Genomic DNA, 60948 nt, shown 5'->3' on the forward strand with positions numbered 1-60948 from the left:
ATTTCCTTCCCTCCATTGTTTTGGTCCACTCTCCACTCTTGAACTTCCAGAATTGATCCTCTGATATTCATTTCTTTTCTGTATTATTGTCTATGTTTTTACTTTTTAATTCTACTTTATATTCTACTTTATTTTCTAATACTCTGTTGAATTTTCACTTCTGCCAACAAAGTGGGAAACCTAAAAGCAAGCCCATTTTATAATTTCTAAGGTTTTTTCCTTCTCTGATATTCATTTCTAAATTCCTTCTTGTTCTTGTGTTACCAATTCAATACTGTATCTTCTTGTAACTCTCAAGAGATATTGTAAAATTTCCTTCTATGACCTCATTGACTTTTCCTCCAAGTTCCTTTTATCTGTTTATCTATTTATCTGGGAGATTTTTCTTAGTCTTTCATACACAAGGCTTTTCTTAAATGTCTGCTGATCCTTGACTATCTCTTCCTGTTTAAGAATGAGGCACTAAAAACTATTGGGAAACTCTGTCTAAACGTCAGGGTTTCTCAATCAGTAATCTTCATTATAATGTGACCTGATTGAGTTGTTTTATGGAGGGCTGTTATATTGCAACATAGAAGAAATATATATTTGGTCTTCCTCCCAGTTCCTGGCACAGAGCTCCTAAAACCCTTGGAATTTCCTGATTGATAAAAGTATCTCAATATTCATAACAAACTCCTTTCAATCATACCTGAGTTTACGTTAATGAGGTGACTTTTGGAAAGCACCTAACGATGGGGGCTAGTTGCTAGGGAAAGAAACCATGCAATTGGAAGTTTGGAACTTTTGGTCCAACCCCCCTGTCCTCTGGGGAGGGGAGAGGGGCTGGAGGTTGAATCTATCACCAATGGCCAATGATTTAACCAATCATGCCTATGTAATGATGCCTCCATAAAAAGCCAAAAGGACAGGGTTCACAGAACTTCTGGGTTTGTGAGCATGTGGAGATTCAAGGAGAATGACACTCCCAGGGAGAACATGGAAGCTCTACACTTTCCCACATACCTTGCACTATGCATCTCTTCCATATGACTGTTCTTAAGCTATATTCTTTTATAAGCTATAATCAAGTAAGTAAAATATTTCTCTGAATTCCATGAACCACTCTAGCAAACTAATCAAACCCAAAGAAGGGATCATGGAAATCTCTGATCTATAACCAGCCAGTCACAAACACGGGTAACAATCCGAACTTGCAACTGCTATCTGAAGTCGGTTGAGGGGACAGTTTTGTGGGACTGAGCCCTAACCTGTGGGATCTGATGCTATCCCTAGGTAAACACTGTCAAAATTGAGTTGAATTGTAGGATGCTCAGATGGTGTTGGAGAATTGTTTGGTGGTATGGAAAAAACACATACATCAGAAGGGTCATCTTGAAACAGTCAGTTTCCCCAGAAAGGAATCCTCCAACCTCCAGTCTGGGGGGAATAAACCAGCGGCTAATATTCTCAAAGCTGAGTGGAGGAAGGGGCTAAGATAGTCCCTCCAATTAATGTATAGCCTCTTACCTAATCCCCTGGTTTCAGTGCTGCACCTCTGCCCCCTGCACTGTTTGGGGTCCTCATTTAGAGTCTGCTGGGGTAAGAAAGTGAGTTCATCTGTCTGCAAATGTGGGAAAGGAGATTGGAGTCCACCTGCTTTTTTATACAGGATTTCAATCAGTCTTCTCTTCATTGGCACAGACACGACACTTGCCCTCATGGCAGCTGAGTTGTAGCGTCAGGCACCAAAGTCAGATTTCCAGGTTCAAATCCCACCCCATCACACACGGAATGTTTCACCTTGGAGTATCTTGAAGTATCTAATTTCTTAAGGCTTTCTCCTTACCTGTAAACATGAAAATGAGAATAGAATCTAGTTTATAGCATTGCTTCGAAGGTTAAATAACATAATAAATGTAAAGTGTATAGAAGAGCGGGTGACACACAGTAAACCTTCAATAAACGGTAGATGCTGTTTTTTGTTTTTTTGTTTTTTTTCCAAAAATAAACTCAACATGTACTTTATTATTGGGCCAGAGCCACTTGAGTAGATGCTGTTTTTAAATCTACTTCTTTCCCAGCCTCTGTAATGCTCTGTCTTGCCCTTCCTAATCCCATTATTATTCTTTCCTCAGGATGACCTTTCTTAAAACATAAATCTAATCAACCAAATCCATTCTGATTTGCTTGGGACTGAGGGGTTTCCCAGACACAGGACTTTCATTGCTAAAACCTGAAGGTCCCCAGCAAACCAGAACAAGTCACCCTAAGTCACGCCTCCACATAAAAAGATATACAGGCTTCCCATTTCTCTTTGTGTAAAGTACAAACTCCCCACCATTCGAAGTGCTGGGTGATCTGGCCCCTGCCCTCCAGGCTCGGGTCTCTCTACTCTGCAAACTCCCCACACTCCACCTGCTCTGGCCTCCTTCCAGCTCCTCCATCACAGTTCACTACAGAGGCTTCTCCCTTGCTGTTCCACATGCCCAGAACACTCTTCCATCCTTCATCCTTGTGCCTTAGGTATCTGTCAGGAAGACTTTCCCTGAGCCCCCAGATAGGGTCACATGCCCTGTAGGAAGGACTGCTCAGGAGGGTAGAGTATCTCTAGAAAGAGTCTCCCTTTATTCATGGCTGCTCCAGCAATCAACACAGGACCTGCCCCATGGTAAGATCAAAGTGGCTCTCTGCTCAATTAACTAAGTCATTAAAATGTAAACACTCCTTGATTATCTGCTCACACTTGCTGGTGATTCATGGCCCTGGGAATGACACACCAGATTTGGAGAGGAAGGATTGAGTGGGGAACCTGAGGGAGAAACGGGAGGGTCCAAGGAGCCACTCTGCTTCCTCCTCAGCTGCACCATAGGAAGGAGGACTCCAGGAAACCACAGCCAGCCGTGAGCATTTCTTAAAATCCCACCTCACCTGGGAATGAGGAACCCCACCCTCCACACCTCTGTCCTCAGCCCAGGATTTTGCTACACCTGCCTTGCCGCAGGCACTGCCCTACTTGAGCAGGGCTCCTGTGAAGTGTTAGCACTTAAATGCTGGCACCAACGCAGGGCAAGTTCTTGGATCTCACTGCCTAAATTTGCTTTGACACAAACTGCCACTGTGCAGCCCAACTGCAGCCCCCTCCTCCCTCCATTTTCCATCTCCCACCCAGGCCTTGCTCAAGCCACCACAGATCCAAGTAATATCTGTTGCTACCTCTTCCCGCATCCCAAGTTCTGCCCCCTCCAAGGACATCTACCCCTGAGGTCCACCCCCACACCACCCCCCATCTCAGAGTTCTGCTGCCCAAAGCATCACCTAGATCTGCTGCCCAGATTGTTTCATCTCCTACCTTCTCAGCAGAGGCTGTGTCTTGCTCCCTCCGACTAGATAACCTCCAAGGAGAGAGAGCTTTCTTCCTTCACTCTGTGTAGTTCTCAGGAGCAAGGCTCAGTCTCCCCACTTAGACCAGATGTCCCCTGAGGGCCTCTCCTGCCTCTAATTCTCTCTCCAGACCCTAGTCCAGACCCCTAGCCACAGAATGCAGAAGAAAGGAGACACCCTGCCCTCATCCCAGCTCCTCAGAGATTAAAGGTTGGGGAGGGAGGAGTTGAGGGGATCCCGTCATGCCAGCAAAGAAAGGAGATGAGCAGGGCCAGCTTCAAAGTGCTGCCGAGCTAGAAATTCAGAGAAGTTCCCGTGTGGCTTCTGGCGTGGGGTTTGACCTGAGTTCCAACTCCCAAGGCTCTAATGGGACCAACAGTGGCCATGACCTCAGTGAGATCTGCTGTGGGTCCAGGGTCACTGTGCCCACCACAGCAAGCCCCACCCAAGGCCATCCACCTGGTCTTACTACAGTGGCTCTCAAGGTAACACAAAGGAGAGGAAGATTGTTATTTACCCAGGGCTTCCTAAGTGCTGGCCTTGCAATACCCCTCCTCGCATTACCCTAATATCTATGGGCTACTTCTGGATATTATGAGATGGTTCTGGAAAGGAAGAGACTAGCCACTTCCCCATAACCCAGGCAGAAGTCTATCAAATCCCATCCACTAAGTGCAATTCTCTTCTGGGCTTTGCCTCTGACACCCAAAAGCTGAAGTGGGTGTGATCACTCAATCAGCAGCTATTGGTAAGCTGCTCAGCACAAGGTCTAATCCCATTAATACTGACTCTTCCTCCCCACCCCCCCTCACCAGTTTGGCTGGATTTGCATGTAGCTTCAGTCAAAAGAGTCACAAACCTGACTACAGCAGCAGCTATAGGCTTTCTTAAACAGCTCAGACTACAGATTTAACCAAAGCACCATACAAACATCTTTCCAGAAATTTTTACCAGAAGCCCTTTCCCCTCCCCTAAACCCTGCTGTCTGAACACAACAATCTCTCCAGCTGTCTCATCCAGTTCCCTCACGGCCACATCACTTTCCCCACCCCTTGTCCTTCACCACATTGCCATTCCTGCCCAAAGTGGCCGCTGGGACTTCCATTCCTCCAGCCACTGCCAGGTACCCTGGAGAGCAGCGTCAAGCTAGCAACCCCATGACCTGCCTCCCTCACTCTGTGGATACAAGTGCAGTGCACCCTACAAGGTGTCCATCTACAAAAGTCAGTTGTATTCCTAAATACTAACAACAATTGGGGAATTTTTTTATTGGATTATAGTTGATTTACAACGTTGTGTTAGTTTCTGCTATACAGCAAAGTGAATCAGTAATATATATACGTATATCCACTCTTTTTTAGATTCTTTTCCCATATAGGTCATTACAGAGTATTGAGTAGAGTCCCCTGTGCTATACAATAGGTCCTTATTAGTTATCTATTTTATATACAGTAGTGTTTATATGTCATCCCCAGTCTCCCAGTTTATCCCTCCCCTGAGTTGGGGAAAATTATTAATGCCATTTGTAACAGAACAAAAAAATTTAAATATCTAGGAATCAACCTAATAAAATGTATCAACTCTGAAATGTAGATGGAAAAGCCTGGATAATTTTGAAGAAGATGAACAAGGAAATGGACTTCCCTCCCAGACAGAAGACTCATTATAAAGCAGTGGTCATTAAAACATTGAAGTAATGGTGCAGAGACAGAGAAATAGAACAAAACAGAGATTCCAGAAATGGACCCACGCATATAAATGGAAATGTGGAGGGGGGTGATATCAAGGGGGACAGTGCAAATCAGCAGGAAATGACAACCTATTTCATAGGTGGTACTGAAATAATTATCCATGTGGAGAAAAAAATGGAACTGAATTCCATGCCACATTACATAATATACAAAAATAAATTCCAGCTAGGTTGAAAACTTAAATATAAACCTGTAAGAAAGAAATCTTTAAAACCTTTAGAAGAAAATCACATAGGGAAAGATCTTTATGACCTTAGGGTAGTGAAGGTTTTCTTAATCAAAGAGAAAAAGAACATAATCCAGAAAAGAAAAAAAAAAGACTTCACTACACTTAAATTTAAAACTTATGTTCATCAAAAGGCACTATTGAAAAAATACAATCTATCAACTAGGGGAAAATATTTGTTTTGTATTGTTATATCTTTCACACATAACTGACAAAGATATAGTATCCAATACATAGAAAGAATTCCTATAAATTAACATGAAAAATGCAAACAATGCAATAGAAAAATGATTGAAAGGTAAGAACAAGCAGTTCACAGAAGAGTAATGATGGAAATTCAAGTTTCAAGTATATCATTGGGATATCAGATTAGGAAAAATATTTAATGTGACAAGACTTTGAACAAATTCACACACTGCTGGTAGAAGTATAAATTTACATAATGTCTTTGGAGAAAAATTCAGCAATATCAAATGTAGGCAAAATGCACACTCCTTATGACCCAGCAATTTCACATTTAGGTTTATTCCCTGGAGAATCCTGTACACAAAGAAATATGTGTAAGAAAATTTATGGGATTACTGTTTGCAGTGGCAAAAAAAAAGGAAGGAAGTCTATTTGCCAGGAGATATAAATAAATAGGAGAGTTCCGGGGGAATGGGTAAATAAATTACACAGAATTCATAAAATGAAATATGATACACAATACAGTACTATATTAAAGTGAAAATTAATGAATTAGCACTACATGTCAACATGGATGGATCTCACAAAGATAATGGTAAACAAAGATAAATCAAGTTTCAGAAGTATAAAGTTTAAAACAAAACAATACTAAATAACAAAGGAAATAAACACCAAATTCAAGATGACAGTTTCTTTGAGTGTGGGGGAAAAAGAGGGCAGTGGGGCTAAAGAGGATTCAATTTTATTTGTAATGGTTTATATGGTTTTTGTAATTGTGGTAAAATCACACATAACATAAAGGTTACCATTTTTGTGTGTACAATTCAGTGCTATTAGGTGCATTTACATTCTTGTGTAACCATAATCACTATTCATCCTCAGAACTCTCTATCTTGCAAAACTGAAACTCTGTACCCATTAAACAATAATTCCCATTCTCCCCTCCCTTAGCCCCTGGTAACCATCATTCTCCTTCCATCTATGAGTCTGACTATTCTAGATACCTCATATTAGTGGAATCCTAGAGCATTTATCCTTTTGTGACGAGCTTATTTACTTCGAATGATGTCCTCAAGGCTCATACATGTTATAGCACGCATCAGAATTTCCTTAGTCTTTAAAGTTTAAGGCTAAATAACATGCCCTTGCAAGCAAATACCCTCATTTTGTGTAGCCATTCTTCTGTTGTTGGACACTTGGGTTGCTCCCACCATTTGACCTTTGTAAATAATGCTGCTATAAACATGGATGTGCATATATCTCTTCAAGATTCTGCTTTTAATTATTTTTAATATACACCCAGACATCGAATTGCTGAATCGTATGGTAATTTTACATTTAATTTGTTGAGAAACTGCAATACTGTTTGCCAGAGTGACTGCACCATTTGACACACCCACAGTACACAAAGTCTCCAATGTCTCCACATCTTCCCCAACACTTGATGTTTCCTTTTCTTTTTTTCATATTAGCCACCCTATTGGGTATGAGGTGATATATCACTGTGGTTTTGATCTGCACTTCACCACTAATCCCTAATGGTTAGTGATGTGGAGCATCTTTTCATGCGTTTATTGACTATTTGAATGTCTTTGGGGAAATATCTATTCAAGTCCTTCACCCATTTTTCTATTGAGTTGTTTGATTTTGTTGTTGTTGAGTTGTAGGAGTTCTTTATATATTCTGGATAGTAACCCCTTATCAGATATAAGACTTGCAAATATTTTCTCCCACCTAATGGGTTGCCTTTTCACTCACTTGATTTTATCCTGTAATGTGCAGAAGTTTTATGCTGATATAATCCCATCTATTTTTTTTCTTTTGTTGACTGTCACGTCCAAGAAATCATTGCCAATTCCAACGTCACAAAGCTTTTCTCATATGTTTTCTTACAAAAGTTTCATAGTTTTAGTTCTTGCATTTAGGTCTTTGATAATGATTTCTATCTTAAGCACGTGGGTAACTGGGCATTCCTTGTGTTATTTGTTATATTGTGTGCTGTGTGCGTGTGTAGGTCCTTTTTGCTTCACCTGTTTTTCTAGGACCATATGAGATGAGGTCTAGTCAGCTCTCCTTGCCATGGTCCCTGGTGCTAGTCCTTAGAAACCACCTTGTGTACATCTTAGTAAAGCTACAGCCTTCTTCTCTGTCTCTGATGTAAGAGCAAGTAGCAAGCAAAGCTCATCTAAAGAATGGGGGTCTTTGCCCCACCCCAGGGCTAACCACCCAGAACATCAACAGCACTGAGCTAGAAGCCCCTCCCAAATTACTGGGAGTAAGAGAGACCAACCAGGCATCTGTATGTGCAGAATGCCAGTCCCCTCCAGGACTCTCCTTTCCTGAATCTCCTGCACTACTAGTTGCCCTAGAGTCACCAGGAAAGAAGAAACTCAGACAGAGTTGGGCCTCCTCACGCAAGGGCTTGAACCTAGTATGAAAATCATACTTAGAAAGTTCTAGAAAGCAGGCACACCCTGTGCCAGTATATTAAAATCACACGTACCAAGTGCCAGGCTCACGATGCAAGGTCTTTGTGTGATAGAAAGACGTGGGAGACACTGTCCTTGTGCTGAAGAAATTCAACACAGTTGAGGAGGTTGATGTGTGTCATCTCTTGGTAGACAGTACTAGCCTTGGCGCCAGAGAAACAGATTTGAATTCTGGTTCTTCTACCTTCTAGCTGTGTGAATTTGCCAAGTTATTACTGTGAACTTCAGTTTCTTCACCTAAAAATGGGAATAATAATATGCATTTCACAGAATTGTTAAGGATTAAATAAGACAATACTTATAAAGTGGTCAGCATGGTGCCTGTCATCGAGGGAGCCTTCCACAGCTGATTTGAAGGATGGTTGGTAGAAGTAGTATTAGCAACAAGAGCCACAGAATGGTGTGATACCCTCAGGCTTGCAATCAATTCCACCCACATTTAATCACAGAGCACAGACCACTGCAACGGTCCTAGAGATTTTACCCAGGTGTGAAATGGGAAAGGGGAAACCGCAGCTCCTTGGGCTGTCTTGCTTCCCTTGGGGGATGATCTCAAGGAGCTGACAATGACATCAGTGATAAAGAAACACCTTCATCATACAACACTGGCACCTCAATCCACGCCAAGTGCCTTATCTGGGGCTTATCTGAGGAAACAGCCACCCTTCCCAGCAACTGAAAGACTTGCCTGTGTTGGCCTTGTTAACACTTATATCAGGTTTACTTTGTGCCAAGCACTGTTCTAAATGCTTTACATAGGTGAATTCATTGAATCCTCACAACAAATTTAAGAGATAGGAACCATTACTGTCAACCCCACTTCACAGATGTGGAAACTGAGTCACAGCAAGGTTAAGTAATTTGCCCAAGATTACACAGCTGCTAAATGGCAGAGGCTGGATTTGAACTTGGGCAGTCTAGCTCTAGAGTCCACGTTCTTAACTGCTGGACTCTGCTATCCATTTTGTTTTAATATTTATTTTATTTATTTATTTATTTATTTATTTATTTATTTATTTATTTGACTGCGCCAGGTCTTAGTTGCAGCAAGCGAGATCTTTAGTTCTGGCATGTGAACTCTTATGTGCAGCATGGGGGATCTAGTTCCCTGACCAGAGATCAAACCCAGGTCCCCTGCATTGGGAGCACAGAGTCTTAGCCACTGGACCACCAGGGAAGTCCCCCTCTGCTACCCATTTTCAATGTGCTTATTTTTATGTCTTATACTACCTATTTTGTGAGCTGTGACTCTACAGTAGAAGTGGCGGTGGGTGGCAGTGTCGTAGCAGTGGGGTGGGGGGGTGGCAATAGTGTAAATCATAATCAGAGAGTTCAAGAGTATGAAGTGGACATTCAACAACTAGAGTGAAGTGGAAAAACTCGATAGCTCTAAAACTAACCATTGGAATTCACTGGAAAAGAGTTTGGAGGTTCCTTAAAAAGCTAAAGATAGAACCACCATATGATCCAGTCATTCCACTACTGGGCATATACCCAGAGAAAACCATAACCCAAGAAGAAACATGTACCGCAATGTTTATTGCAGCACTATTTACAATAGCCAGGACATGGAAGCAACCTAAAGTTCTATCTTAATCCTAAAAAATAGAGCTGCCCTTTTCCTTCTGGGCCCAGAGGTGTGGAGGTACAGAGTCCTGTGGCACAAGTGCAGTTGGGTTGAGAGCATAGCTAAAAGAGGGGCCAACATATGCCACTGTTGGGTATATATCCAGACAAAACTCTAATTCAAAAAGATACCTGCACCCCAATGTTCATAGCAGCACGATTTACAATAGCCAAGATATGGAAACAACTAAATGTCCATCAACAGATATATGAATAAAGAATATGTGGTATATATATATATATATATAATGGAATATTACTCAGCCATAAAATGAATGAAATAATGCCATTGTGCAGCAACGTGGATGGACCTAGAGATTACCATACTAAGTGAAGTAAGTCAGACAGAGAAAGACAAATATCATATGATGTCACTTATATGTGGAATCTAAAGTATGATGCAAATGTACTTGTGTACAAAACAGAAACAGACTCACAGACATAGACAACGAACTTCTGGGGACTTCCCTGGTGGCGCAGTGGATAAGACTCCACATTCCTAATGCAGGGAGCCTGAGTTCGATCCCTGATCAGGGAACTAGACCCCCACATGCATGCCGTAACTAAGAGTTCATATGCCACAACTAAGGAGCCCACATGCTGCAACTAAGGAGCTGGCAAGCCACAACTAAGGAGACTGCCTGCTGCAAACTAAGACCTGGTGCAACAAAATAAATAAATAAATAAGAAAATAAACTTCTGGTTACCAAAGGGGAAGGAGGGGAGAGATAATTAGCAGTTTGTGATTAGCAGGTACACACTACTATGTATAAAATAAACAACAAGACCCTACTGTGTAGCACAGGGAACTATAGTCAATATCCTGTAATATACCGTAATGGAAAAGAATATGAAAAAGAATATATATATATATCTGAATCACTTTGCTGTATAGCAGAAATTAACACAACATTGTAAGCCAACTATACTTGAATAAAAATAAATAAATAAATAAATAATAAATAAAGGGCTGAAAGCTGCTCCCCCCATTCCTCACCCACTGATATTCCTCCTGCACCTCAACCAGGAAGAGGAGCTAATCAAATACTGAGCCTTCCCCTGCCATTTTCAGGAACTCCAGAGAAATGCAGATTTCTTCCCCCTGGAGGAAATGTCCTTCTAGGTCTCACTGGTCCTGGACTGGAAAGGCCTTGGCCTGGAGCCCCACTCTGAGGGCTGGAGGCCTTGTGGGAGGCCCCTCACCCACCTGGCACCATGTCTGAAAACCCGCCACTCAGTCCTGGGGACTAATTCCTTACATCTGTCCTGGTCGCCCGTCACAGGGTAGAAAACTGGCTTTATCCCATTTATTTCTCACCATAGTCAGGATGACGACTTGACTCTGGGTCCCAGGCAGCCCCACGGTTTAACTTTAATCTCTGTGAAAGAAGAATGAGCTGTGACCCATTTTGTTTTGGTTTTTCACTGTTGCTACTGCTGCTGTTCACCCTGCCCTTGGCAAGAGTTAGCACACCACGACGAGATACATAATAGCGCCTGCCTGCATCGGAAAGGCCAAAAACTGGGGACAAAAAGAAAAACTCAGGAAGGCTGAAAACTGGGAACAAAAAGAAAAACTCAGGAACCAAAGAGGGGACGTTAACATTCTGTGATGGCCAACCAGGTGCCGGGCACAGCTTTAACTCTCTCAACAATTTATTGTCCATCTCTGAGTGAGGAGGCCAAGGACTGACAGAAGTTAGCCTGTCTGAAGTCCCACAGCACGCAGAAGCTGAACCACGGACCCACAGGAGCCCGTCTACCCCCCAGCCTGGGACAGTGCAGCTGGTTTACAGATGACAAGACCGAGGCTGGGAGGGTCAAGTGACTCGCCCAAGACCACACTGCTGGTGAGAGACAGAACCGCATCTTAACGCAGAGCTCCTGAACCTTAACGCAGGCACTCATGCCTTCTTTGGAGGATGACAGGAGGTTCTATTTACTCCCAAGGAGGGCAACACCTATGCAATTTGCTGACCACTTAGTTGTCAAGCCAAGCAATTTGCTGACACACGAGATGGGAGAGGGAAGCCTCTTCAGTTCTCTTCGGATGGGAGGTCCTGGTATATGGAGGTTGGGTCCTGGGGGAAAGTCACTCTTCAGCATGTTTAGAGAGCCTCAGCTCGAGCCTAGGGTGAGTCAGCTCACCTCCATCCACTCTGTGCCCAGCCCAAGCCCTAGGGCACAGCCCCGCCCAGGACAGTGTTCTGGGTACCAAGTAAGGACAAGGTCAACACTCATACCCGGTGGCCCTACAAGGGCTCTGGGAACTCCTGGGGAGGAAAGATGGACTGACTTCAGGAGCCTGCTATTTTGCTGCCTAAAGTCTCACCCTAGCCCTTTGGGTCCATTCCTTGAATCCCCCCCACCTCGGTCTTTCTCCTGCTGAGCACTCTTGATCCCATCCCTTCACCTAGCACCCCCATCCAGATCTACATCCCCCAATAGTCTCCTCACCGTGGAGCCTCACAACATCCACACTAGGTTTTATCAGAGCCCTGGGCCCCATCACCCTTTGCAGAGCTGGGGATTCCCCAAGGGCGGGGCTGTTTCTTCCCCATCAGATAGGCATTTGCTTTTTGTTCCATCTGCACTGCTATCCTCCTACTGCTAAAGGCAAGATGTTTAGATCTGCAGATTCAAGAGAAAGAGATGTGTTCTGGTCCCAGTTCTTCATTTCCACTCATGTCCAGGAGTGCCTGGCTGCCAGGAAGTTTTTCCCAATAGAGGAGGAAGGAATTCCATTGCCAGCGATGCAACACCAGCCTCCGCCCTGTGGGCTCAAGGCAAGACATCTTGGTTGAAACTGGCAGGAGGAAAAACAGAGACTGAGGGAGCTCTGATGTCAGATTTAACTGTACTTCACCCAGCCCCAGTGTGGGTGAAGCATCCCTCATATCAAATGCCCAACACACGGTTATGCTTTGGACCCAAACACACAGGCCATCTTTAACCCCAAGAGCTCTCCTCCTCTTCCTCCTTATAAGCCCTCACACTCGGTCTTCTTGCCTCTGCTCTGCAGCAATTCCACCCCCACCTTCATCCTTTGGGTTTGCAGCAGTCACTGTTTTTGTTGTTGTTGTTGTTTATGATTGTTGGGTTTTGTTTGTTTTGGGGGTGTTTTTTTGTTTGTTTGTTTTGGTTATGTTGGGTCTTCGTTGCAGTGCGCAGGCTTTCTCTAGTTGTGGCGAGCGGGGGCTACTCTTTTGTTGTGGTGCATGGGCCTCTCACTGCAGTGGCTACTCTTGTTGCAGGGCATGGACTCTAGATATGTGGGCTTCAATAGCTGTGGCACACAGGCTTAGTTGCTCCGCGGCATGCGGGGTCTTCCCGGACCAGGGATCGAACCCATGTCCCCTGCATTGGCAGGCAGATTCTTAACCACTGCGCCACCAGGGAAGTCCCCTGCGGCAGTCACTGTTGATCACGAACCAACTACCAGTCCCCTACCTGTCCTTCCTTCTAGTTGGCAGACCTCACCTTCCATGAGGAAAGCTGAAAATGCCAAAGACATTTTAAAGCTTCCTTTGCATCTATCAATACAGGTGGCCAACAGGACCTGGTTCTGACCAGTGCGAAGAAGGAGAAGTCTTCTGGAGAGCTTAGGAGAAAGATTTTCTGTCTTGGTAAGAAAAAGATTTGGAAAAAAATGTCCCCTACCCATCCTTCTTACATTAACTGTTGTTATTGAGGGAGATATACTTACTGCTGCTGGAGCATCTTTCTTTTACTTTTTTTTTATTTTTCTTGTTGTTGTGGCGCTCAGGCTTAGTTGCTCCACTGTACATGGAATCCTCCTGGAGCAGGGATCGAACCCCTGTCCCCTGCACTGGCAGGTGGACTCCCAATCACTGCTCCACCTAGGAAGTCCTGGAGCATCTTTCTTGAGGGGAGAAAAAAAGAATTGAGGAGAAATTGGCATGCAGAATTAACCAAACCAGGATCCCCTGACATCCAGGTTTCTTATTATGAGATAATAAGCCTCTATTTATAATCCACTTTAAATCAATTATTTTCTTTTTTTTTTTTGACCTAAAGGATCCCAATAAATCTTCTCTTCCCAAGACTAATTATAGAGAGACACTCAATCTCCAACTCCCCTCCTTGTAGCTGCCCAGAAATCAGACTTCAGAAATCAGAAGTCCCAACCAGACACTGTCCAGCCCCGGAGCCCACTTGGGCTGAACACCTGCCTCCTGTTTATATCACTAAGGGAAGAAGAGGTTGAGCAAATACATGGGAACCTGAGCCTGACATCAGATCATCAGATCCCAAAGGGAAGTTGAGAGTGATAAGGGGGACAGAAATGATTATCCAGTTTGGCTTTTGCCACTGATACAGCTTGGTGTGACATTTCTGCTGTCATCTTAAATGTGACCTCCTCTTTCTTCCTCCTTTTTGCTAGATCACTGCTTCTCATCATATCAGTTCCAACCCCTCCCACCTGTGCACTCAAGGCCTCCCACGGCCTATGGCCCTGCTCTGGTGGGACAGGTCTCACAGTTCCACCCCACACCCTCCTCCAGGCTGCACCCCCCAAAAAATGCCCTCCTTCTCTCGCGCATCTGTAGGCCTCCACCTGCCAAGCTCAGATCAAGTCCCACTTGCTCCATGAAGCTTCTCCATCCACAGCAACCCTGCTGACACCTTCCTTCCACAAGGGCTTGAGATTTTACTTCCTCTAGCACATCATTCAGCCTGTAATTTCACAGGCATCATCACTTAACTGCCGTGAACATAACTGCCTGTCACAGAAACCAAGACCCTACTCCCAGAGTCATGGCCCCAGAGGACAGGGGACATAAAGGCCACTCTGGTTTGTTGATTCTTCAGCTAGTGGGAGCAGGCTCTACCTGCCTCAATTCTGACTCCAAGGACAGGTTCACAGTGGTTTTATTTGTGAACAACATGTTCTCCAGAACCATCCCAATGCAGGCTCAACACGCCATTGTCCAAAGAGCACATCCCATATCAACAAAGAGGGGCAGCTTCTGGTGTTTGCTATTCATAGGTCTCACAATGTCATCCAAACACCACAAACACCAACTTCAACCATTTCAAAACTTTTCAGCACCTAGCTCCAAAATATTTTAAGCCTTTATATATTTCTTTCAACCAGAATCTATAAATAAAAATATCTGGGGGCTTCCCAGGTGGCTCATTGGTTAAGAATCCGCCTGCCAATGCAGGGGACACGGGTTCGATCCCTGCTTCAGGAAGATCCCACATGCCGCGGAGCAGCTAAGCCCGTGCGCCACAACTGTTGAGCCTGCGTTTTAGAGCCCATGAGCCACAACTATTGAGCCCATGTGCTGCAACTACTGAAGCCCACGCACCTAGAGCCTGTGCTCAACAAAAGAAGCCACCACAATGAGGAACCTGCACACCACAACAAAGAGTAGCCCCTGCTCGCCACAACTAAAGAAAGCCCGCGCACAGCAAAAAAGACCCAACACAGCCAATTAAATAAATAATTAAATAAATAAATTTATATTAAAAAAAAATCTGGGACTTCCCTGGCAATCCAGTGGTTAAAACTCCAAGCTTCCACTGCAGGGGGCATAGGTTTGATTCCTGGTCAGGGAAATAAGATCCCACATGCCGTGCAGTGCAGCCAAAAATAATAAAACTAAGTTAAAAAAAAAAAAAACAGGAAAGATGTGCATTTTAAAAAATAAATTTAAAAAAACAAATAAATAAAATAAAATATCTATTGCATTTGTTGCCTAAGCATCAACAGGGGTCTCCCTGTCCATTGCTACCACCTCTCCTGGCCTGACTCCTTCCCCCACCAAGTACATCCAAAGCCCTCCCCAAGATGCCTACAAACTACAGGAGACTTTACGTTCTCATGCTCATCTCTGCTCTGGAGACTGTTTTTTGAAATGTCTGTCCTATATAATGAGTTACATGTGAAATTCAACCTTTCCCTCAGTTTCCACCCAAAACAAAGCACAACAAATGAAAGACATACAACGTAGTCATGAAAATAAATATTTGGAAGGGAGAGTCTCAGGGAAGGGTCTTTTCAAGAAAGAAAAGCCAACAGACTTTCCTGAGATTAGGGAAAACTCAGAATATGCTAGAAGAGGGTATTCTTCGTCCAAACCAGGTGTTTCTAGAAGTGGGTGGAGGCAGAGGAAAAGTCAGCCTCCCTCACCCAGAATCAGATACAATAGAGGCTGTGAACTTCTAATGATCAGAGCCCTTCCTTGGGCAGCTCAGAAGACCATGCAAACCTCCTCTCCCAAGGCCAAGATGGGAAGTAGGATGGGCACCTTCCTAGCTCCCCTCACCTCTGTGTCCACCAGGTTGCAGCAAACCACTCCCCACCCTCTTGCTGAAAGTCCCCTAAATGGGGACCAATTTCCCTCCTTTTTCCCTCCTCTCCACCCCCTCTCCCTCTTATTAAAGTAACACTGCTGCCCCCTCCTGGCCTATCTTGGCAATGGCCCTGGGCGGCTCTGCAGCCAGCCCCACCCCACCCCCGCCTTACCTTCTTGGCATCAGACTGGAGGGGCAAGGGAAGAATCAATGGGCCTGCTCTGACCCACACAGAGAGAAGCTCTGTCCTTACCATTAGACCAGCAGCTCCAATGGTCAGGGGCTCTCCCCTGCTCAGAGCAGGACTTGGGCCCCCCTCTTAAACGGGGAGCTTCCTGGGGGTCACTATGGTTAGGGCATAGACCCTCCTTCTCCTGGTTTCCTCAGTTGAGGACAAGCTAAAGGAACAGAGTGGCTGCAGGCCAGCCCTCCAGCAACGAACCAGGGTAAACATGGCAGGTGAACTCCCAGCTGGTGAAGACAGGCTGGGGTCACCCCTGCTCTGAACTTCGCTGAGACAAACAGGACCCACTCCCAAGGTGTGTTGATTTTCTTTCTCAGTGCATAATCCCATTATTAAAGTTCGGAACTCATAAGCTCCTCCCTGAGCTCTGGTGTGGCCCTCCCACCCGCATCCCATGAGAGCAAGCAATGAGCTCACCTCTCTCCAGGGTCCAGGGCCTTTATTACCCCCATGGCCGGGGCTTCACCCTTACCCGCCTTCCATCACCTCCTCCTGTATCCTTTTGGGCTCCCCAGACAACATCATTGACCAGCCACCCAGGCCACGGCAGACACAGATACTGGGGCTCTTAGAGGGTCCTCAGAAAGAGCAAACATTCCAAATCCAGCTCAGTGGATCCAGAGACCTCAAAGTGGTGTGGGGTAGCTAGGTTCTGAGAGGCCAGTAGAGAAAGGCTTAAGTCTCCAGACAGCTCAGACCAGAGCTGATACCCATTACTGCCTCCCTTCTCTCCCAAATGCCTCCTCTCCCTGGGTCTGTCTTCCTGCATTCAATTCACTTAGCACCTGTTGGGGGCCAGGCTGCCCTGGGCTCTGGAGAAACACTCAAGACAGGCAGGATCCTTGCCCTCCCAGAGTCTGAGATTTAAGCAGTCATTCTTTATTTTTCCGATCTTTTTTCTTTTATTAATTACGCAAAGTAATCCATCCTCATTACAGAAAACTTGTACTATACAAAAACATAAAATAGAAAAGGAGACTCATTCCTGTTACAAATGAGTTTTACTTTTTTATTTTCTAGTGCTTCCTCCTTTTTTATATATTCATCCAACGAATGCATGCACCTACCTTTTTAAAGTTAAATAGTTCAGAAAAGCTTATAATAAAAAAAAAAAAGAGCATTCCCTGACCCTCCTTCAGTTCTCCTCAAATGCAATCATTTTAACTGTCTCTCTTTCACTGATTCTGTACTCCTTCTGTTTACCACCGTCATTGGAAAAATGTGGCTTATGTTTCTATTACTCCAGGCACTGACTTTAGACATTATCTACTGAATGCCTACAATAAACAATAAAGATTAGCTTACCTTCTTTTTTTAATTTTTTTTTTTTTTTTGCAGGGGGCAGCACTGTGAGGCCTATGGAATCTTAGTTCCCCTAGGGAGCTAACCTGTGCCCCCTGCAGTGGAAATGCGGAGTCCTAACCACTAGACCAGGTCCCTAACTTGCCTTATTTCTACTGCCCAACTACTCTCCCTATATCTTCCTCCCCAATTTTGATAGTTATATTATGATTCCAGCTCTTCTCTTGACTACCCGTCCAACTTCTAATAAGAAACTGAAGCCTCCCTTTGTTTCCTTTCAGCTAGTGCCTATTACCGCTCCTTCTCTAAGATGGGGCATATAAGAGTCTCAGCCTCCCCTCCAGCCGCCTCCCCCTCCTTCCTCCTCCCATCTTCTATCTTTTATATTGTTGTGCAAAACATTCACATTCTGTTCTGGGATCTTAATTAAATCTTCAGGCTTTGTTTATAGGTTTAGTATAAATAACTGAAACCAAAACACAGGGCTTCCATTGTTATGGCAACATAATTATTGTTTATTCCATAGCCAGAAGTTGCTAAGATGACTCCGCTTTATCTAATGGTCCAAGGTCACACTCCAGGTTTCTTAAGGACAGACCTAGCATCAAAGTCAAATAAAGTCTTCTTCTCTTTCACCCTGTCCATTGCTCAAAATCATGCTGCATTTTAGGATGCTCTGTTTCTGGACCATGACTTTCTTACTGTTTTCTGTTTTATCTCAAGTCTCTAACTGCTTTGGGTTTGATTTTTGTGGAGTTTTTTCTCTTGTTAAAAAAAGGAACCTATGCTTTTTACATTGTATCAGTACTGTTGTCTAGCTTCTATTACATGAAACTTTGCCATTAAAAGTCATTTTCCATTAAAAGTCATTTTTGAATTTCTTTGAGGATGCAGTTTTCTCTTGACTCCTGTATTTTCTCTGCAAATTCTTCTTGGGCCACTGGTTATTCTGCTTGTTATTTTATCTCTTCTCTTTCATGCTGCCAGTATGCTTCACAATTTGGCGATTCTATATTCTTAGGAATGAAGGAGTAAGTTAGTTATTCTAAGTAGCTCTTATAGCTGACGCAGGCTTTCCTGACTATGGTGAACATTCATCTATTTCCCCAACTGGTTTCTCTCCTGCATAGGAAGTTTGCTTAGCAGTCCTGTTCATGTGGCATGCTGCACTTGAGTGAACTGACAGGGGAAGGCTTTATTCTGGGATGCCAAGAAAGAAGTTCCAGAATGTTTGTTCGTTCATTTAGGGAAGAGCTGGGTCCAGGCAGCTATTGCTCTGCAAACAGGTACAGGAAGAGAGGAGAGGTGTGTGGCTGCCCCGAATGGTCCTCTGGTAGACTTTCAGCTAACCCTAGCAATGCCAGCCCCCCTTGTTATTCCCATCCTCCACAGCCAACTCATCCTGAAGTCTCTCTGGGCCTCCAAAATATACATCAGTTTCCACCTTCACTCCATTCCTTTCCAGGTGTCTGAGGCTTCCTTTACTCTGTCTCATCTACAAACAGATCTCCCTCAATTTTCCATCTGCTATAAATGTTTGAATCTCTTATTCACTGTCGGATCCATCTCATATCACCTTTGCTGCTGTGAGCGTCTATCCACTTTTTAATGGGATCTCTGGAGGGAGACACAAACACACATCCTTAAGCCATTACTTGGAACCAAATATATTATGATTCATTTGCTATATTTCCTTCCAGATTTTTTTCTGGACATAAGTTTCCAGTTTATGTTCCACAGCATATTAATTTCACAGGAGATGAATCAAGTTTTCTGAAAAGAAAAGAAAAAAGGGCAGGCAAATAACTTTGGGAAAAAATTTCCTCTTAGAAACTTATAGGAACACATTAACATGATGTATCAGTCAATATTCAGAAATGCAAGCCACAGGAACTGCCTCAAACTGATTTGAACCGGAAAAGATTTTAGTTGAATGATACCAGATATTTGACAGATTCACCAAGAGGACTAGAGAATGAGGCTTAGAAAATGGGTAAGAATAAACAAAAGTTACCCAAACAGAAACACAGCAGTCTGGCAGGGACCCTACGTGGTCACCCTGAGCACTGGCCAGCATGGGCACTGGCAAAGCTGCTGCCCACGGTCAGGGAGGATTCTCCAGCACCACTGCTTCTTTGGGTAACCAGCCCAGATCCAAGCTTCCAGGCAGGTGCATCTCTCTGGTTGGTGCAGCTACCAGGGAAGAGAGAAATTAAGTTCTTAACTGGAATTGTCAGCTTCTGCAATGGGAGATGGATTCTGCTTCACGAGATGAGATATCCCCCACATATAGGATGGGAATCCAGGAACTGGGTAGCCAAAAAGGAAACAATATCCACTTCCCATATCCAACAAGGCTCTGAGAAGACTCGCAAAAGTAAATCCTGTCTGATGAGGTTTCACTTAGGCTTTCCTCACCTTATTTTACCAGAGCCCTTTTTCTAGAACAATTATTAACATCTGACAAAAAGCAGTGCTCTACAGAAAGCAATACGGGAGATGCTGTTACGTATTCTTAGAGTAATATCATTGCACGTATAATTTTGTATTGTTTAATGTGCAACAGTATAGAACTTAGTATATAAGTAACAGGGCATAATTAATATGCTTCCCTGTTTCCACTTTTTTTTTTAATTTACTCATTTATTTATTGGCTTTGTTGGATTTTCATTGCTGCTCACAGGCTTTCTCTAGTTGTGGCGAGTGGGGGCTACTCTTTGGTGCGGTGCGCGGGCTCTTCAGCAGTTGCAGCACGCGGGCTCAGTAGTTGTAGGTCTTGGCTCTAGAGCGCAGGCTCAATAGCTGTGGCGCACGGGCTTAGTTGCTCTGTAGCATGTGGGATCTTCCCAGAACAGGCCTCAAACCCATGTCCCCTGCATTGGCAGGCGGATTCTTAACCACTGCACCAAGAGGGAAGTCTCTTGATTCATCTTTCGATCAGAGGTAGTACTTCCAGTAATTTACTGCAAGGAGAGAACATAATCCGTATATTTACTTCCAGAAGAGAATATAATTAAAAGATTTTATGAACCTTGGCATATCTGAGAATACTCTTCTGATGTCTTCATAGATGGCCAACAACTTAGCTATAAAATTCTGTCACAAACTTTTTTCCCCACAAAACTGAAGCCCTTGTTCACGTGTAATCCTTATGAGTAAATTCTAAGAAATAGGAGACACTTGAGTTGTTCCTTTCTAGATAATCTTTTTCCCCTTGTAATCCAATACTTTTTCCAGAGCTTGTCTAGGCATCTCTGTCTTTGTAAATTTTGCATGGGTTGCAGTAAGCCCTCCTCCTACACATTCTTGTATCTTTTTCATCTCAGGAAGGTTTTCTTTCTTTGTGTTGTAAATAATTACTTCTGCTCTATTTGTTCTGCCCTCTTTTTCAGGAAAAATCATAACCACACGGAACAATGCTGAGATTAAGTGTCCAGGTGCGGAATCAGGCCCACCTGGAGTCACACTCCAGTTCCCATCCAACAAGCTCTGTGATCTTGGGCATGTTTATTAATCTTCCTAAAGCTCATGTGTGAAAACAGGGTAAGAATATTTTGCAAGGATTAAATATGATGTTTAGAAATGGATTAGCATAGTGACTGGTACCTGAGAAGTATCAGGTCACAAGGTAACTGGGGTTTTATCTTCTTGTTCAAAATCAAGTAGAAAGAAAGGAAGAACAAGGAAAAAACTTTTTTATAATCACAGTTTCAGATTTGCTTCATCTTAATTTGTGCTTAATACTTAATCCACAATGCTTGGAATAATTGTGTTTTTAATTTTTACCTCTGTTAAGAGTGTTACGATGTTGTAACCCTTTTATATAACCCAATAATTTTTTTTGTAATGTGAATGATTTCATCCTCTAATTTCTTTGTGTGCAATGAATACATTCGGGCATTAATATGAATTATGACATTTAATAATATAAAAAGCTAACCCGTGTGGTGGATGCTACAGCTCTAAAGAAAGTCTGGGATTTGTTGCTGCTGTTGATGTGCTGTTCTCCATATGCCCCTATATCCCCCCACCTACCACACCTGTGTTGGTGGCCCAGGCCTTCCATGAGTGACAACCCACAATTCTTAGCAGCTACTATTGTTGTCACAATAATAATGTCACAGACCATGTTCAGTCTCCTCTTTCTTCTCTCTTACACCTTCTTCCTGCCCTGTGGTTCTCATGAGATATTGAAAGATTGGTAAGAGCAGGAAGGATTTCAGGGCTCTGGCTGCCTCTGATGAGTAGAGAGAAAGATAGGATTGTAAACACACGCGTAAAAAAACTAAACCCTGCAAGAGACTCCTGCGTTGATGATAACCCTGTGTAACCAGGAGCTTCCCTCCTTGCCCATGTGGGGGGAGGGGGTGGGGGACCACGCTTTCTAAGCACCGCCATTCTTCTAGGTGTCCAGGCCCCCCATGTGGGTCATTGGAGGGTGAGATGGGAGGCTCAGCCAAGTCTCCAGGCCCAGGGTTGCCTTCCTGCTGAACCAGGAGGTGCTGGCCCTCATCAGCTCTGTGCGCTGCCAGGGCCAGAGCTTGTTTTGTAAGCTTGGTGATCCCTCTCTGCTCCTGCAGCCCCACCCCCACCCCCACCCCATCATTGCCCTGGCTCCCTGGGGGAAGGGCGAGAGAGGTCTTAGGGAAGGATGACATATGCATTCAGACCTTTATTAGCTTGTGTCTCTACCCCAGCTTTTTAAAATGCAAGCACCTGATATGGGGATATATGTGTAGAAGCAGCTGATTCACTTTGTTGTACAGCAAAAGCTGGCCCAACAGTGTAAAGCAATTCTATTCCAACAACAGGCTTTAAATAAATAAAATTTTAAAAAATAAACAAAGAAATTAAATAAATAAGTTAAATGCAAGCACCAAAAATGTGATGCCTGTGTTTTCTCAGGATCTGCACTAACCACATCCTTAAAGCCACAGTGACTCGGGTCCAGCAGCCTAAGTAGAGGGAGGGCTCAGGGTAGTACCCAGTGAAGCCAGAAAAGGCAAGAACACAAAGGGCCCCCAAATCCCATCTCTGAGCCCTTGCAGAGCAGACCCTTGAGAATAGTGGTTCTCAAAGTGCTGACCACGGAACAGCAGCGCCAGCAGCACTTGAGAACTTGCTAGAAATGCAAATTCTCAGCCCTACCTGACCTGCTGTGTTAGAAACTCAGGTGGTCCTGCGATCTGTGTATATTAACAAGCCCTTCGGGTGATTCTGATGCATGCTCGAGTTTGGGAACCGTGGCTCAGATACCAAATGTCTTCCCACATTTTCACAGGCAGAAGAAACTCTCTGGAGAGAAGACAGAAGAGAGAGCGCTGCCACATTTCCTCAGAACTCATACTGCCTCGTATTTGGTACCTATGACGCTGGCTAATGCAGAGATTTTATCTTTCTCTCGACCTCTGTGAGTCATTCCAGGAGCACAAGGCGGTGTCAGCCGCTGCAGCCCAGACCCCTTTTCAACCAGAAGCTCTCTTTGCAATCTCATGGCAGCTTTGTGGGATGGGTCCTGTTATCCCCACTTTCCAGCTGAAGAAACTAAGTTTCAAAGAGGCTAGCTGCCTTTTCTAAGCCTAAGTTCAACTCCTTCCCTTCTGCAATGCCATCCAGCACCAGAATACCTCAATGTGTGTCTCAACCCTGCCACCAGCCCTGAGCCATGGGCACAGCACTTTGCTTGTCTGAGCCTCTGTCTCCTCACCTATAAGGTAGGGGTACACCTGACCTGCCCGGCCCACCTGCCTCACAGAGTCATTTAGAGAGCCAGGTGGGAGGAGAGGACATCAGTACAGTAGTAATCTCTTAATTATCCCCAGCTGTGTGTGTATGTGGGGGAGGGGAGGTGGGCAAAGGACAGTGACCCAAGGAGTGTGGGGGGAGGGGAGAGGAGTCACCAAGGATGTAAGTTGCTATGACAGAGTGTGAATGCAGGGGCTCCTGAAGGGACGTCTTACGCAGGCCTCTTTTGGCTGAAAAGAACAAAACTAAAAGTAGCTTCAGGGAAAAAAAAAAAACTCATATCACCAGAGAACACAAGTAAATGCCAACACTCAAATGATATCACCTGGTTTCTAGGTGGATAGACCCAGTGATGCCCTGTCTCTCTCTCTTAGAAGATCCCGTTCTCCCCTGCCTTAGGAGGCCTTCCCCCATGAGGAGACAGACAGCTCCCAGCTCACATCATCCACGTGTGGCAATCACAAGGCAAAGAGACCCTACTTCCTCTAGCATCCTGCCCCCTGGAAAGGACCCTGATTGGCCCACTTTGGGTCACACGACCACCCCTTCAACAATCACTGTGGCCAGGCTAGCACCTTCCACGAGAGCTGGATTTGAGGTTTGGAGAAAAGAGCATTCTGACATTTCATTTATGTAGTTTGTACTTATTGCAAAAGACCCAGAAAATTCCATCCCACAGGACCTTCCAGAGGATGTCAGGCTGGAAGACGTTCTCTGAACAGTTTTCCAATCTCCCCCTCATGCCCTCAACCTTGTCATCCTGAAACTCCAGCCTGACATGGTTTCAAAACCGTCCTTCAGGAAACCACATCAGCAGGGTTCAACCTCCAGCTTCCAGGCACGATTTCTTCGTGGCCAGGAGGCCCATCCTGCTGCAGCACTCACGTGTGCAGAGCCGCCCTGCAGCAAGGTCAGAATGGCTGGTGGACCACCATGCACCAGGGACCTCCTCTGCTCCAGGGCCAGGAGGGACTAAGCCCAGCAGGACGGCCAGGGCCCACAGCATCCGGGCTGTCAGACCAGCCTCCCTGAGGTCACACGCCCACACTGGTGCACGCACCAGTAAGGCGGTATGATTGGGAGCGCAGCCAGAATGAAGTGAGAGTGGGGAAGGCAATTCCTCCAAAGGGGAAGAGACAGCAGTCAGACCTGTGTGCATGAAAGTGAAAGCAGCAAGGCCACCAAGGTCTGACTGGCCTCCGCAGACATCTGATCTCACTGAGCCCTTTCTCACCGCTCATCTGGCGCAGTGTGACTCGCCAGCTCTGTGCAGCTGGCTTCCTTCACCAGCTCCATGAAGAAGAGTTTCCATTTCCAAGATCAGGGAGGGGAGGCTGCGGAAATTTTGGCCAGAGAACCAGGAGAGGGAGAGCGCGTGAGTCAGCTGCCCTGGTCTTGGGGCAGGTCAGCCAGGGAGGAAGTGCTGAGCCTGCAGAGGGGAAGGGAGAGGGGAGAACCCTGACTGGGGCTCAGAGGGCACAGGACCCTCTCCCCTGCCCACCAGGGCCCCTCTCCGGGGCCTGGGCTCAGGGCTGCGTAGGTCCTCCCCACATAGGGAGTGAGAAGGCTGACAGTGCAGGTTGCCAGCAAGTCACTGCAACTCAGCTGGGGGTGGCGGGGGGCAGGCAGGGGGACTGTCTCTGGCTTTTCACCTCCAACCCAGCAGCCAGAAACTGGCATCCACTCTGCACTGAATTTCTCACTCCCCATCTCCCACCTCCCTCCCATTCTCCTCCTGCTGCTTCCAGCCAAGCCTGAGGCCCCACCCCACCCCCACCCTGCTGGCACAGCCACCCCGGCCTCTGAGAAACAGTCACCCCAACACTGATATTACTACCAGAGTGAAGGCTCTCCTGCAGCCAAACACGAGTCTACATCCTCTCGTTCATCCTAACGGTGTATGGTGGGTTCTGTAATTATCCCTGTTTTAGAGATGAGCCAGTTGTGGAGAGAATACGTAGCTTCCCCCAAAACACACAACCAAGAAATGAGAGAGCCAGCGTTCACGTCTAAGTCTGCTCTGGGGGCCCCAAGCTGGGCCCCCCTCGCTGCTCTCCTGCCGCCTCATGGCTCACCCAGGAAGCCCCCTGACCACCCCTTTATTCATTCCACAAACGCTGGAGTCAGTGTTGCTAAGAGAACACCCTAAAATGGAGTGGGGAGGCCACTGAGGAAGTGAGACGTGTGTCCGTCGCAGCCCAGATGGAAGCTGACCTTTGGACCACTCACTGTCTTCACAAAGACACCTAGAACATCTGCCCAGTGTTCCAGAAACTCAAGATGCTTATCAGACCCTTACCCTAAAATAACTCATGACAGCCTATCCCTTAAGGACAAATATTTCCTTCCTTGCCTCAGAGGACAGCCTTGTGGCTTTCGTCTTTGTGAGCCCTGACCGTCTCTTCCTCAGAACACTCTTTCTGGCTAATCCAAATCTGTGTCCCCCAAACTGCAACTCTTAAGAGCCCAAACAAAGTTCTTTGTTCTTTGAGGCCTGGATACTGATTGTTGTCCAGTAGGATGCTAAAAAAGAACGTTTTCAACTGTCTCCTTTTTTACGGAAAGGCCGGGAACCAAAAACACAATGTCTTTACCTATCCCTTCCCTCAGGGGAAGGAGAAGCTGAGGTTGCTCAGAGACTGGAGGGAGGCAGGGTCTTGGCAGAACTGCTATCTGTTCCCCACCGCATCCCCCAGAGAGGTAGAGGGCAAGATGCTTCCACTTCCCCTTGACCCTCGTGAGAACCCTTTAATTCTCACAGCATGGGCTGTGTCCTGTGGACACTAAACTCTCCAGGGAAAAGGCTGGCTGCCCCAACAGCAGGTGTGGAAAGATGCCTGCGAAGGAATGAGGTTGTCCTCCCCGCAGGGGCAGGGCAATTGCTGAGGGCTTGTGGCTAGATTGTGGACCCTCACCAAAGGGGTCCTGCCTCTAGGACAGAGGCAGTGGAGAGTCTGCCTGGAGACCTCTGCTGGAAGTCAGGGATGCTATAAAGATCAACTGAAGGGGTGGGGGCTCTGACGAACCCACAGAAGTTACCCCCCAGCCTGAAAGAGTCAGCATTTAAACCCCCACCCACGAGGACTCCAAGGCCAGGTAATGACCCCTTACGTCTCCTGTTTCTGGCCCCCTAGACAGGCCAGAGGAGATGTGGTGAGCAGGGAACGAGGGTGAAAGGGCAGGTGGCACCAGTGAAGAGGCTGCCCTCACTTCCAGGCCCCCACCGGGCAGGCCAGGCACTTCCACTGTGATGAGAGACTTCGGACTAGACTTTTCATTTCCTGCAAATCAAGAGCTGAGCGACGAGAAAGGCTGTAGGACCTGCAAGCTTTCATCCAAGGACAGAGAAGAATGATGGCTGAAAGCAGGTTTATTGGAGAGCATTTGGAGAGAACAGAGATTTGTTTCCATCTGCACGTCTTTGAGTGTGGTGCATTTTATAAGCTGGTTGTGTTTCATAAACCACCTGCTCTATGCCCCACAAGGTGCTGGAAATGAGGGACACAGCAGTGAACACATCCAGGGTTCCTGGTGCCCTGCTGGGGTTCAGGTGAGAGTGGAACTCCAGGTCTGTGCCCAGCCACAGCTGTGTCTCCCCACCGCCCCCCAGCAGCAGGACGGAGCCCTTGCCGTATTTCTGAAAGGGTGACTCATGGATACCCTCTGCTTGGCGTATGTAGACACGGGACCCACATGTTGGACCTGATCTCAAATAATCAATTCATCCAACCTCCTGCCTCAGAGCTGAACGCGTCCTCCAGCTCCAGGATTTGTGCAGATCCGAGTCTTACATGAAAAATTCTTCTGCAGGGCCCCACCCCTAGCCCTGTATCCCACAACCTTCCACAGTGTGGAAGTGTGTTCATCCACTCAACAAAGATTTATGGGACACCTATTGTGTGGCGGGCCCTGGGCTAAATAAAGATGAGGATGACACGGTCCCTCGCTCTGAGTAGCTCCCAGTGTGAGTGTCAGGAGAGGGGAAGGAAGGAAGGGGTAGCGGAGGGGGACAGGCTTGTAAACAGATGTTTACAGTACGATGTAATGGGACTACGGCAGAGGGGTGTAGGGTGCTATGGGAGTTAAGAGCAGGGACCTGAGATATCACAAAGGAGGTGACATTTGAACCTGGGGTGGGTTTCCCAGGAGACAGAAGAAACTGCATGAACAAATTGTGGGATGCACATGGCAAGATCTGGAGACCAGGGCAAGTGTCCAGCATGTGTGCTGTGCTCCTTTCTACCAGCAGAGGGCATCCTTATAAGGGCACCAACCCCAGCCTGAGGGCTCCACCCCCGTGACGTCATCCAAACGCAGTTGTTTCCCAAAGTCCCCAACCTCCAAATACCATCACCTTGGGGATTAACATATGATTTGGAGGAAACAAACATTCAGTCCATAGCAGAAGTCAATATAGGATTTTAAGCTACCGAACCAACTTTATTTGCCAGAAAGACAAATTTGACAGCATTGTGGAAGACAAACTGGGTATAACTCAATGTTTCCTTACACTGCGGGGCTGCACATTACGTGACTCAACCCTAAAAAAGGAGCAGGAGGGTCTGGCTTCTGGGCCAGACATCTGGCCGTCAGGTTCTCCCAGGCAATCCCTTGGCAAAATATCACCACCCCAGGCCTCTGAGGCAGCTGCCCCCAACCTTTTGACGGGGGATGGTTCAGGCGGTAATGTGAGCCATGGGGCGCCCTGGGGAGCAGCCGATGAAGCTTCGCTCCCTCGCCTGCCGCTCACCTCCTGCTGTGCGGCCGGGTTCCTAGCCCTGCTCTAGGCAGCACCCCGCTGAGAGGCGACTGAATGAATGGTCAGCAGGGGGCACCAAGGGACTGGCGATTGGACAGTCACGAGGCTGGTCAGAGCCTTCCTGCCACGTGGTGAGAAGGGCAACCTTGCACGATTGAAACCGCGGCACAGCCTGACCCCTTGGGCCCCATCATCCCCAGTCCCCCTCCCTCCCCCCCCGCCCCCCCCCCCCCCCCCCCCTCACCCTTCCCCGGCGCGCACACACCCCGCCCTACTCTGACTTCAAATAGGAGGTCAGAACAGGAAGGAGGTGGAATTTTTTTCACCAAATTCGGGGCAAACTCACACACATACTCTTTTTTTTAAGGCTCTTACCAGTTTCTTAGAGAAGTTTTTACTTACCAAACTCAGTGATTTCCTGATCAAGTTTTGGATCCTACTTTTGTATGTCCCTGAACTAACACTGTGGCTCTGAGCTGTCAACAAGGATGCTTCTCAGGACATAAAATCACAAGCTGGGCGGGAGCCCCAGAACTGAGTCTAAGCTGGTAATAATCTGCCCTCTTGAGAGTAACTCGCAAGCTAAAAGCTGTATTTATTAATATAATCGTATTTATCAATATATTGCAGTGATCCACAACTGGGAGGAGGAAAAGACACCCGGAAACCATCTAAATGTCCAAAATTAAGGGACGTTAGCAAACGTTGGACATCACCAGGAAGGAACTGTGTGTTGTTATTAAAATGGAAATTATGCATTTGTAGGGAAAAAAATTGGTAAGAAAGTAGAAATGCTTGTCTTTTTTTTTTTTTTGCAGGGGAGGGAGATGCATTAAAAAGAGTTTTGTTTTGTTTTGTTTTGTTTTGTTTTGTTTTGTTTTAAAGAGTTTTGACTCATTCCAAGGGGCAAACCTAGTCTCCCCTCCCCCAAGAGAGTGAGAATGTTTTAAAGAATAAGCGCTTACAATGCTTGTTTTCTATGTTTCCATATTCTGGAAATTCCGCAATTTTTAGGTACCAAAATATTAGTATTTTTGTCCATGTAGCACCATAAATTCAATATTTTAAAAACCTGAAATCTTAACCATTTATATATTGAGATGTACCTAAGAATTATAGGTACAATGGCAATCAACAAAGTAACAGGTGATTCTTACTGTTCCTGAGCAAAGGACGTTGGACATTTCAGTACTGAAATGGATACCAATTCCTCTGTATTTTCATCCCTGTTCATAAATGAAGTAATTAAGGAAGGCAAAGCAAACTGAACATATGTTCTTTAAAACAGAAACTGTGGCTTACAATTAACAACAAAGACTGCAGACCCTTCAAAAAAATTCAAAAGCATCTCAAAGTTATTAAACAAGAAATGAGGTTATTAGAAGACAAAATGGGCTGCCCCTCACCCTTGTCAATCTAGATGAAGATGACAGTGCTTCCAGTAGCTGGCAGACTGTCCACAAAACTACATTCACAGCTCAAGGACAGCACCATTGATGATGGTTGCTTTTTAAAATTGTGCTTTTGTTGTTGTTGTTGTTGTTGTTGTTTGGGGGGGTACACCAAGTTCAATCATCTGTTTTTATACACATATCCCCGTATTCCCTCCCTCGTGGTTTTTTTTTAATTGAAGTATAACTGGTTTACTATGTTATATTAGTTTCAGGTGTACAACATAGTGATTCGATATTTCTATACATTACATAATGATCACCACAATTAGTCTAATTACCATCTGTCACCATACAGAGTTATTACGCTATTATTGACTATATTCACTATGCTGTATGTTACATCCCCATGACTTTATTTTATAACTGGCAGTTTGTACCTCTTAATCTCCCTTACCTATTTCATTCATTCTCCCCCCACCTCCCTCCCCTAGCAATCACCAGTTTGCTCTGTCAGGGAGGAAGAAATTTCCCTCTGCTCTTCTAGGTTCTTCTGGCTGGTCTAAGAATTAAATTGACATGAGACATTAACAGGAGAAAATTAAACAGAAGTTTAATAACATATATACATAAGAAAGACCCAACAAAACTGAGTAACTCACCAAAATAGGTGAATCTTGTACTTTAAGTACCATCTTCAGCTAAAGACAAGAGAGGAATTTGGGAATAGTGATTTGGGACATTAGCAAGGAGGTATTTAAGTATTTGATAATGTGTCCCATGTAATTTAACATGCCAAATGAGCCTAATTAGTTTAATATCTCTTTTGAGATGTTTCAGGGGCCCTTTGATTCTGAAAGTTAGCTAGCAGTCAAAAGAGCTTCTTTTAGAATTTGGGGGAATTATATCAAAGATTTTTAAAATACATGGTCAAATAGGACCATAGGTCACTGTGAAACAATAGTTACTCATTTAACCAAAGTGTCAATAGAAGATTTTAAAGTTATAGCAGATTACTTAAAAGGTAAGGAAAGTTTTCCAATCTGTTAACAAAAACAGATCAACAGGGAATTTCCTGGGAGTCCAGTGGTTAGGACTCAGCACTTTCAAAACAGATCAATATTCCAAGAAAATGATGTCCTCTTAACAGAGAGAAAACCAAATTCTAATTTTGCATCAGCTTACTTCAATATTAAAACTCATTCACTTAAGTTCATTTCCATCTTAGCCAGCTTGACCATGTATAAAATTCTTTCTTCAAGGTTCCTTTTCCAAAACTCTTCTATAACTTAATTCTTTACATTCAAATTTTTCTCCTATTCTCTCTGTCTCTCAATCTCTCTTTATGACAAAATTACTTTCTTCTCCTTAACAAAATGTATTTCCATACATTTTATCTTTTTTAAATTTCCTTGCATATGAGGATGTTTTCCTTATTAATTTTAGTAGCTTTAATTACATATGTTAGTTAGAATTATTAACCCTTAGAAACCTTAATTGCTACTGAAAGGTAACAAGTAAGCAAATGTGGACTGTTTGTCATACTAGTATTTTTTCTTTGGCAAACTTATAAATACATTTTATCACTTCTAAAAATAAACATTTCCTCATAACATAAATAACTTTTTTTTTCAATGTGATACATGACATCTTTCTAATAGATCCAAACATCTTTAGTTTTTCAGTAATAAGAAGAAAAAAATAGGTAAACTTAGACTTGTTTAGCAATTAATGTTTCAGCATTTTATCTTATTTGGAAATAATCTAGGCATTCAATGAATTCCCATCATTTAACTTAGCAAAACTCTAAAGTTTTAAGTTACTGAAAGATCTTGGAAACTGTTTTGAAGTCTTATCCCATTTACATCTATCTAAATCACTTAGTCCCAACAATTATGTTTAGCTTACCCATGAAAGCTTTATGAGACATTGAACAAAGTCAGCCATCATCCCAAGCTATTTTTCTTGCTAACACATTTTGTAATGGAGATAACATGAACTTATGTCACTTTTGGTAAACCTAGATAGAATAAAAGTTTTACATTTAATGCTTATTACTCTAAAGATATCCCTATTTTAATTGAACCAACAACTTTAAACTTGCTTTTATTTACTTATGATTAATCCTAAATCATGTGAACTTGAAAAGATCTGGGTTCGTTTCTATTATACTTTTGAGATTTAGAAATATTTAATTCATAAGTGCCTACTTTTAGTTATATATTTATTTTGGCCACGCCACATGGCTTGCGGGATCTCAGTTCCCTGACCAGGAATTGAACCCGGCCACAGCAGTGAAAGCCTGGGATCCTAACCACTAGGCAACCAGGGAACTCCCATAGTGCTGACTTTTAAACCAATTGCATAAAGCACTTTTACAAATTAATTTTGGCAATATGATTCTGAGATAGAAAGATATCATATCTATAATGTACACACCCTCCACTGCCGAGACCAGCTCGGCGACTCGAGGTGAGTGACGGGTGCCGCAAGCTTGAAGAAGACACAGACACAGACTGAAGAGAAAAGTGGGACCGGGGGGCTCAAGACCTCTCGGATCAAGAGCCTCGCTGATTAATCCCACGTTGCTTTTATTGAGTTCTCGGCATAGTCTAAGGGTCTGACACTCCCAGGTTAATCCCATAAACAATCAAAGGCCTCACATGACTGGGGGCAATGATCTTTGTTTGCCTCCTGGGTCCTGATTTGAGCTGGGTGTGGAGAGCAAAGCAGCCCTGGGGGAAGGAGACCTCTCTCAGATATTAGGGGTCTGTGCCCCACCCGTGTTGGCCCCTCTGTGACTGTGCCTGTCTTAGGTTGTTCCTCCCTTGAGGAATCTTACCCGTCTTTGGCTAACCAGTCATCCTCCAGGGCCAAACACGGTGATATTAGGAAGGCTCTATGCATCACCCCTGTTGGCCCCTCTGCGGCTGTGCCTGTCTTAGGTTGTTCCTCCTCTGAGGAATCTTACCCGTCTTTGGCTAACCAGCCACTCAGGACCAAACAGGGTGATATTAGTCTCCATGCCCCGCACCCTCAGCTCCTCCACTGCTCAAGCAGGACATTCTGAATCCCATCGCTCGGCCCACATACTTCAACATTTTCAATGTTTCAAAAAGGTTCCAGAATGTCTTCCCACACTCCACCCTTCTACATTCTTCTGCCTGGGCTCAGAATTAAATTGATATGAGACAGATTAAAAGGAGAAAATCAAACAAAAGTTTAATAACATACATACATAGGAGAGACCCAGGAAAACTGAGTAACTCACCAAAATGGCCAAAACCCTCACCTTAAATACCATCGTCAAGGAAAGACAAAATAAGATGTTGAGGCCAGTGGTTCTGGACTTCAGAGGGGAGGAAGGCAATTCACATGGAGATGGAAAAGCAAATGTTTGGTAAACAAGTGTTTGCTGGGTCATGTGAAGACAATGAGACACAGAGGGGAATTTTAGCAAACAGGTCTGCTAGGTTCCTCTCTGTCTACACATCTAGTCCAGTTTTCCCATTTATTGAAGAAGCTGTCTTTTCCCCATTATGTACTCTTGCCTCCTTTGTTGTAGATTAATTGACCATATAAGTGTGAGCTTATTTCTGGACTCTATTCTCTTCCATTGATCTATGTGTCTGTTTTTGTGCCAGTAAAACATTGTTTTGATTACTAGCTTTGTAGCATAGTTTGAAATCAGGGAGTGTAATGCCTCCAGCTTTATTCTTCCTTCTTGAGATTCTTTTAGCTATTTGGGGTCTTTTGTGTCTCCATACAAATTTTAAGATTTTTTTGTTCTAGTTCTGTGAAAAATGCCATTGGTGTTTTGATAGGGGTTGTACTGAATCCATAGATTGCCTTGGGTAGTATGGTTACTTTAACAGTATTGATTCTTCCAATCCAAGAGCACAATATATATTTCCATTTGTGGCATATTAAACTTCTTTCATCAGTGTCTTACACTTTTCCAAGTACAGTTCTTTCATCTCCTTGATTAGATTTATTCCTAGATAGTTTATTCTTTTTGAATGGGATTGTTTTCTTAATTTCTCTTTCTGATAGTTTGTTATTAGTGTAAAGAAATGCAGCATCAGGAATTCCCTGGCAGTCCAGTGGTTAGGACTTTGCTCTTCTACTGCAGGGGGCACAGGTTCGATCCCTGGTCAGGGAACAAAGATCTCACAAGATGCACAGCCAAAATAAAAGAAAGGAAGGAAGGAAGGAAGGCAGACTGCATATTTCTGTATATTAGTTTTGGATTTTTAATTTTTGTATATTAATTTTGTATCCTGCAACTTTACTGAATTCATTTATTAGTTCTAATAGTTCTTTGGTGGTATCATTAGGATGTCCTATATATAGTATTATATTATCTGTGAACAGTGCCAGTTTTCTTCTTCCTTTCCAGTTTGGATTCCCTTTATTTCTTTTTCTTGCCTGATTGCTGTGGCTAGGACTTCCAATGCTATGTTGAATAAAAGTGGTGAGAACAGGTATCCTTGTCTCTTTCCTTATCTTAGAGGAAACACTTTCAGCTTTTCACCATTGAGTATAATGTTGGCTGTAGGTTTGCCATTAATGGCTTTTATTGCCCACTCTGCTGGGGTTTTATCATAAATAGATGTTGAGTTATGTCAAAAGCTTTTTCTACATCTATTGAGATGACCATATGACTTTTATTCTTCAATGTGTTAATATGGTGAATCATGTTGATTAATTTGTGGATATTGAACCATCCTTGCATCCCTGGGATAAATCTCACTTGATCATGGTGTATGATCTTTTAACATATTGTTGAATTCAGTTTGCTAATATTTCACTGAGGATTTTTTCACCTATGTTTTTCATCAGTGATATTGGCCTATAATTTTTTTTTAATGATGCCTTTATCTGATTTTCATGTCAGTAATGCTGTGCTTGTAGAATGAGTTCAGAAGTGTTCCATCCTCTTCAATTTTTTGGAATAGTTTGAGAAGAATAAGTGTCAATTCTTTAAATGTTTGGTAGAATTCACCTGTGAAGCCATCCAGTCCTACACTTTTGCTTGTTGGGAGTTTTTTAATTACTGATTCAGTTTCATTACTGGAAATCAATCTGTTCATATTTTCTATTTCTTCCTGATTCAGTCCTGGGAGATTGTACATTTCTAGACATTTATCTACTTTTTCTCAGTTGTCCATTTTATTGGCATATAATTGTTCATAGTAATAGATTGTGCTTTTTTAAAGATATCATTTCATCTTCATTTTTTCCAAGTTAAGTTTTCTTTATATTTATATAGTGTTTGGTTTACTTTTTGAGTGATATTTTATGAATTTTAGCTACTAATTTAGATTAGAATAATAATGCATGTTTATGTTTTTTTTTATTTTATTTATTTATATATTATTTTTGGGGGGGTACACCAAGTTCAGTCATCTGTTTTTATACACATATCCCCGTATTCCCTCCCTCCCTTGACTCCCCCCCACCCTCCCTCGAGTCCCCCCCACCCTCCCCGTCCCAGTCCTCTAAGGCATCTTCCATCCTCGAGTTGAACTCCCTTTGTTATACAACAACTTCCCACTGACTATCTATTTTACAGTTGGTAGTATATATATGTCTGTGCTACTCTCTTGCTTCATCTCAGTTTCCCCTTCACCCCCCAGCCCCTCCCATACCTCAAGTTCTCCAGTCCATTCTCTGTATCTGCTTCCTTGTTCTTGTCACTGAGTTCATCAGTACCATTTTTAGATTCCATATATGTGAGTTAGCATACAATATTTGTCTTTCTCTTTCTGACTTACTTCATCTGTATGACAGATTGTAGTTCTATCCACCTCATTACATATAGCTCCATCTCATCCCTTTTTATAGCTGAGTAATATTCCATTGTATATATATGCCACATCTTCTTTATCTATTCATTTGTTGATGGGCATTTAGGTTGCTTCCATGTCCTGGCTATTGTAAATAGTGCTGCAATAAACATTATGGTACAAGTTTCTTTTGGGATTATGGTTTTCTTTGGGTATATGCCCAGTAGTGGGATGACTGGATCATATGGTAGTTCTATTTGTAGTTTTTTAAGGAACCACATGTTTATGTTTATATTTGAAGTTTTTGCTTTTATTTGATGCTTTGTCATATGTTTCTCATTTTTTAAATATCTTAATACATAATTCCAGTGTTTTTAATATTCTAAATTCTGGAAACTTTCACATAGAATACAAGTATTCACCCACATATTTTAATAATGTGTTCAATAAAAACAAAAACACAGGTATTGATATTTTGCTCTCATATACCAATCACCAAGAATGAGCTCTCCTCACTCAACTGGTTTTTCTGTTGCTATGAATTTAAGATACAGTTAGAACAGGGCTTCTGTTGTAGAGGAATGAAAATGGTGGGAGGGAGCTTGGAGGAGCCAGGAAAACATGGGAGAAGGAAAGTGGAGCCTGCAGTGTGGGTACGTGGGAGAGCAAAACTGAAAGACCTGTCAGGGGGTCAGCCATTCATTGTCCAGGGGGTGCTGGACAACACAGCTGAGAGAAGGAACCATGCAAATGGCCTTGGTGAGCACCCAGGAGATGGGGTAGAACCTAGCCCCTGCTGGCTAACCTTTCAGTCTTCACACCATCAGCACCCAAGGTTCCAGTCTTCCTGTGAGTGAAAACTTTCTTCTCTACCCCAACCACCCTACCAGCTGACCACCTAGTGAGGAATGCCTGGCCAGTGATGATCATCAGTCTGCCACAGCCTGTACACACACACACACACACACACACACACACACACACACACACACACGCTAGGAGAACAGATTTCCATAGCACCTCTAGGACAACTGTACAACCAAAGAGCACCCCAGGACCCCTAGCAGGGTGGGGAAGAGGAACTCCCTCTGCTGCACCTGGAAGAATTGAAAGCAGAGTCCCAAAGGGATATTTGTACACCCATGTTCATAGCAGCATTATTCATGATTGCTAGAATGTAGTAGCAACCCAATTATCCAGCAACAGAAGAACAGATAAGCAAAATGTGGTATGTTCAAATAATGGAACATTACTCAGCCTTAAAAAGGAAGGAAATTCTGACAAATGCTACCACATGGATGAAATCTGAGGACACCATGCTAAGTGAAATAAGCCAGTCATAAAAATACAAAGACTGCATGATTCCACTTATATGAAACACTTAGCAAATCAAATTCATAGAGACAGGAAGCAGAGCCAGGGAAAGAGGGGGATGGGGAGTTATTGTGTAATAGGTACAGTTTCAGTTTTACATGATGAAAAGAACCATGGAGATGGATGGTAACGATGGCTGTGCAACGTGTGAATGTATTTAATACCACAGAATGTACACCTTTTTTTTTTTTTTTTTTTTTGGAGAAGAAAGAGTGGCTTTATTCTTTGCCAGACAGAGAGGGGAACACAGCAGGCTAGTGCCTCAAGAACTGTTCCCCCTCCCTGGGGAATAGGGAGAGGTCTTATAGCTGAGGCTTGTGCTCAGGGGAATGTGATAGAAATCAGGGCAGTGACAGTCTTGCATTCTTCTTTCCTCTGCAAACTTCCAAAACAACCAGAACTCTGGGTTTTGTCATTCCCCAAGGTTATTGGCCCATGACCTTCTTTCTGAAGAAGGCTACAAGGGAGTGTTACAAGGGTGTGGGAGGTGTGGGGGTGGGGGGGAGAAGAATGACAGGTACAGGATACCTGGTGGTGTCTGGACTTACTGAGGCTCAGGTTCTTTGTGTCTCAGCGCAGAAGGAATTCAGCGAGAGGCAAAGTGATAGGCAAGGAGTAGATCTATTAATATAGGACGCTCATAAGAGGTGCAGGTGGGCAGGCAAGGGGGCTCTGCCTGTACACTTCTTAAAGTTTCATTTTATGTGCGTTTTATGTTATGTGCACAGACATACCTCATTTTATTGGGCTTCACTTTATTATACTTCACAGATATTGTGGTTATTGCAAACCGAAGACTTGTGGCAAAGCTGTGTCAAGCAAGTCTATAGGCCCCACTGTTTGAACAGCATTTGCTCATGTCATGTCTCTGAGTCACATTTTGGCAGTTCTCAAAATATTTCAAACTTTTTCATTATTCTTATATTTGTTCTGGTGATCTGTGATCAGTGATCTTTGATGTGAAGCTTGTGAAAAGCTTATGAGTCTCTGAAGACTCATGATGGTTAGCATTTTTTAGCAATAAAGTATTTTAAAATGAAGGTATGTACATTTTTAAGTATAATACTATGCTAATAGACTACTAGTGCAAACATAACTTTTATGTGCACTGGAAAAGCAAAAAATTTGCACGACTCACTTTATTGTGATACTTGCTTTTTGCGATGGTCTGCAACCAAACTTGCTTTTTTGCGATGGTCTGCAACCAAATCCAAGGTGTGCCTGTATTTTGCTGTAATTTGGGGCGGGGAGAAGAGTGAGGCCAGGAGAGATTTGACACAGACAGAGGAAGCAGTGTGACCAAAGAGGCAGAGACTGCAGTGGTGCAGGCACACGTCAAGCCACCCAGCAGCCACCAATTGCTAAAAGAGACAACGAACCAATTTTCCCCTAGAGCCTCTGGAGGGAGTGTGGCCCTGCCAACAACCCCTTGATTTCAGACGTCTAGCCTACAGGACTGTGAAAGAATACATTTCTGTTATTTTAACCCCCCCTCCAAATCCCCACAGGATTGTATACTTTAAAAGGGTCAATTTTATGGTACATGAATTATATCTGAATAAAGCTTTTGTTTGGGTGTGTGTGTGTTGGTTTGGTTTGGTTTTGTTCTTTCCCCCCAGCTCTATGAGATATAATTGACTCAAAACATTGTGTAAGTTCACGGTGCACAAAGTGTTGATTTGTTAGTATGTATAGATGGCAAAATGATGACCACCATAGAATAGCTACCAGCTCCATGCTAGCACATGGTCACCCTTTCTTTTTTTATGGTGAGAGCATTTAAGATCTACTCTCTTAGCAACACTCAAGTACTTAATAACACAGTATTATTAGCTATAATCATTACACTGGACATTAGATCCTCAGAACTTGTTACTCTTACAACTGCAAGTTTATACTCTTTTGACCCTTTGCCTGACATCTCTCCATTTCCCCAACCCCTGGCAACCACCACTCTATTCTCCGTTTCTCTGAGTTTGACTTTGTTAGATTCTATATATAAGTAAGAACATACAGGGTTTGCTTTCTCCGTCTGACATCTCACTTAACATAATGCCCTCAAGGTCCATCCATGTTGTCACAAAAGGCAAGGTTTCCTTTTCTCTTGCAGAGGAAAAATACTGCACTGTGTATGTGTATATATATACCACATCTTTATCCATTGAAAGTCACTCAGATTGTTTCCAGAGCTTGGCTATTGTGAGTAATGCTACAGTGAACATGGGAGGCCAGAGGTCTCTGTGAGATCCTAAATTTCAATTCCTCAATAAAGCTGTTTAAGAAAAAAGAGAGAGACAGACAGACAGACAGGCAAGGCTATTTTTTCTTGGGTTTTTTTGGGGGGTTGGGGTTTTGTTTTGTTTTGTTTTTTGTTGTTTTGGCTGCACCACTCTGCATGTGGGGATCTTAGTTCCCTGACCAGGGATCAAATCCATGCTTCGGGAGCACAAGAGTTTTAACCACTGGACCGCCAGGGAAATCCCTAAGCTACTTTTTCTTGTAATGAAAATACCCCCTGGGTGAGGTGCTGGCCTCTGTGTGGGGGGCACCCATTAGACACAGAAGGCACTATGCCCAGAGCCCCCAAAACATTTTCATTTTCATTGCTTTTAAAAGCACAAGAAACTTGAACGTACTAATAATGAATATATAATCACGAATCCATCTTGGTTCACATTTGTCTTTATACCAACGCAGCCATAAAATATAATTTTTAATATTTTCCTATGGAGGAAAGAGTTCACAGAGGCAAAAGCACCTAGAGCCCATGGAAGTCAAAAGCAACCCTGCTTCTAGGTGATTTGTGAGGAAATCTGTCACATGCTGCAGAGAAAGAACCGGGATTGGGACATTCATCAGTGTCCCCACTCCTAGGTCTGGAACTCCCCACCCAGAGCAGAGCAGGAACCTCCCAGAGCAGGAAGAGCCTGGCATAGGAAAGCTTCATTAGCTTCTGAAGCACCAAGGCTGTTTCATCCTTATATAAGGAGAGCACTAGCATGTCCCGAGGGAGGGGTGTGGCAACTTAGAGGTTGGAGGCTTGAAGAAGAGTTAAATTGGACTCCATGTTGGATCTGTTTGTTTGACTTTAACCTTTGCTTTTCCTTGCTTTAATCACACACAATGGCCTGCCTCGGGGAACCCTACCACCTGTGAAACTAACACATCCCTTCCTCAAGGCTAGTCATTCCAGGAGATGTTTTGCAAGACTGATAACCATTTTTACTTTACTTTCCTGCCTCTCCCTCTCTGATTCTATAAAAGAAACTGGCATCCAGACCCCGATAAGATGGTTTTTAGGAGACACTAGTCTGCCATCTTCTCGGTCTGCTGGCTTTCCAAATAAAGTCATATTCCTTGCCTCAACACCTCATCTCTGATTCATTGGCCTGTCATGCAGTGAGCAGAGCGAGTTTGGACTCCATAACAGAATGAAGAGGAGGAGAGACCTCCCTGCAGGGAGCATCCTGCATGACTCCCCACCTGAAAACCCTACATTGACCTGGAGGCAGAGAACCTTCTGATGCTGTGACTGTAGCCTTCTTGAGGAGAGGTATGGGGCAGGGGTTGCCTCAGGACCATCCCCACCTTTCTGCTTCCCTCTGGACAGAGGGCTGGGTTGCTCTCCCCTGGACTCTGGTAGTGAGGCAGCTTAATAACAAAAGCAGGAAAGGACAAGGCAAACATAAGAGAATGCAAGCCTCAGGGAATAAGTAACTTATGGCCTCTTTCACAAGATCCTACCATGGGCAGCCCAGACATCTGAGTCAAGGAGATAAAGGATAACCTAACGTCTGCACTCAGGCTTCTGTACCTTGCTCCTGCATAGATAAGCATAGCTACAGGCTCCCAAAAAGTGCGGGAACTGGTTTATAGAAGGAGAAACTTTCCTTTGGTTGGGGGCTCAGTCTTTGGACATGAATCCACTGGGCCTGTACCAGTACAATAAACATTGCTTCCTGTATTGCAAGCCTCGGTGTCCTGCCTACCTCTACCGATCCCTCCAACAGTAGGACACAGGCACGGTGCTCAGAAGACATGGAAAAGGGTCTACTTGGACATCCCACTGAGCAATGGCCAGTGGCTGGCTAAGGTTTCCCTATCTCGGCTCCCCACTCTCCCACCACACCCTTCTTATATGAAGCCAGGAGAGCTGCAGTGTGATCCTATATACACCCCACCTCCTCTTACCCAGCTCCCTTTTCAGGCTCCTCTGGGTCTGTCCCAGCTCACCACCTGGACTAGGTCCAACGGTTAAGTCCCAAAGTGCAGGAAAACTGAGGTGCTCACGCCAGGAGTGCCATCACAGGCCTCCTGGCCACCTGCGCAGGTGTCAACCTGGGGCGTCCTAGCCTCTCTACAACTCTGCCCTCACCACACATCCAGCAGATCCTACATGTTCATCTTCGGGCACCTGCCTGCCCTCTTCCTTCCACCCACTGCACTCCAGCTCAGATCCGCACTGTCCCACGTGCAGGGGCCACCAGCTTCCTGGCGTCTTCCCCAGGCTCCAGATTGATGAGGAAATTGAAATTTCCATACTTGTAATTGCTTACTCTCCTCTATCTTGCAAAGGCCTGCTCGCCACTCTCAGTGAAACAGTAAAATGAATTACTAAGAGTGATCAGATAAGGGAAGAATGTCTCGCTCTCAGGCACCCACCCAAGCCTTTGTTTGAGACCCTTTGCACATAGACTTGTTAAGTGACCATTAACTTCAACCTGCAACCAATGTGAGAATGCAAATTGGGACCTTAGTCCTGATAGGAATGAAATGTCCGGCTCCTACATGTTCCTGTTAGGACCCCCTACTATGTGTGTAACCCATGGCAACTCCAGCGCTCTGTAACTACCCGTGACCTATAGTAATTTGTAGCCAATCAGTTTGTACCAATTATAGCTGTATGTTTTAACCTATATAAGGAGAAGACTCCCCTGGAACAGGGCCCCCAGAATTTTGGAGCGTTAGCTCTTCTGGGTCCGCCGGCTTAATAAACCTGAGTTCTCCAACTCTCCGAGTGTTGTGCTTAGTTTCTCGTAGGATCAGTTTTTTTTCTGCAACAAGATCTCTTTGAAGTCCAGGCTTTCATCAAATCACCACCCTATTCAAAACCTTCAATACCCATGGCACACCCATAGCTTAGAGGTAGGGCCTTTTTATCCCTGGAACCCTTTCTTAAAAGAAAACATTATAGAGGAGGCTGGTCTACAAAAAAATACAGCGCTCTGGCTAAAACAGGATACGTGGCCAGAAGCTGCCCTATCTGAGCCACCACCCCACCATGGGCAAGCCCCTACGCCACCTCTGAGGACCTACCAGAGCTCTTATAGTTCAAAATCCACTAGATCCTACCAGACTGGCTAAAACTTGTCAAAATGATATTGCCTAAGGCTGTCCAGGATGCTAGATCATTTACCACTAACGGGAAGTGTGACTTGTTACTGCCATTTTGGAAAGTAATATAGCAATAGCTAGTTAAATTAAATATGTATATGCCCTTCAACCCAGCAGTTTCACTCCTGGGATTCCATACTAAATAAACCATCCATCCCTAAGAAGGTGTACACAGAGATGTTTATTCAGCAATATTGTCATTGCTTGTAGTGAAAAAATTGGGGGTAGAAAATGCCCACCACTAGAGAAATAGAAAATGATCAGATCAGTTATGGTGCTTCTGTACCGTGGAATAATATACAGCCATTAAACAGAAGGATTTAGATCTCTAACAGCTGACTGGAAGGAATTTTCGTGATATATTCTTAAATGGAGAAAAAAATAAAATGAGAGAGATACATATCATTATCTCATTTTTATAATGTAATTACATTGTACAAAACATCTCAATGTGGAACTAAATTTATAGTGATAGGATCATAAAGAAAACTATGGAATAACGCATTCTAGTTTAGTAACATTGGTTGTTGGAGTGCGAGAAAATAAAACTTCAGTGAATTTCATAACACCCCAGTACAAGCCCTAGCCTTCTGGGACTCTTCACATACCTTGAGAATTAGACTCCTCTAGCCCTTTGCACAGTTAACTTCTCTGATCCAAAAGGATAATAAACCTTCTCATCTCCCAAAGAGAGAGAGTCAAATGCTTACCACCTGTAGTAGGACCTCAGTTAAGCCCCAAGGAGCTCAGGAGACCAGAAAGCTATCTCTCTAGGTATTTATAATTCAAAAGAGCTGAAGACTCAGAATTTAGAGATCTCTAGGACCTAAAAACTGGAGACTCCTGGAGCTACCTGGTTCCTAGAGAAATTTTATTTACATTCCAAAGGGTGGTATTAGGATTTAGGCCTGTGACACTCCTAAGGAGACCCTTCCAGAAGGAGAGGAGAACAAGTTCCCTTTGCCTCTTTATAAGTAGTGAAAAGTCATCTTTCCTTGTCACTCACCTTTAAATGTCTGGTCCTTGAATGGGACCCAGCCCAGGATAAGACCGAGACTAAGGCATTCCTGACTCACTGATTATTTCTTTATTCTTTTTTCTTTTTTTTTTCTTTGATAGGTAAGAAGTTTATTTAGAGATTTATTTAGAGAGAAACACACTCCGCAGACAGAGTGTGGGCCATCTCAGAAGGTGAGAAAGGCCTCGCTGATTATTTCTATAAGTCATTTTGTACACTTTCAACATGTGATTAAAATATTTAAGAGAGGACTTCCCTGGTGGCGCAGAATCTGCCTGCCAATGCAGGGGACACGGGTTTGACTAGGCCCCTGTGCTACAACTACTGAGCCTGCACGCCTAGAGCCTGTGCTCCACAACAAGAGAAGCCACTGCAATGAGAAGCCCACACACTGCAACGGAGAGTAGCCTCCACTTGCTGCAATTAGAGAAAGCCCACGCGCAGCAATGAAGACCCAATGTGGCCAAAAATAAAATAAATAAATAAGTAAAATTTAAAGAAAAATTTAAGAGAAAAACATGAAGAAGCAATGGCCAAAATATGTCATGATGCGATAGGCACTAATGAACTGGCAAAGGAAATGGAGAGGGTCCAGTTCTAGGTGGAGGCACTTACTCCTCTACTGGTCTTTTCAATTGTTAAATGGGGTTAATAATACATGCTACATCTTCTGAGCATTGCAAAAGACAGTGGAGGGGGCTTGGGGGGGGGGAGTCAAGGAAGGGAGGGAAGATGGGGATATGTGTATAAAAACGGATGATTGAACCTGGTGTACCCCCCAAAAAATAAATAAATAATAAATAAATAAATAAATAAATAAATAAAAAAGACAGTGGACATGAAAGTGCCTTGTAAAAATAAAAGTGCTATCCCAATGTGCAGTGGCATTATTTTCCACTGTATCAGATACACTTGGCAGAGAACAAAGAGCTACATACCATGACTCAGTCCAAAACCCCTCCGGCAGGGGCCCGCCCCAGCTTACGGACATGGGCTGTGATGCTGCTGTTTCAGCTTCCTGGGTGTCAGGATGACTAGGTGGTAGGATTAATGCCCATTTACGCACAGTGAGGGAAAAAAGAGCCTCATCGAGGGGCGTGGGGGAACGCAGAGCCACTTCCACCAGCCGCCTGGATCAGCCTCAGCAAAGGGACAGGGTGCAAAGCCCCCGGCTCACATCTGAACGCTCCCTCTGCTCTAAGCCCAGACCCCTGTTCCACAGAGTGAGCTAAAGGCTTCACTTCCGACGTGACAGCAGTTCTCCCACTGCAAATGTAATAAAAAATGACCAATCTGTGCCCCTCTCCACACCCAATCCCACCCTTTGAGTGGAGCACCCACCAGGTTCCATTGTAAATGCTTCCTCCCACTGCGCCCCCCACCAAAAAAAAAAAAAAAACCCTTAAAAACCATAACTTAAAAGCAAACAAAAGATTTGCTATACGTTTGGGGTTTTGTTTTATTTTTTAAATCCGTGTTCCTGTTCCCCTCCATTGCTGTGTAAAGGCTAAAGGACACACCTGTTTATTTAGCAGGTGAACTGTGCCACATTTATTGATTCTCTCCAGCCTCTAGGTCTGCCCACCCACCAGAGCTCCCTGCACAGGTGGGGCTGAAGCCCTTGTCTGAGCAACCCCTCCCTGGCCAGTGGGCCTTCACCCACTGAAAGGATCCCTCCTCCCTTTTGTACGAAGGTCTGCTCGGCCCTGAAAGTGGCGGGAGGGGAGGGGCAGGGTTCAGACCCTGTTTGTCTTTTCAAACGGCCTTCCTTTCATTGACTTGCTCGTGGTAGGTGTGTCTTCGGTGAAGCTGAGTTGCTTTATTGTGGGGTTAAATGCTGGGAGCCAAAAGACGCCCGGGCGGACATTCCCTGAGCACCAAGTGGTGTCTGCCTCTTCATTGGAGGGGCTGCACCATCGTGGGCCCTTTACCAGGGATGGGAGAAAACCAAGCCCAACAGCCCCGCGGCGTCCTGCTCTCTGTCCACACGAGGGCGCTCGCTCCACGCGCCGGGGAAGGTACCTCGCGGGGTGGGGGAGAGGGGGGCTGGATAGAGCAGAGGCCTGGACGTGGCTGTGCAGACCGGGAGCTCAGGCCCTAGGTCCCTTCCTGGTTCCCAACTGTGCCAGTCCCTAGCCCCTGCGGGGAAGGAGAGGCCGCTAGAGGAGGGACGCCATAAGGTGAGGCTTCCAGCGCTCTTGGGACTGTTCACTCATCCCCACCCCATAGAGGAAAAAGACTCAATTCCGCAAAGTTGGGCCCCCAGGGAAGTGAGTAATAGGGGAAGGAGGATATGGTCTCCCTCGGAGGTCCCCAGAACCTACAGAGGAGCTTGCCTGGCACACACTAGGCATGGAGGGGACAGAACTGTGACAGAACTGCCCCATTGCCCTGAGACACAATTTACCCCCTTGCCCCTACCCCCCTGCCTGAAAAACTAGTGCAAACAGTGAACTCAAACAATAATTCAGACAATTAGTCATCTTCCCTGATGGGGGCCGAGAGCCAGGCTTGGCTCCAGTGGAATGACGGGGGCGGTTCATTCTGCTGAGGCTGGAGGGATGGCCCGGCTCAGTACCGACAGAAAGGCTTGAAGCTGCGGTTGCTCAGCCCCGGGAACCCCCATCCCGCCCCTTTTATGAACACCCCATGATTCATGTATTCGCACAGCTGCCAGCTTCTCAGACCACCACCCCGGCACAAAGGGCCCTGCCCCTGAATGCAGGGACAGACGCCTAAGGCGTGCCCCTCCACCTTCAGCCAACCAGGACGTAGGCAGCAGAATCGGCAGCAGAATCGACTCCAGAATGGCAGAACCCTCCCCAGCCCGGCTTCGGGCATGCCAGATGTGCCTTCTCTGCCCCCACTTCCCTGTGGTGAGAAAGTAGACGGGCCCCCCCCCACCCAGAGCAAAGACGTATCCTCATCCTCAGGCACCCTGCTGGGACTATCTCTGTCCTGCTCTGGACTCCCCACAACCTGCCTGGCTCAAGCACCATTTCCTTCTTCAAGCCCATCCCAGAACCCCCTCCTCTGTCTACCACTTGAGCCTTTCCTTAAGATGGCTTCACCCAGAGTAGGCATCTTTTCTGATTCACATAAAGGCAACATAGGAGCTCACAGCCACTTTGTTAAGGTGCATCCACCATCTTGTGGACACTCCCACCAGCTCCCCTGGCCTGGTGAGTCACTGACTCACTCCCAGAGGCACCTGTGAGAAAACCCTCTGATGGCTGATGCAGCACCAAGCAGAGGAGGAAGCAGAAATCATTGGGAAGCCAGGACACAGGAGTAGATTTGATGAAAAAAAAAATTTATTGTACAATTACCCACCACTAGACAGGCCAGCTAAAGGGTGTCTCCACCTTCCCAATTTATTTTCAGCCCCGGAGGACATCATTGTAGATCATAGCCAAGGCCCCCAGGAAGGTGACATATTCTTGGAAGTTCACCACCTGGTCCTTGTTCCGGTCCAGGTCGTCCATCAGCTTTGCAATTTCAGCATCCTGCAGCTTCTAACGTGTCAGAACGGGAAATCCAGACTCAGTGGTGATGAGACCTTGGGTTCTCTGCCTTTCCCCATCCCGGGCAGCCCTCTCTCATACAAGTGACTCTGTGCTCACTTGTCACCAAAGATCCAAGTCCACTTTGGGTTCACCTGGCTTCACTTCTCCTCTGCTCCTCACTCGGGGGGAATGAATACCAGGCTGAGAGTATCCCCAGCCCGTCAGGGGTGTGGACCCGTGGTCCAGTATGGCAGGTGGTCTAGGGCCCCAGAAGGCAGTTAAGCGTGACTCAGATGCTCCTGGCACCTCGCCCTCTCCCAGTCCTGCTTCTAAAGGGCAGGAGGTGGGGACAAGGGGCCGGGGAGGCTCACTCACCGCCCCGATGGTGAGCTCATTCTGGATCAGCTCCTTCAGCTCGCTCTTGCTCAGCGTGTTCTTGTCACCCTCCCGGCCAGAGTACTTGTGGAAGATGGCCACCAGGAGGCCCAGAGCCTGATCCAGGGGGCATGCCATGGCTGAAGGCTGGGCTCGGAGCTGGGTGCAGAGGGGCTGGTCAGCGCCCTGGGCAGCAGGGTCCTCTCACTCACCCACACGCCCCAAGACCTGTGTCCCACACCCCCGCAACTGCCTTTGACCACCACCCCCAAACCACCAAGTGTCAGGTGGCATCAGGAGACAGCCCAGGGCTTGAAGGGGAGGGAGAGGGCAGACCCTAGGGCCAGAGATGATCGCCCTACTGAGGACCAGCGCAGGGGTGGTTCAAGGATTCTAAGGAGCAAGTAGGACCGCAGCTGAGAACTCTCCTCCCGGGTTTCCAAGAAAAGTTGGGGAGTCTGTTGGAAATCGGGGTGGAGGCTGCACACCCAGCCCTACACACACACAGCCTCACAGGGCCACACACTGCGGCACTGACACACCAGGGACACGCCCTCCCGCATCCCAGAAGGACCACTGTGGGGAGCCGCCCCACCGGACGCCTTAGCCCCGGGCCAGCCGGGCCGCTCTAGCCTCTCCCCGCCGGCCCCAGTCTGGATGCAGGCGGACCGACCCGGGGCGGGCCGGCCCAGCCCAGGAGGAGCGCGGCTGCCCTGGCGAGGACTCACCGCGGCTGCAGAGACGCGAGAAGGGAGCGGCCGAGGGGATGGCTGTGGGGCCGGCCCGCCAGCCTTATAGGCGCGCGTCAGGGAGGCCGGCTCGGCGAGGGCCGCCCCCTCCGCCACCGCCCACGGCCCGCCCCGCGCCGCGCCTCACCCTGCCCGCCCTTTACACGACATCCCGGCCCCAAAACTTTCCACGCCTCCTGCCCCGGGGCTGTCTGGGGCTCCCTGGGATGTGGGGGCCAAGGGGAGACCGCGGCCAGCCCTGGGACCTTGAGCTCCCTCCTAATCTCCAAAACTCAGCCCCTCCAACCCCCCTCCGCCCACCGTGATGTGACCCGGCAAGGCGGGGAGGCGGAGAGCCTGGTGGCGTCAGAGTTGGGGGAGGGGGAGGGGGAGGGGGCAAGGAAGGGGGAGGGGAGGAAGGGGGCGAACCCTAGATGAAGGTTGGGGAGCAGCCAGTGGTCTACAGGATACGATTTAAAGGACATCCAGAACACCCATCCCCCCAGGGAAGATAAATTCCTACCACCACCCCCGCTCCCTCCCCTCACCCCCTCACCTGCATTCCACTCAGATCCTCTTACCCGTGAAAGTGCTCACACGCCAGAACCAAGCCCTGTAAGGGTCATTAGTTATGTCCCCTCCAATGCAAAGTCTGTGAGATTCTCTCCTGAGAAAGGATTTTGATAAGGGGAGATGGGGAAAGCAGAAAGCCCTGGCCCCTGGAGAGGATGGTGGGGCTCGTTGCTGAGGGGGAAGGGAAGGAGAGGGAAAGGGGCTGGCACGGAGGTCAAAGCCAGACTCCCCCTTCTCAGCAGTGTCACCGGGCGGGGGGGGGGGGGGCTCCTGTGAGTCTGTGACAGTTCAGACTGGCCCGTCCACCACGGCCCCCCGTAGGAACCACCTCCCAGCCGCCCCCAGTGATCTCACTCTCAAAGCACTTTCCCCCTTAGCTTTCTCTGCATATTTGCAGCATTTCCTGGAGGCAAGCAAAAGCCTGGCCCCACTTCTTCATTTTCCTGGAGGGCAAAACTAAGCCTGGATAAGATTAGTCAAGTCCACACGGATGGACAGGAAGTAGGGTGGAAACCCAGAACCCTAACCCCCAGAGGCTGTCCACCCACTTAAGGAGAAGCGCTGCCTGGCCCCACCCCACCCCCAGCCAAGGTGGACAAGAATCTTCCAAATCAGCCTTGGACACCTGGAATGGAAAATCTTTATTTCCTCTGCTGGAAGGCAAGGCTGAAGCAGGGTCCATCTGGGAGGGAGGGGAAGGCAAGGAGCCACGGAGGGTCTGTGAGAGGAGCTGCAGGGGCCGGGGCCAGGGCTGAGCTCCGGTCACTGGTTGTCCTCCAGGAAGAAGTCGTTGTAGGCCATGCACAGCGTAGTCAGGAACACCGAGTACTCCTTGAAGTCGATCTCCTGGTCGCTGTTCTTGTCCAAGCTCTTCATCAGGACATCGATGCTGCTCTCCTTCACCTTCTTCGAGGGCACAGGTAGGGAGACAGGTCAGCCACCCCCTGCCAGCCCTGCCCTGCCCCCTGGGAAGGCAGCCTCAGGCTGTTGGCCAGCTGAGTCAGCAACGAGCATCTCAACCCGGTCTCCTCCCAGGCCACCCCCAGCACAGGGTCCGGCAGCAGGCAGGGGCTCAGTGACCCGACTCCTAAATCTGAATCAATTACAAGAGGAAAGCTAGTGCGGCCCCACTTCCCCGTGACACGTTCCACCACCCAAAGAAATAATAAGCTGGATTACATACAACACCTAACAGAAAGGACTTGGTGACTATATGGCAGTGAGCGAGACCCAAGTCTTATTCTGTCCCTGTTGGGGATCATTGAGAATTGACCCAGACACCACTTCCCTCCACGAGAGCAGTGTGTTAGAGATGTGTGTTCCCCAGCGAGGAGAGCCTGCAGGACAGCTGTATGGAGTGAGTCCCTGGCACCCAGTCCCACTCCTTGTCTGCTCCCCTGCCCTTCCAGCGCAGCTCCACCAAAAGGATGGAGACAGGGCCCTAGGGTGGAGAACAGGAAGAAAATACAGACACATCCTGCCCTCTCCCCTTCACTGCCCTCAACTCCAGCTTTGCCACAGGAGACAGGACGTCGGGACATATGGAGATGGAAACAGCCTCTCTGTGACGCCATCCTTGTCCCCAGTCTGGGCTCCTGTTATAGCCAGGCCCTCCCCAGGGCCTCTGTCCCCTTGTAATTAACCCTGTTGGACCCATGGCTCCTCCCTCTGCCCTCATTAACTCCAGGATGCAGAGAGCTTGCCAGGAAGGCCAGAGGGGAGGCCCGGTGACACCCACACCTGCTTTGGTCCCCTGTCCACAGGGACACACTAGGTGGAGCTTTTCTCTTGGGAGGCCCACTAGGGTTCAAGATGCAACAGGAGAGGCCCCTAGGCTGATTTTAAAGGAAAGAGGGAGGTTGATACATGGGCCCGGGCTGGAATTCCAGCATCTCACTAGCTGGATGTCCTCAGACGAGTTATATAACATATCTGGGCCTCCATTTTTTTAACTGTAGTAATAACATAATGACTACCTCATAGGCCTTTCACTCTGTCAGTTGCCTCCCTCCCACCATCTCCATCTGGTAAGAATCAGGTCTTCCCACTTCCAAACCGTGTTCACAAGCTAGCAGAATGATCCTTTTGGTTCCCGTGTCAGCATCAGCTGAGAGCCCCGGATGTGCCAGGCATGTCGGGGAGAACCAGGCAGCGCCCCTGCCCTTGAGCTGTGCACAGCTGACCGGGGCCCCTGAGTCCCCTGACCCATCCCCACCCCATCCCTCACGCCGTCTGCACAGCCAAGAGAGCCCAGCCCCTACATGGACGTTTCCTTCATCTTCTCTAAACCTTCACACAGCCTGAGATCCACCCTCCAGATGCTGCCCTTCTCCATTCCCAGTGAGACCTGACTCATCCCCCAGCACGAGGTCTAGAGTTGTGGTGGCCCAAGATGTTCACCCTCCTCCTTGGGTGTCTGTCCGTATCCTTCGGCCATCCTGTCCTGGCCGAGACCAGTGTACCCTGCGGGTAGGTGTGTGGTGTCCCTTCAAGCCAGGCCTCCCACCTCATGCAGGGAAGCCCCTGGGGCTGGCATTGGTACTTCCTCTTTTTTTCCCTCCCCTCCCCACCCGTGCCCAGGGAGCACTGGGACTCTGGGGTGTGGGGAGGAAACGACACTTACCTCCCCAAGACACAGCTCTTTCTTGATCAGCTCCTTCAGCTCCTTCCTACTCAAAGTCAGTTTGCTGCCCTCTCTCCCCGAGTATTTATGGAAAGTGGTGACCATAGTGGTCAGGGCCTTCTCCAGAGGAGTCTCCATCACCGTGTGCAGTTCTGGTGGCTGAAGGGAGAGGAAAAGATCACATTGCCCAGGAAGCTGGACCTTCTGCTTCCCCCGCATCACTAACCCACCTCCAAGCCTCTCCCTCAAGGACCAGCTACTGGAACCCACAATGAGATTGAAATCTTCCAAGTGGACCCCAGTGTCTCAGGACAGGCTGTAGTGAGACCCAAGGCAAACTTGAAACAGCCGGAGCAGTGAGGATGACCAGCCTGGAAGGAGACTGCACACTCTCCTGTTTAGGGGATGTTGCATAGGGGCAGAGGGGTGACCAGATGGCCTGCCCAAAAGAAGAACTGGGGGCAGATGGTAGAGCTGATGAAGGGTCAGGATTTTCTCCCCGCCCAATGCAGCCTGGGCACCGTCCTCACCCTAGTCACCCTCCTTGGCACAGGCTCCTGAATCACCTGATATCAGGGAGTGTCCCATTATAGAAGGGGGGACAGGGCAAAGAAAGGGCCCAGGTGTTGGAGGAGGCTGAGGCTGGAACTGGAAGATAAGGTCTCAACAGGAAGCCGGGGAGGGGTGCCAGGACTTGTCCAGCTGGTCCCCAGTCTCCAGCGCAGAGAACCGTACACACAAACCAGCCACGAGGCAGTGAAGGGGGTGGGCCTATGGAAACCTCCAGAGTCATTCTGAGAACTGGATCCAAAGGTTGGATCTGAATAGGGCCCTCCAGTCCATCCGCACAGCCACATCCACCCAAGGCAAGAAGCAGTTGGAGCTCCTGTGACTCAGACTTGGAAACCACTTCCCCCTTACGCAGGAAGGAGCCAACACCCACGGAACTTGGGGGCTGCAGGTAAATCTGTGTAGTGTCCTGAGCAAAGAAAGGAGGAATAGGCTGCTGCCTCTTACCTTCAGCCCAAAGCTCACCTGGAGATTCTTGAACTGGACCTGAAATTCATCTCCTACCACCCCAAACCCTCAGCGTCTCGCCACTGCCAGGAGACTCAGGCAGGAGCACAGTGGAAGGCGAGGGCCTCTAGGCACCCGCAGCAGCGTCCTGGCTGGCCCTAGTCCCCACCTCCACCCCCAGGGCCACGTCTCAGGAAATCCCTGTAGCCAGGATGCCAAATACTCTGTCCTCTCCTCCCCAAGCACATGCCCACTCATCAACCTGGCCTTCCTTGGTGGAGGTCACCAGAGCTTGTCACCCTCTGGCCTCATCGCCCAGCTTGCCCCACTGTATACATGAGCAGGGAGATCAAGAAGAACTCACCAAGGAAGGAGCGAGCCAGAGAACCTGCAGCAGAAACAGGCTTCCTCCCGCTGCTCTCTGCCTTTATTCCCTTGTTCCCGTCCCCAGGAAACCAGGGGAGAGGAAGGTCCAATAAGAAGGGCCAGGGACAAGGAGGCCCAGGTCAGAGCCTCCTGGGACACAGCTGGGGAGAAACCCTCTCTACCAATCTCACCTTCCTTGTTTCCAAACAGAGGGGAGGGGGGCACACTGAGTTTACCAGGGCACACACATCTTCAGTCTCAGAAGCTTTGTCTTCCCAACCAAAACTCAGAACTCACAGTCTGATGGGACAACAGCCAGGCTCCCTGGAAAGAAGATTTAGGAGGTATGGGACAGATGCTGAGTATCTGCCCATACCCTGGGCCACGCTCCATATTGGGGCCCTCCCACCCCCTCTAAAAGCAGAACAGACACATCTCAAGATAGGAATCAGTACAGGAAGATGTTTCCTGCCGAGGGCATGGTCAAGGTCATTAGCCAGTAAGGAGCCTGAGATTTTTAAAGGGCTTTTCAATGAATGATTTCTTCTAAACCTCACTCACCACCATGGGAAAGAATTGTCAGAGACTCTTGTACTGGAGAACTGAGACTCAAGGACGGAGGCAGAGATCGGGGAAGGGTAGGGCCGGGTGATGGGGTAGAGGCTGTGGACTGTGGCGAGCAGGTTCAGGGTGCAGTAATGATCAGGGTGTGGATCAGGGAGAGTTGCCCGTATCCCAGGAGAGACTCAGACCCGTTGTTCTACCACCAGCCAGTCCAAGTGCGAGAACAGAATGGAGTTAGGGGCTTAGCACCTGTTGCTTCCATAGCCCCACCCTAGCCTGCCTGGGTGCTCCCCGCTGCCCCCCACTCCACTCCCACCCGCAGCTGCCAAGGTTGCAGAGGCAGCAGGGACTGGTCACTAAGCAACAGGAGTTTCCAAAGTAGAGAGTGATGCAGGAGGAGGCGCAGGGGAGGGCACTCCATGGAAGATGGGCAGACTGGGGCTGCGGGAAGGAGAAGGGGGAAGTGGCAAACTTTTTCCTGGATCAAAATTCTACCCAAGTCTCTGTAGTCACACTCTGAAGGAACATCTGAGTCACCTACCCCACTCCTCTGAAACTTGGGAGAAAAACAGAATGTGATGAGAGGGAAAGAGGAAAGCTTGAAAAGTGAAGGGAACCAGACCTTCCCTGCCTCTGGACCTGCCCTCTACTTACCTCTTCCTTGAAGCTCCCTGTACCTCCCAGGCATGGCCTGAAAATCTAACCACAATCCCACCCACTACACACTGGAGCTACTGGTCTTTAACCTAAGGAGAAGCAATATCATGCTTCATATTTTCTGGGGGAAAAAAATCTTAATTTCATTTATCAGATCCCTACGCCTGGAATTTTGTCTCCAAAACTATGGTCACCTCCCACCATCTCACTTCCTCCCACCCCGGCCACTATTCTCCACCCGTCCCTTCCAAGGTCCTCTGTCCTCCTCTGATGCAGCATGACTGCTAACTGGTAATGAATCTCATCCTGGAGTCTCTGGGCAGAGATAGGGGTTAGGGAAGGATGACATTCTCATGCTGTAGCCAACAGTCTGCTCTTCCTCCACATCACCTCCCTGATCTGATCGTGGAATGGTAGGATTCATCCACCCCTGGGGTTTGAAGACAGGGCACTGGAAGGGGTGGCAGGCAGGACCTGGGCTGTAAATGTCAGGACGGAGCCTTCCTCTCCATCCCACTCTGGTCTCACTGCTTCCTCCCTTCGACTCATCCCTTTCCCCCACCACCCCCAAGGCGCCCACACTCCCTTCCGGATTCCAACCAGGAGCAGATGTGACCTTTGATCCCATCCCAGCCTCAATCAGAGGTCCTGCCAGAGGCAGGGTTGGGAAGGTGGGATGGCTGTGTGCACTGGCTAAGATCCCACAGTTCCAGGCCTCTGGGGGTCCCTTTCCCTGCCTTCAGCTCCATCCAGAGTCAACGCTGTCCGCTACACACATGCACAGTCACCCACATCCATCCTTCACTGGTCTGCTCTCCACCCGCCATAAAACTGCAGCTCAACTCCCAGGGGCCCCCATCACTCCCCACCACACACATATCCCTCAGACCCCACGTCCCCAGAGTCTCTCAGACCATCAGCCTCACAACTTTCAAGACTCTTTATTGAACTTTTTCAGTATTGTGCTCACGTCTGGAGGAGCCAGTGTGAGTCACTGTACCCACCGCCAACAGGGAAGACCCCAGCTGGCACCCCACCCCCACCCCGCAACATCTGAGGAGCCTTCATTTCTTCCGGGGCTGCTTATCGGGGAAGCCCTCGAAGAATTCGTTGCACATCATGGCGATGCAGGACAGGAAGACGCAGTACTCCTGGAAGTCCACCTCGTTGTCCTTGTTGCTGTCCAGGTTGCTCATCAGCTTCTGGAAGGCAGCTTCATCCGTCCTTTTCTGCGGGAGGAAGGGGTTGCAGGTAGAAACTGGAAGCCGGGGTGGGGGCGGGGGGGGGAGGGCGAGGGGTGGGGCAGAGCTAGGACTAGACCAGGTTTGCACCTCCAGATGGGAGCTCGGGAAGGCACAGCCACTCCTGCGGGGGCACAGCCACTCCTGCGGGGGCCCAGCTTTGGACCTCCAGCCGTCGGGCTAAGCTAGGGCAAGAGGAGGGTTACCCCTCAGACAAAGAAGTCTGAGTACCTGGGTAAAACTGGATAAAGGAGACCACAGCAGCTTCTAGCAAAGTCATTTTAAGACTCCAGTTAGACGATGGTCATGAAAGTAATATATACACTGCATAAAGGGTGATATAGATGGCAGCTGGGATTGCTCAGGGGACGTCTGTAGGTGTATGAGCACCTCCGTAACTGTGTCTTCACATCCTCAAGCCAATAGAAACTCAAAAATGATTTGGGGGATGGAGGGGGTGGTAAATTAGGAATATGGGATTAACAGATACACACTACTATATATAAAATAGGTAAGCAACAAGGATTTACTGTATAACACAGGGAGCAAGATAGTCAGTATCTTGTAATAACCTATAATGGAAAAAGAATCTGAAAAAATATATATGTGTGTACATAACTTTGCTGCACACCTGAAACTAACACAGCATTGGAAATCAACTATACTTAATTTAAAAAAAAAAAAAAGAAGACACACAACTTTCAAACAATCTTAGGAAACAAAAATGGTTCATTGCCGGAGTGATGGCAAGAGTCAGCCCATCCCGGTTCGTGGGTCTCCGCTTTATACACTGACTACCTTGGGAAGTTACTTAGCCTCTCTGAGCTCAGTTTCCCTCCAGTTAAGTTGTGCAGAGCACCTGGCAGAGAGGCTGACCCGCAACCTGCCTGCTCATTCTCAGCTCTCTTTCTGCAGGGAGCCAGGAAGTGAGCGGTGGGCGCTCACTGTGCTTTCACTCCAGGCAGCCAGAGCAAGCCATGTGCCCGACTTGCCCATCTCAGTGATAGATGCCAGCTGCAGCTAATACTCCACAGAAGATGGGTGCCTCCCAGGCAGTATCACTCACCCCCAAGAAGCTGGGCAGCTCTCGGGTCAACAGCTCCTTTAGCTCAGACTTGTTGAGCTTGAACTTGTCACCCTCCTTGCCCGAGTACTTGTGGAATGTGGACACCATCACATCGAGGGCCTTCTCCAGGGGGCACGCCATGGTGGCAGTCAGGATCTGGGGACAGGGTCACAGAGACACCCTAATTTTCCCCACCCCACCTCTCAGCTATGCATTCAGAATACCCATCCCACTCCCATCCCTCAGGGAGCACTTGGGGAGACTCTACTCCCACCATAGAGGAAGCCCAGAATGGTGGGGTTCAGCTCCTGGTGCGATGGGTGTGCACAGTGGGAAATTTGTGCTTGGGGCAGCGAAACCCTGCAGGGCCCGGTGCACAGGCTCCGGCTTTCAGGCAGCCACTACACAAGGGCCCTTTCTCCACCCCTCACTCAGTCTACTCACTTCCACGCTCAGCCCACAGCAGCCCCACCCCAGCCCATTCTTCTCCCTCCCAGCGCTGGGCTGGGTGAGGCTGCTGGAGCCCTGCCCAGGGGCCTGTAGCGGAAAAAACCAGCAGCCTAGCGCCTAGCATAGGGAGGGGCAGGGTGAGGTGGCAGAGGCACGGATGCAGGGGAGGGATGGGGAGGCCACCCTCCCTTGGGCCGGCTGCTTGCGTGCAGGGCAGAGGCTCCTAGGACACAAGCAGACAAAAGCCCACAGTCACCTTCTTTCACTGTGCTTCCCACATCCGAGTGCGCACACAAAACCTAGGGCAGCTGAGCAAACACAAGCCAACCTGCATACCCACCGGTCACATGCACCCCCAGACGTACTACAGCCACCGCGCATGCAAGCCCCAGCATCACAGAACCGCTTCGATAGCTCCCATCCAGCCACCTGCACGCTTTCTTTTTGTTTTTTCTCTCTTGCACGCACACGCATGTACACGTGCACGTGCACACACACATCCCACCCCAGAGCCTCCACACCAGAATCTCACATCTGGACCCAGTTAGCACATCTGGCCCCCACCAGCCTCCCCCACTCCTGCCCCGAGCTTCGGCCTGACACCCCTTGCGTGCCAGTCAGGCGACCACAACTCACCGGGCCAAGAGAAAGGAAGCGCTGAGGAGAGAGTGTTGGGGAGAGAGGAAGAGTGAGGAAAGCCCAGCAGTCTGACCTATTTATACCCTGGCCAGGCCCTGCCCCTAGCAGGGCATGGGGGAGAGCGGAAGACGGCCCTCCTATCATGGGCCGATGTGGTAAATGCCACGGGCCCCCTCCACCAGCGCAGCCTGGAAACCCAGCTTCCTGTTCTGGGCAGGCACAGATGGGCAGTGGGAGCACCCCTGTGTGGACACAGGCAGGGGCCTCAGCGGGATGGGTGTGCACAGCTCAGCTAGAGGTTTAGGGAGCTGAAGGAAGGGGCAGGCCGTGCCTGGGGTGTGCAGGACAGGGAGGGAGCGGTCGCACTGGGCAGCTGGCGTAGAGGAACGGGGATTCAGGAGTGGTGGGTAACAGGTGGGAAACTGCCCTGGAATGTGGCTGCCCAGGAACACAAGGAGGGGACCCCAGGTTCAGTGCCGAGACACCTCACGCTGCCCTTCTCCCCTCCCCAAAGGGCTCTCTGCCATGCTGAGTGAGGCCCAGGACAGAAGCTGGGGGTCTGGGAGGCAGAACAGGCTAACACCCAAAGGAGGCATCGGGACCCGCACAGGCACATCCCTGGAGAAAGGACCTGGAGGAGGCAGTGATGGAATGGGGAGGGGGAGTCAGGCCTGGGCGCTCAGTCATGGACTGAAGGGACCAAGAGCGGATGGGGAGGCGGAGGGTGTTGGGAGGGGCGTTTAGAGTTGGGATGGGCATTGGGAATGAAGAGAGCAGGTTGCAATGGAAAGTTAGAGGTGGCACAGCACAAACTAGGGGAGGCAGGGATCAGGGGAAGCTCTCAGGGTAGGGTATGAACTCAGAGATTGAGGGAGGGCCAGGAGAGGGGGTGCTAAGCCCCTCAGGTGGCTGTGGCTTCAGGGAGGGGGTCTGCCTGCAGGTCTCCCCTGTCCCCCTCCAATGCAGGGCACCCCTCCCCAGCTGATCAGGGAGCAACAGCCTAGTCGGACCTCAGACACCCTAATCCTATGAGTGCTGCACTCTGGGCTCCCACAGCCCCAGGCAGGGAACAGACCCACCCCCTTCCCTATAGCCCCACCCTCCCCCCAGAACATCCTGCTGGGTGGACTGAGTTCTGACCCCTCTCACCCTCCTTGACAGCCCAAGGGAGCTTCTCTCTCCCTTTTTTTTTTTTTTAAATATTTGTTTAATTATTTATTTTGTCTGCGCCGGGTCTTAGTGGCCGTGCAGGGGACCTTCGCTATGGCATGAGGGATCTAATTCCCTGGCCAGGGATCAAACCCAGGGCCCCTGCATTGGGAGTGTGGAGTCTTAACCATTGGACCACCAGGGCCGTCCACAAGGGAGCTTATTCTTCAGAGACCCACCAGAGAGAAAGAGAGAGAGAGCGAGAGAGATACCCCCACGCCAGCCTCCCAGGGACATCGTCCCTGTGTTGACCCCACCCCTTCCTGCTGGACGTTAAGACTGGTTCATTTCTACAGGGTCTAAAACTGCCCTCAGCCTCCGGTCCCCCAGTGGACAAGGCCAGAGAGGAGTGAAGCCTCAGCAGGGCTCTGTCCCCAGGCCCCAGCTGTCCTCTCAGAAGAACCAAAGGAAGTCAAGTGAGGCCAGTTCTTTATTAGGAGCAAAATAGGCCCTTTCCCACCGCGGCCTCATCCCCGCACATGCTCTGCTGGGCCTTGACAACCTCCGCCCGTCACAGGCCACAGTGGGGAGGCAGCGGCTGGCTGCTGTGCAGCTGTGATCCTGGGGAAGGTCCCCTCACGTATCCTGGACACACGGGTGAAAGGGGTTAACGTACCAGGGGCAAACCTGGGAGGTGCTAGATGGAAGGGACAAGGCGGGGAGGGGGCAGAGCTGACATGCCCGGGATGACCTCAGGGCAGAGATGGAGCAGGTCCGGACCCCTGCCCTTGGACAGCAGCCCTGCCCACTACTGGGAGCAGGGGGGCTCCGGGGGGCAGTCCTTGAAGTCCTCGTGGCAGCAGGTGCAGATGCAGGCGAGCGAGCGCACGTACTCCACAAAGTCCACCTCGCAATCGTTGTCGGTGTCCAGGACCCCCATGGTCGCATTGTAGTCACACTCTCGAAGCTCCGTCTGCGCAGGGCGGGGACAGGGAGGGATGGGGAGGCAGGGAGAGGAGGGCAGAGCAGCCCGGTGGGCACATCTGGCTTCCCTCCCTCCCCTACCAGGTGGTCCCAGCCAGCCCAACCCACACCTCTCAGGGGGCCAACCTCAGCCTCCCTGTTCTAATGATTCACCCGTGTTAATCGCCCTCCCAAAACCTCTTCCTCAGGGCGTTTACAGAGCACCTGCTACTTGCTGCGGAATGCCAACTGTGTCAGGCATTCTTCACAGAGCTCCCACTCAGTCCTCCCAGCAGCCAGGCCAGGCAGCCCCACGAGAGGATCATCCTCCCACTTTACAGATGAGGAAAGGGAGGTTCCCGCTGTGCGCCTCCCAGAATCCCGTCCCGGCAGTCTAGCCTCCACCCCCTTGCTGTCTGATGCTCAGAGCTCATCTCCAGGTCTCTCTCCGAAGAATCCAAGGAGTGCATTGGGGGCGGGCGGGGGGGAGGGGGTCACCCCAGGTGCTCACCGGGCTCCAGGTGGGCAGCTCCTTCTCTGGCAGCTCCTTGAGCTCCGCCTGGCAGAGCTTGTACTTGTCTCCGCGGTGCCCTGAATATTCCTGGAAGGTGCACACGAGAGCAGCCACCGCCTGCTCCAGAGGCCTGGCCAGTCCTCACTGTCACAGAACAAGGGTGTGACTCACGGCGGAGGCCACGTCAGCCTCCCTGCCCACCTCTGGCCTCCGTGTGTCCCAGGGACTGCGCCTGGACCTGACAATCCCCTGCGGGCTTCTGACCCCACCAGCTCCCCCTCCTCTGAGCAGCCCTCCCTCACTGCACCAGCCTCTCCTCATTTACTTCCCGACTGCCCCCCACCACTTGTTCTATTTCTGGACAGGGGCCTTCTTTGCCCGACATCATTGCAAACCCCTCAGGGAGAGGGGCTCCCCCTTTACCTGCACCGCCCACACAGGGGGGTCCCTGAAGACTCCGTGATGCTCTCCACCTTTTCTCATCTGACGCCCAGCAAGGGCTCAGTCCAGCTCTGCATCACACTCTGAGACACAGCCCCCTGGTCCTGCAAGCCTCCTCCCCATCAGGACCCCAGAGCACCTACACAAGGAGATCCTTGCCGCCTACTCCTGGCCTCAGGCCCTTGGCGAGGCTGGGCCTTCTGAGGGAGGGTCAGGTTTCAGAGAAACCCCCACCACCTCACCATCCCCTCACCATCCCTCCTGCCCTGAACTCAGGGAGGTTGCATCCAGTGGAAGTTCTCCTGGGACCCTCTATGCCTCTGACTAGCTGTGCAGCCGAGGAAGAGCCATCGACCCTGTCTGGGTCTCGGGTACCTTGTCTGTAAAATGGGGCTAATCCCACCTCACAGGCCTAATCAGGGACCTGAACCAGGAGACAGCCAGCTCAGGTATGTACCAATCTGTGATTGGCTCCACCTGAGGCCATTCCCCGACCCCTGGGGGTCTTGAGACAAAAGGCTGCTCGGGGGGTACCCCTTTCTATTAGAGGGGAAGCCCTTCCCGGTATTGCCCATGCACCCCCATTCCACCGGCCCCTGCCACCGCCCTTCTGGGAGATGCCTCCAGCCTGGGGAAATCCTAAAGCAGCCAGGAAGGCATGCGTTGTTTCCATGTGAGCCCAGTGACTCACTCCTGGTTCCCCCGGGGGACAGGAGTCCTGCAGCACGAGGCAGCCTGGGCCAAGGCTCTCTCCCTAACGACTTGCCCTCTGCCGGGCCCTTTGGACGGTCCGGGTTGGGGGGAAGGAGAATGGGGCTACGTGCTGCCTGAGGTCTAACGCTTTGTGACAGCCCAGGATTGAAGCAGGGTTCCGGGTTCCCAGGAGAGGAAGGGGCCATGATCGCAGAGAAGAGAGAAACTCAGAGGGACTGAGCTGCTCTTCTGGGCTCCTGCCAGCCTGCCTGGCGCCACCACTGTTGCTTTTTCAGAAGCTCGGTGCCTGGAGACTGGAGGGAATCCTCTCTTCCCCACAGCCCTGGCCCATCTCAAGCCATTGGCAGAAATGAAGGCAGTGGGTGAGGGGGGAGCTGAGGG

The 60948-nt window shown here is 47.9% G+C and overlaps 4 protein-coding genes and 1 non-coding gene across 11 annotated transcripts; 1 reads left to right on the top strand and 4 right to left on the bottom strand.

Moving 5' to 3' along the window:
- Positions 1–33495: 33495 nt before the first annotated feature.
- Positions 33496–33568, top strand: TRNAR-UCU (transfer RNA arginine (anticodon UCU)). The gene has a single exon. It is a non-coding gene; the product is annotated as a tRNA-Arg (tRNA).
- A 12705-nt stretch (positions 33569–46273) lies between these two features.
- On the bottom strand, positions 46274–47734 carry S100A6 (S100 calcium binding protein A6). Of its 2 annotated transcripts, none has more exons than XM_057746211.1 (3): positions 47591–47734; positions 46863–47021; positions 46274–46496 (listed from the first exon to the last, which is right to left on the bottom strand). In XM_057746211.1, exons 2-3 carry the CDS (start codon positions 46998–47000, stop codon positions 46362–46364), a joined length of 273 nt encoding a protein of 90 aa, XP_057602194.1. In that variant the 5' UTR covers positions 47001–47021; positions 47591–47734; the 3' UTR covers positions 46274–46361. The 2 variants fall into 2 exon arrangements, with proteins under 2 accessions (XP_057602194.1, XP_057602201.1); XM_057746218.1 differs by lacking the exon at positions 47591–47734 and adding an exon at positions 47458–47480.
- A 1051-nt stretch (positions 47735–48785) lies between these two features.
- S100A5 (S100 calcium binding protein A5) lies at positions 48786–52195 on the bottom strand. Of its 5 annotated transcripts, none has more exons than XM_057746279.1 (3): positions 52168–52195; positions 50787–50945; positions 48786–49069 (listed from the first exon to the last, which is right to left on the bottom strand). In XM_057746279.1, the coding sequence occupies exons 2-3, from the start codon at positions 50922–50924 to the stop codon at positions 48926–48928; spliced, it is 282 nt and encodes a 93-aa protein (XP_057602262.1). In that variant the 5' UTR covers positions 50925–50945; positions 52168–52195; the 3' UTR covers positions 48786–48925. The 5 variants fall into 5 exon arrangements, with proteins under 5 accessions (XP_057602262.1, XP_057602253.1, XP_057602244.1 ...); XM_057746270.1 differs by lacking the exon at positions 52168–52195 and adding an exon at positions 51822–51934; XM_057746261.1 differs by lacking the exon at positions 52168–52195 and adding an exon at positions 51804–51933.
- Positions 52196–54315: 2120 nt separating this feature from the next.
- Positions 54316–56849, bottom strand: S100A4 (S100 calcium binding protein A4). Of its 2 annotated transcripts, none has more exons than XM_057746231.1 (3): positions 56784–56849; positions 55698–55853; positions 54316–54619 (listed from the first exon to the last, which is right to left on the bottom strand). In XM_057746231.1, exons 2-3 carry the CDS (start codon positions 55836–55838, stop codon positions 54455–54457), a joined length of 306 nt encoding a protein of 101 aa, XP_057602214.1. In that variant the 5' UTR covers positions 55839–55853; positions 56784–56849; the 3' UTR covers positions 54316–54454. The 2 variants fall into 2 exon arrangements, with proteins under 2 accessions (XP_057602214.1, XP_057602222.1); XM_057746239.1 differs by having other exon boundaries at positions 55698–55878; positions 56784–56840.
- Positions 56850–58503: 1654 nt separating this feature from the next.
- On the bottom strand, positions 58504–59797 carry S100A3 (S100 calcium binding protein A3). The gene is made up of 3 exons (XM_057709173.1): positions 59791–59797; positions 59410–59552; positions 58504–58908 (listed from the first exon to the last, which is right to left on the bottom strand). The coding sequence occupies exons 1-3, from the start codon at positions 59795–59797 to the stop codon at positions 58744–58746; spliced, it is 315 nt and encodes a 104-aa protein (XP_057565156.1). The 3' UTR covers positions 58504–58743.
- Positions 59798–60948: the final 1151 nt, after the last annotated feature.

Source organism: Hippopotamus amphibius, chromosome 1, assembly GCF_030028045.1.
Source record: "Hippopotamus amphibius kiboko isolate mHipAmp2 chromosome 1, mHipAmp2.hap2, whole genome shotgun sequence".
Lineage (NCBI taxonomy): Eukaryota > Metazoa > Chordata > Mammalia > Artiodactyla > Hippopotamidae > Hippopotamus > Hippopotamus amphibius.

Excerpts from the sequence above, each read along its gene's own strand:
- S100A6 (XM_057746211.1), bottom strand. The coding sequence starts at position 47,000 with ATGGCATGCCCCCTGGATCAGGCTCTGGGCCTCCTGGTGGCCATCTTC. Across the intron at positions 46,497-46,862 it reads ATGAGCTCACCATCGGGGCG|AAGCTGCAGGATGCTGAAAT; the intron begins GTGAGTGAGCCT and ends CTGACACGTTAG.
- S100A5 (XM_057746288.1), bottom strand. The coding sequence starts at position 51,579 with ATGACTCTGGAGGTTTCCATAGGCCCACCCCCTTCACTGCCTCGTGGC. Across the intron at positions 50,946-51,525 it reads CACTGCCTCGTGGCTGGTTT|CCACCAGAACTGCACACGGT; the intron begins GTGTGTACGGTT and ends CTCTCCCTTCAG. Across the intron at positions 49,070-50,786 it reads AAGAGCTGTGTCTTGGGGAG|AAGGTGAAGGAGAGCAGCAT; the intron begins GTAAGTGTCGTT and ends GTGCCCTCGAAG.
- S100A4 (XM_057746231.1), bottom strand. The coding sequence starts at position 55,838 with ATGGCGTGCCCCCTGGAGAAGGCCCTCGATGTGATGGTGTCCACATTC. Across the intron at positions 54,620-55,697 it reads AGCTGCCCAGCTTCTTGGGG|AAAAGGACGGATGAAGCTGC; the intron begins GTGAGTGATACT and ends TTCCTCCCGCAG.
- S100A3 (XM_057709173.1), bottom strand. Across the intron at positions 58,909-59,409 it reads AGCTGCCCACCTGGAGCCCG|ACGGAGCTTCGAGAGTGTGA; the intron begins GTGAGCACCTGG and ends CGCCCTGCGCAG.